The sequence below is a fragment of the Cebidichthys violaceus genome, unplaced genomic scaffold, assembly GCF_023349555.1.
Source record: "Cebidichthys violaceus isolate CVI_PGR_0920_01 unplaced genomic scaffold, fCebVio1.0.p SCAF_24, whole genome shotgun sequence".
Classification (NCBI taxonomy): Eukaryota; Metazoa; Chordata; class Actinopteri; order Perciformes; family Stichaeidae; genus Cebidichthys; species Cebidichthys violaceus.
This window is the reverse complement of record NW_027176417.1, coordinates 3,221,852-3,282,799: the sequence shown is the minus strand read 5'-3', so window position 1 is coordinate 3,282,799 and position 60,948 is coordinate 3,221,852. Positions and strand designations below refer to the sequence as shown.

At 46.5% G+C, this 60,948-nt stretch overlaps 4 protein-coding genes across 7 annotated transcripts in view; 3 read left to right on the top strand and 1 right to left on the bottom strand.

Moving 5' to 3' along the window:
- Positions 1 to 5,762: 5,762 nt before the first annotated feature.
- Positions 5,763 to 39,675, top strand: LOC137879137 (Krueppel-like factor 7). The gene is made up of 4 exons (XM_068719728.1): positions 5,763 to 6,083; positions 24,613 to 25,240; positions 31,540 to 31,663; positions 35,570 to 39,675. The coding sequence occupies exons 1-4, from the start codon at positions 5,904 to 5,906 to the stop codon at positions 35,619 to 35,621; spliced, it is 984 nt and encodes a 327-aa protein (XP_068575829.1). The 5' UTR covers positions 5,763 to 5,903; the 3' UTR covers positions 35,622 to 39,675.
- A 6,879-nt stretch (positions 39,676 to 46,554) lies between these two features.
- Positions 46,555 to 48,340, top strand: LOC137879221 (uncharacterized; the record flags this gene model as incomplete). Its single annotated transcript, XM_068719899.1, has 5 exons — positions 46,555 to 46,650; positions 46,858 to 47,115; positions 47,239 to 47,342; positions 47,617 to 47,754; positions 48,250 to 48,340. Coding segments are annotated over 5 exons (687 nt in total), but the record flags the coding sequence as incomplete, so codon positions are not given.
- A 2,520-nt stretch (positions 48,341 to 50,860) lies between these two features.
- Positions 50,861 to 57,380, bottom strand: LOC137879208 (receptor activity-modifying protein 1-like). The gene is made up of 3 exons (XM_068719876.1): positions 57,193 to 57,380; positions 55,221 to 55,359; positions 50,861 to 51,866 (listed from the first exon to the last, which is right to left on the bottom strand). The coding sequence occupies exons 1-3, from the start codon at positions 57,245 to 57,247 to the stop codon at positions 51,611 to 51,613; spliced, it is 450 nt and encodes a 149-aa protein (XP_068575977.1). The 5' UTR covers positions 57,248 to 57,380; the 3' UTR covers positions 50,861 to 51,610.
- A 2,177-nt stretch (positions 57,381 to 59,557) lies between these two features.
- Positions 59,558 to 60,948, top strand: part of LOC137879205 (receptor tyrosine-protein kinase erbB-4-like) — a 194,179-nt gene continuing 192,788 nt past the window's right edge. For all 4 annotated transcript variants that reach the window (XR_011103711.1, XM_068719870.1, XM_068719871.1 and 1 more), the window contains exon 1: positions 59,558 to 59,942. Coding sequence is in view for 3 of the 4 variants with exons in the window: in XM_068719870.1 (XP_068575971.1) it covers positions 59,879 to 59,942 (64 nt within the window). In the remaining variant the exon portion in view is untranslated. The remainder of the gene's footprint in view (positions 59,943 to 60,948) is intronic.

The window sequence follows — 60,948 nt, the reverse complement described above, 5'->3', positions numbered from 1 at the left end:
GAGCGGGAGCTTGGTATTCCGTCCCATATTATCAAAAAGAAAGAAATATTCCAAATGTATTCCAACACTTGACCCGGCCTAGCCGTGGTTGACCCCTGTGAGCTGTCAGTGCTGGGCCGTATGGACTGCAGCTCATCTGAAGTGGGCTTTATTGTGCAGCGGGTTAAGACGCGATGAAGCGCTATGCTGCAGAAAATGTTATCAACCAATCAGAGCATCCGCCTTCAGAAACCCCCATTCCCTTAATTTGAATAATGCTTAGGGGTCATATTGTGTGACTTAACATTTGCTATGTGCACAGAGGATGTGAACACATCTGTAGCATGGGCGGTCTTAGTGGGAAGTGATCCCCTAACCCTGCACTATTTACGGCTTTTAACATCAAGTGTTGAATTCAGAAATCTGACTAGAGCATTCTGGGTGATTTGAAATGTATTTTTGTTGATAACCACCTCCAGTTATCAACACTTGTGTCAAAATACATTAAGAATGTTTGGCATGTGGCTTTTACTGCCATGCAAATATGCCTTCAAGGAAGTAAGGTACCATTAAAAGCAGTAGGGCACCACTTACTTCAACAGCACCTACCGTTAAATCATCAGAGCAACATTTTGCAGTTGCATAGATCCCCTGTGAGCATTGTTTTCTAACACACCAGCCTCCTCATCGGACTCAGCTTCAAACCTGCGAATCTAGTGCTCGCTAAGCCCTTACACTGATCGCTGATGCGGTGGGCGTGCTGTCAATATTGGCCCATTCGCTGTGAGTGAGCAAATCTCCCCTTGACATGGCCAGCCATGCGAGTAATAGCTAGGATTAAGATAGGAAGGTACACACATGAATATACAAAAGGCAGTGTGGCGCGGGCGGATCCGAGGCGGCAGCCGGGGGAAATTACAGAGGCCTCAGATGTGCGGCGTGCATAGAAACGAGACGAGTCCGGGAGCTCGGACATGAAAAGACTCATTGACTGTCGCCGACCCTAAAGACGAATGGCGCATTCAAATTTGAGGCCATTATAGATCTATCAAGGTAATTTGGAGTATTGTACAGTTCCATGTGAACAAAAGGACAGAAAACCATGCGGCTTGAGTGCCATGACTCAGACGGAGTCAGTCTGTGCACCTGTATGCGTAAATGTCATTTATGCTGCAAACGGGCACACACACACACACACACACACACACTGACAAAAAACTGAAAACAAGTTCTAGTTTTAGTGGTTCCATTTGGCTGATCCTACCTTATCATTTTCTGTGTGTCACGGACTAAATACGTGAGTGAATTCGCTCACTAATTGGACGTCTGACTCGGGGCATTGTCCTTTTGGCATAATGTGACAAGCTCTTACAAAACGCTCCTTTCAGTGGCCCTAAGAAGAGGCCGAGGCCAGACGGAGACAGAACTAAATGGAACAGCAACACATTTCCATCCGACACTGATGTGACGCTAACAGGCGGGAGGGGAGATAGTGGGGTGAGGAGGGGAGCGACTCTGGGAGAGCTGACAGGGATTAGGCCCTATTTGTTTCACTTTTTGACTACTCCTCCCCGCCCGCTCGCCGGGAGAGCGTGCGCAAACGGGTATTTCCGTCTCCCACTCATCGTCGCCTAATTGGCACTTAACAGCTGCCCCTCATGGCCTCCTCACTGGCGGTGTTTCCGCTCTTTCTTCCCGGCGTAGGAAGCAGCAGCGGCGCATCAAACATCAGCCAGCTGAGGGGGCACTTTCTCCCGCATCCTTTCCTCCCTCCCCCCCTTCTCCGTTCCCTTCCCTCACAGCTATCTCGCGCTGGAAGCAGTTTGCACCCCAGACAGCCCCGAGCGCTCATTATCACTTTTCTCAGTCGGCCTGTCGCTCTGAAATCCACCCCTCCTCGCCCCCTACCCGTCGCCCACCTCCACCTCCATCTTCTCCCCCTGCTCCCCCGGGCTCTTCCCCCCCCGATCGAGGAGCAGCATGAAGAAGACGTCAGGATATTGAAGATGTTCTGCATCCGGGCTCCGAGCCAAAAGAGACGCCGCACACGGCAGACATATGGCCACGTTTTCAAAATCTTATCTTTATTTAATCCAGGCCCATCAATCACCAGCAAATTCCCTTTTCTGTGTCGAAGGCCGGCCAAGAGGCCCGCTCCAGGACAGATGTCGGGGGAACATTTATACATCCTTATTTCCTCTAAACATAGAGGTCATCACAATATGCTGAAGCAATCTGAACTGGAGGAGAATGCGCCATATTGGTGTAAATGTTATGTTCAAACACATCAGAGCATGCGGATGTCATATTACGCCAAATGAGGCCAAATGAAGCAAAGCACAGCACCGACACTCCAAGGTGCCTCTGTTGCAGGAGACTAATGGGTGGAGGCGAGCCGGGGAGTGTGCTGCTGCGAACATCAGGTGCTGTTTTCAATGCAAATCGACTTGTTTTTGGTAGCTCAATTATAATATGCTCGAGTAGACTGGTCTTCTGTTCTTCTCAAAACAAGCGAAGCAGCATCGGAAACATGTAAGTATCCATTTTTATGAAGAGGCCAAGCTTCTACAATTCAGCGTTTAACAAAATTAGCAGTGCAATTGCAAAAAAAAATGCCCAGCAGAAGTAAATAAAAGGTTAGGAAAAATAGGCAAGTTACAGTAAAGTGAATATCACAATAAAACGCCGTCATGAAGTTTTAACCCTGCCAATGTCAGCTAACCATATTAGCATTCCCACATGGGGGAAGGCTGTGAGTTGGAATAGAAATGGGCTGGTTCAGTAAGCAGCAGGAGTAGAGGTCCCATTCGTCTTGTCCTGTTTAAATACACTGGTTAACTCCTGCCAACAGGGAAGCCATTCAGCAAAAGGCCAAGGGCATCTGTCATGTGTTCAGCACATTGGTATTGTCCCCTTCCATCTCCCTCTTTCCCCCTCTCTTCCCCTCTTCTTCCTCATCATCTCCCCTCTCTTTGTTTATCTCCGCTTTCTCACCGTCACTCTCCCGCTCTTCCTCCTTCCCCTCTGTCCTCCCCCCCCTTCCCCGCCCGCCTCTCTCCCTCTACCTCTCCTCCTCTTTCGATGAAAGGAGTGAATATGCAGGGAACTGACATGATTAGCAGCGTCATATCCTCATGATGGATGGCGCCTGCTCCATTATTAATATAGTAAAAGCACCAACTGCCAGGTAAGAGCAATGTCAGCATCCACAATATAACGCGGTGTGCCCGCGGATAATGGCGAGCACTTATTTTTTATCTATGATATGCATGGGCTTCGGGCCGAGGAAGAGGATGGGGAGGAGGAGGAGGTGGTGGTGGTGATGGTGGTGGGGGTCCACGGCTGAAAACGGGCACCACGACGAGGACTTCGGTTTTGCTAATTCCTGGTGATGATGGTACACTGCCAAACAAACTGTAACTTAAAACAAGTGTGAAACATCTGCATTTCTTTTCTCCGATGCCTCTTCATGACAGGCTGATAAAATCAATCGTAAGATTAATTTAAATAGGAAGATTATATGGCACAATGTGGCAAAATATTGTACCCATAGGAACATATAACGTGTCTTAAACTCTGCAATAAAGTTCATAGAGACCTTAATAATGTAAAGTGTTGTCTGGACATACTTTATAGTTGACATTTTATCTCTTACACTATTATTCAGTGAGATGGAGCATCATTTATAGTTTTGCTGTGACATTTGTAAGCTGCTTAAAACAGATATATTTTCAGGTCATTCGGTTATATTGTTCTATATTCAAGAAGAAGATACATAAACTTTAGATGGTGAGAATTTTTAGGACTGGAACTTGAAATGTGGCTTTTTTCTGTGGCCAAACATTTCACAGAGGACGGGGGGGTTGCAGCAGTGCGTCTCCATGAAGACAACATGTTTGCACACGACCCTAATGTGCACTCTATAGGTGGCAGTGTGCAAAACGTGGCCAACTTCGACCAGTCCACATTAGGATTCTTGGTATTTTGTTGTGACGTTAACGTTGTTCTTTGAAAGCTCAGCCACCGTAATAAATGCCTTTGTTAGGTATCCTACTATGTGCGTAAGTTGAATTAAGTCAACATTGATTTTTTTGGTTTCACACGGACACCAATAGCGGCCTCCAGGGTGAAAGTCCTGTGTTTGTTTGACCTGTCCATCCTCCCTTTTTGGACTTTGATTGGAAACCTATTTGCGAAACGTCAAAAACAAACATTTATCTGGAAGCGTAATTAATAATGCAGTTATGGAACTTAATCTAGAGGAGACCAGGCTGAGGAGCTAAACAATGCATAAAAATAACAGGATTTGTCTGCTAAATATTTTACGCTTCAGTCAGCCATGCGGAGATCGGCTAAACAGGACGCAGCCGTGCTAGACTGTTGACGTCAGCATGTATGTCATATCTTTCTGTAGCCCATCCGTTCCTGCTGAAACCGATAGTGAGCGCGGCACAGGTTTATGAGGACAAAGATGATGGAGACTGTCTGAAAGAGAGGAAAGGAATCAAACTGGGAGAAATAAAAGGGGCCAGCCTTTAAGAGCAAGGGGCAGGGAAAAAAACATAGAAAAGGAGAGAGAGACAGGGACAAGAAGGAGGAGAAGGAAAGACCAGAGACAGAGTGAGTTGTGTCAAATGGATAAATGTCAGCGGGAGCTTCATCGTCTGTCTGATGTGAGCTCTCCCTCCCAAAAATGCCATGTGTGAATCGTGTAGCCGGGGCCCTCGGCCAGCCTTTCCCCGCACTGTAATGAGATTACAGGCCTCTACAGCACACTGTGTGTGTGTGTGTGTGTGTGTGTGTGTGTGTGTGTGTGTGTGTGTGTGTGTGAGAGAGAGAGAGAGAGAGACAGAGAGAATACTATTAAGCCAGCATGGAAGTGTACAATTCAGATGGCTTACACGGGGCGAGCGAATAAGCGGCATTACTCACACCACCAAACAAGACGCATCGAGGAAGATTTGGTTACTTATCTATCATTCCACACACACACACACACACACACACACACACACACACACACACACACACACACACACACAGTGGACTTGTGTTCACCCCTCTTTTACTGACAGCACACGGTGCTGCGTAATAAAGATTTTGATCAATGTGGGTCAGTGTAAGAAGCCTCCAGCCTGATGAACAGACCATATGACTTATAACCTCAGTGACCGGCTTGTGAGGAAGTCTCTCTCTGTTGTGCTACGTTGACATTCAAAATATAGAATGAACAAACTAAATCTTGATTATTTATAGTTCAAACCAATAATACAGTCTGCAGGAACACTGCAAAACAGCATTATGGAGATGAATATCAGTGATACGTTTAAACTCATTATCAAATACACTCTATACATTTCCCTTCAGTCTAATGCCCCATCCTGCATCTCATTATGACTCCACATTTAATGGAACAATATAGCAGCCTGTTAATACTGTTTCCAGCTCCTGTTTGTGAGCACATGATGTTTACACCACGGCTTCTCCTCTCAGACTAGCCTTACAGACCTTCTTCCAAATCTAATATACCCATCCATAAATAGCTCACCTATCGAGCTCATATTCATCTTGAGTGACGTGGCTCCGGGGCCAATCCCGCCCGCTGAATCTGCCTAACCCCGCCCCTCCACGCTCCGCCGCTGCTCCGACGACTCCTCCACCGCCCCTTCGCCTTAAATGGACAGGCAGAGGAGTTGATTGACGAACCGAACAACTCCCCTTCGTTTACAAGCCCCTCCCCTCCTTTGGCTCCCTATCAGTGTCTAGTTTGGCAACACGGATACGCATGGAGCCTCCATCACCCCCTGTCTCTTTTACGCACCGAGTCCGATTATGCGCGCAGGTACAGGGGCCCTAATCGCCACATCTCGAGCCGCCACACTGAGCAATTAATCTCCTCTCATGGACTAATATGAAAGAAGTGGATGCAGAGGTCTGACACAGCCAAGGCAGGAGGCATATTTCTTGTGCATCGTTCTTGTTTTCCATCACCGAGCGTCAGCATGGATGTCTTAGCGAACCACAGTATCTTTCAGGAACTTCAGCTCGTCCACGACACCGGCTACTTCTCCGCCATGCCTTCGCTGGAGGAAAACTGGCAGCAGGTATGTCTCAACTTTCATCCTCATCGCGGAGCTCGAACCGCGCAGTGCGCTCGCCGGTGGGTTCGCATGCGCTCGGGACGCAGGCTTCAACTTTCTTCCCCCCCCTACCCCCCCATCGAAAAAAAAAAGCGTGGAATGTGTGTAGTTCAGAGGAAATGCTCTCCATCACTCACACAGCTGACAATTTTCCCAGAGATGGCAAAGTGGATAAGATGCGAACGCACGCGGGCGCGTAATAAAGCTGTCAAATGCGATTTGGGAAAATTGAAGATCCGAATCCCATAACAGGGAGCGAATTGGTCGTGAATAATACATCTGCATCCCTCAGATTACTGAGTTGTGACCCCCCCCCCCCCCGCATGGAGAGAAGTCCCCTCACGTATTCATAATAGATATCCTAACATGTCTGGCTTTGTTCCCTCTTTAAATGCAGTGGTGGAAAAATGTGCAGGAAAAAAAGAATAACTGTCATCTGCGCGTCGCACATTTTTGACCCCCTCACACACTTCCTCCATCCAAGTAGAGTGAATGGATGTGGAGAGATAAGCACGCGGCTGCACGCGGCCACATGGTGATGGAGGCGTGGGGAGACGCACCGGCACTTCACACCACCATTACTGGTCCTCACACATCATATCACACGGCTCTGTTCTGTTGATGTCAGCCCAGATGTGTTTTATTAGACCTGTGACTGATTTCCTGGTGTAAAATTGCTTAAAAATATCTACTTTTTAAACAGCCAATATGTCTTTCTCAGCCTATTTCCCATTTATTTGTTACACAAACTCAATTTAGCTGCACCTTTCATGCATATGTGCACCGTCGTTTACCAAACGACCCCTTCATTTTTCATAAGTCAAAATAAGGGCCATGCATCCGTCCGCCCACCTGCATTGCTGCTGCTGCTGCTGCTGCTGCTGGTGATGCTTTCCATGCTGCACTTGACTGACCGAGCAAAGAAAAAAAAAATCATTGCATGGAAATTTGATGCCGGTATTGTTCAGGCAATAGGAGCTTCAGCCCCACCACACACACACACACACACACACACACACACACTTCTCTGCTCCATGCGTGAGAGGGGAGGAGGGAGGGAGGAGGAGGGAGAGGGAGAAACCGGTGCGTGACCGCGGATCCATTCGTTGTGGCCAAGCAGTCTAATTGGCATCCTACTGTTACCCACCGACGCATCTTTTCATAACAAGTCTCCAACTCCCAGCTTCACTGTCAGAGGGTTTTTAAATTGCATGGGCCCGCGTGTACCATATGCAGCGCATGTCTCTCCCCGTTTCTCACCCACAGCCACGCATATCAAAATCGATACCTAATGCAAATGGGAGAGAGAGAGAGACAGCTGCGTGTGTAGGCAAAAGGCTGGGAGAGCTCTTCTCTGTGGAGGCTGGAGATGCCTCTCACTGGGATGTTAGCAGCCTTTTCTCCCCGAGACAACGTCCATTTTGGAATTAAAGCTCATCAAGTCACTTAAATGTAGAGAAGGTACTTCAGTTTTTTTTAACGAGCAAATATCTGCTCTCATTCAGCTTTTATCTGGTGTGGGAGGATGAGAGGGATGTGATTTTACTAGTGAACTCTTCTATTGAACCTGGCTTCGGTCTACTTTTTCGAAGAGTTTTAAAATATGAAATGTCACAGGTTGCTTTCCTGATCGCATCTGCAGATCTGCATCACCTGAGATGGAAGCCGACACGCTTCTTGCACCTTTAGCCACTTTTGCTGCTTAAAAAGTTCACATCCAGTTTCATTTTCAGAGCATAAATGTTTGTTTTTTTACCATTATATGTAGAAGCTTAATTAAAGAAAGAAAGCACCAAGAAGGGTGAAATGTATCACTTATACAGTTTCTCCAATTTGTAGACTTTTACTGAAAGCTCAAATCATTGGAGTGAATATCAAAGTTCTTGGAAAACAACCCTTATTTGGAATAAGAAGAGTGCATTGTGTCTTTGTGAGCAAGGATTATTATGACTTGCCCCACACTTTGAAACCCCCCCTCCTCACACAGCACAGAGATGTTCTGAAGACGCCACCGAGCCCTCCTGAATACACGAATTATGAGCTGTGGCTCGCCTTAAAAGCTCTGCCTCCGAACGAGACCCGCGCTCGGAGCAATCCCCCCTCTGTGTTCCAGGCACAATTTAGAATCTGATGCTTTTATGGGGCGTGATGGTGAGATAGGAGGCCGTTGTAGTCGGACCCTAAATGGCTCCCTGAGACGCCATGGCAAGAATGATGACTGTGTCCCCTGTTGGTGTCTGCCAGGCATGATTCAGGCGGTTATAGGGGGATGGGGAGCAGAAAAGGAGGAAAGTGTTTCGGAGGTCTGCAGATGGTACATCTGAGGCTGCTATTTGTTCCATTATTGAACTAAATAGTGCCAAACTGAACTGTGCTGTCTCGCTTCCAAATCCCAGTACAGTTGGTTGTTCAGAGTGGGAACAAACAGCCGGGCTGAGCTGGATTCGGAACAAGCATGGCTGGTCATAATTTACTCTCGGAACCCAGTTTAACTAAAAGCGAAGTGTACACGTGTAATTTTGCGTCTTTATGCCGACATGAATTGCTCTCTGTCTTGGCTGCTGTTTCCAGTGCTTTGTTGTAAACTGGCATTCGCTGCGATGAAGCCTCGCTTAGCTTCACTGGCAAACATTTATCAGCGTCTTCTGAGCATGCAGATGCCAAAATGTAAAGACAGAAGATCGGGATTAGATTTCAGGCTGATATGATGGATATTTCAACCGCCTTCGGCCTCCGCTGATGACGTGTTCTCATCCACAGCACTTGACCCTGATGGATAGGATGTAACGGGACACCACAAATGGCTGTCTGTCATTGACCTCAGCACACACGCCATACCCTCCAACACATATATTATCCCTCAGAGGCTCAACAGAAACACACACACACACACACACACACACACACACACACGTACGTACACACATGTAGACTGAGTGCCTGATGCCTACCCAAGCGAAATGTCTGTATGTAGCTGCGCGGTGCATTATGGGCTTCTATATGTGGATGCGTACAGATTGCACATGGCTTCGGCGCTTCTAAATGTGGAAGGAGCAGCGGGGCGCTCCGGCGCGACCTCCATATGCAAGGCAGCGTGCTCAGATGCATCCACTTACATCCACCTCATGATAACACGCACAGCAGCAGGAGCAGCAGCACCGTCTGGGTGTGTGTGTGTGTGTGTGTGTGTGGGGGGGGGGGGCGAACGTAGAGGTGGAGGAAGTTGCAGAGCACGCACATTCTCCCCGCTGCAGGGTTTTGCATTTCACAGTCCGGTGGGCTCGAAACCCCCCCCCCCAAGAGTGACAAAACACACGTGGAAAGACAGTCGGAGAAGACACAATGGTGTCCTATGGAACGGGACGGAGAAGTAGGGATGCACTGGAGTTATTTGGTGTTTTGGCCGAGGCCTCAGAGGGGAAAGTCGGGCAGTTAAAGCTGCTGTCCGGGTCAGAGAGACGGCACGGCGACCCCTCCTGTCGGCCTCCAGAGGAATGAGGATGGGAAGTAAGAAAGAGGAGTAAGAAGAAGCCACAAAAGAGAATTTCCATACGCATCCGTACGTGCACGCGGCATGCGTGCGCGTCTCTGTGTGTTATGTAATCCTCAGTAGGCCACATCTGCTTTCTCACACACAGCAGGCATGCTGGGGAGCGCAGCCAACCGGTCCCCCTCCTTCCTGTCTTCGTCCTCCACCGTGCCTTGTTTCTCCATTCTCTCTTTTTTTTTCCTCTTATAGAATTAGCACAGTATGGATTTTTGATCTCTGCAGGGCTGTTGTGTAAGCTCAGGACTTGTGTCTACCCCCCCCCCCCCCCCCCCCACGCCGTACGCCGCTCACGCTCTAACACAGCGTCTGCCAGGTAGCCCCCAAGTCACTCCTCTCTTGAGTGAACGAGAATCAACGAGTTCAGGCGTCTGAATCCTGTATCGAGCTAAAATAAACCAACCGGTTAAAGCACACGCCCCGTCTCTTCCCTGTGACCTTTCACTCGCTGCTGTTTGGTGTAATTTTATGCAAATTGAAATTAAATCAATCCTGTAACGGGCACAGCTCTGTATTGTGCGAGCAGGAGGAGGAAGGACAAACTGGAACTTAATCTTATTTGTCTCAAAAGAGCTCCTGGTGGTGTCGTCGTTCCGCACCCGTGGCTTTATTAAAATGTCACATCAACTGTAAGTATGAGATGTGGGGTTCCCGGAATCAAGTTTGGACCCTCTCCAAAGTAAAATTTAGTTAATTCCCTTTTAGTTTAACTGACGTACGTCCCCGTTTGCACAAAAGCCTACCGATGTGATGGAAGGTTGACAAGTGGCGTGGCGGTATCGCAGCAGAGTCGCTCCTAATAGCTATTCATGTTACACACAACAAGCTTTTATAGCTGCACTTAATTTCCAGACATCCTCAAAGTATTCAGACGAGTCCGCGCTGCCTCATGACGCTCACGTGTCGAATATGAAATTGATTCCTTGATGCGTTGTTTTGCTCGCCTCTAACCCGGTAGCAGTCAGAAGATCTTGAAGACGGATGCCACGCAGAATCTATTTGACATGGCCCCGGCCCGCGACGCACCGAGGCATGAAAGGAAAGCCTTTGTGCGCCGTGCAGCATCTCCGCTGGATGCTTTCTAAGTGTTTCGCAGCCACAAGGTTATTACTCAATGCATCGATTTGAGGAGAGGATGCACGTCTGTTTACGGGGAAAAGGGGGGGGGGGGAGAGACTGTAATAAAAGAGCTATGAGTTCATCTAATTAGTATAAACAGATAAATGAGCTGCAACAGCGAAAAACCCAATTTGGCTCCTGAGCTGCAGCAGTTATGTTAACAAGACAGTGCTCGCTGTTCTCTCCTTGCTACTGACACTATTTTGCTTTTGCATGAATTGGGTTTGCTGTTTTACCTTTGCTTTAGTCTCCAGAGATTGGAACATCCCGGTTTGCCGTTGCAGGCTCAGAATTTCATCCTCTTGAGATGTGGATGTGTTTCTCTGTGCACATCCACACAGCCCACGCGCAGGTGCACAGGTTTGTGTGTATTTGTGTGTGTTGTGTAACGAGATATGCCGGCGACCCCCTGACCCAGTAACATCCATTCATGCCATAAGAGCGCTTACTGAACTCCGCCACCTCTGTCTCATCACTCAGACGGCTGAGAGGCGATTGCCGGTGATGGGTGCCTTCCACTGCTTTATGGGCGTTGATGAAAAGGTTGGTGGCGCTGATGAAAGAGAGGACGCGGAGGAAGCATTCATTTGTCTGATGCTTTGGCGACTGGTCCGTCAGAGGGAGAGGGGTGACAGGCAGAGGAGGTGGTGTAGAAGGGAAAAAAAAGGCAGCAAAGGGGGAGGCGAGAGGAGAGGAGGGGAGGGGAGGGGAGGGTGGTGAACAAGCACATCTTTATGTATGGCTTCCGTCTGCAAAGCGCTCTGCCACCCCAGGTTTGATTAACAGTGAGGAGAGGAGCCAGTCATTTTTTTTCGCCTCACACCAGCACACATGGCTTGGCAATGACTTTCACATCATTTGAGGCGAAATCGGGAAGCCGTTACAGCACCTTACAGTGATCCGACATGCTTCGCCGCTGCCATCCGGCTTGGCAACCGCAGGCTGAAAACAGAAAGGGAGAGAAGAGTCTCAGGCATTCGTTTTAAGCTCTGGGATCACCACAGACTCTCTTCTCTCTCTCTCTCTCTTCATCTCACGACTCTTTCTTTCTCAAATTGTGAGAAGACAAAGTCTCAGCTGACTTGTTTGATTTGCCCTGCTCTGACCCCTATTTGGAGTCGGCCTCTCTGCAAAAAAAAAAAAAGAAAGAAGTTGAAGCTAGCTAGCCTGGCTAGCTCTGTCCAAAGGTAAAGGTGCAAAAAAAAAGAAGCTTACAGGGGGTCATGTGAGGGGACTATTTCTTCGCAGTGATTTCCTGTTCATGTGCGGCCTATAAAGAACTATTTAAACTTGATGTCATCAGCTATGCACCTTTTTTTGATGCGTAAGTATCCGATGATGAGAGCATGTGCTCTGATTCGACCGCTAGCCGGGTCTGAAGGGTCTGTTTTTCACGGGCTTCATCAGAGAGCCGTTAGAGGAAAACAATAAGATTACTCATTGTTGGCAACGTTGCAGCGAAGCTGTCGGCGTTTGCTCCTTGTAATGGCTGATCGTCATCAGAGTGACACTCCAGTGATACATTTTAAATGAAATAATTGCCATGAATCACAGCCTTAAGTAGGGCTTCGAGTGATAGTCGGTTGCTGTGGTTACCCCCTCCCTATCTTCCCACTTGGACCACAGTGTGTTTAATCTTCCGGCCTGCTCACATATTTGAACATCCATTTGCTTTGATAATAGCCACAAATTCACACCATGCCCAGGCATTTTATAGCCATTACTGGCTGTGACATACCAAGCGTTACATCCCATCTTACTGCCTACCTGTTGCTAGGCAGCCTTGGCAAGCAGGAAGACCAGCTTTGGCCTGTTTGTTTGTTTAGCTGTCATTCTGGGAGGCTAATCCCTCCCAGAGGGACTCGAAGCCATCCAGAAACCGGAGATCTAGCCATGTGGACCACCTCTCTCCAAAGACTGAGTGGGAGTAAGGGGGGGGGGGGGCAAAAGGGACGGAAGGTGGAGAGAGAGAGACAAGGGCAATTTGCCCTGAGTAAACACCGCTGCTTGTTGTTGTCATCCGAAGCCCAGTCATCAATCACGGCCCTAAGCTCTTGGTGGTGACAGCCGCAAGGACGCCGGCACGCTCTGGAACCGGTTGGATAGTTTATAATGCAAGACAGTCATTGGTGAAGATCACAGCCGAGTCGCCAACGCAGGCCTCGTTGACCTTTCTAGGAGCGTGAGCTTCGGTTCCATTCGCAGTCCAGCAAAAGACGCAACAATGCCTGTCGTCGGCTTTGACGAGAGATTTGACTTTTAGCTGTATTATGTAAGCAAAGCTTGTCTCTCTAAGTGTCAGTCCTGTGTGTGTGTGTGTGTGTGTGTGTGTGTGTGTGTGTGTGTGTGTGTGTGTGGGCGTGCTTTGCATGCCAGACCCAACTCTGGGTCGCTGCGGTCGTCCGACATGCAAAGCCAGTGGTGTTTTTCCACCTGCTGTGGCTCGCTGCTCCAAAAGCTGTGCGTCTGGTTTACCCGTGTGTCAGCATCTCCCTCCATCCGGCTGTCTGTTCTCCAAAGATCCCTCCTCATCATCACTCTTTCCTGCATTCAATCTCTGAGTTTCTGTCTCCTCCTTTTCTTTTTTTTCTTGTCTTATAAAAACAAGCTTTAATCTGGATCTCGCCCACAGGTCAGGACTCGGATAAAGGATGTTTTCTATTGTCAGCAGCTGATGCTCAATTCACTGGAAGATTAAACTGGGTCCCAAATTACCCTAAAGACGCTGGTATCTCCAGCCAACTGGGTACATCATGTAGTTTCAGTCATTCCAAACCCCTGCGGGGCTGAGTTGTCTGAATATGATACGACTTGTATCCTCAAAACCAGGCAGATTCAGCTTGAATTGGGATTAGCCTATATGTCAAAGCCTGAAAGCACAATTTTTCACGTGGAAAAAATATTAGTTTGACATGCAGCCTTGGAAAAAAAGAAAGAAAAAAAAGGCTGTATAAGTGTCAAAGTAGAGGGACTGAGAGGTTGAGACGATTTTGCACCCTGCTTAACTCCTCGAACGGCCCGGGAAGTGCCCTTCTGTGATTTAATGAGACCAGCGGGAAGAGCCATTCATCAGCCTGACAGCGTACCTCTGTTTCCCATTGTTCTGTTCTGGTATGTGAGGAGAGCAGTGTGTGTTTTAGCCCTAATGATGGGTTGGCAACCCTTTGATTAGATGAATCTCCCGGTGCTAATTAAGATTTGGGCTGCCAAAAGACATGTGTGTTTAAGCCTGCCTCCATCTATCTCTCTCCCTGCATGTACAGTACTTTGCACGTGGTTGTGTGTGGGAAGTTAACAGGATGTGTTTCAACAGTATTTTTTGGCGTAATCTTGTGGGCCGACATGAGCGCAGGTCCTTGGACAAAGACACCGGGTCATTGCAAAGAATTCTGGGTGCAAAAATTGTTGAAAAAAATAATAAATGCGCATAAAATATCTAAAAATAAAATGTGCAAGTAAAAAGCAGTTAAAATGCAGAATTACAAATATTTCAATTTATTTGCCAAATAAATTACAGAAATAAACTGTCATTGACAGACACAAATGACTTGACATGCAGATTTCTCTGCTTGTAGCTGCATCATCTCAAAGCGGAGCGATAGCTTCTATTATTCAACGCTAAATCAATAAAAAAACAAACTATGCACATGGGGATCTGTGATACAAACACCAGTTTATGACTTAAAAACATTTAAGAGGCCCTGCTGTAAATGTCCCCCCTCATCTTTTCAACTAAACTGATGGTGTCACATTAATGTTTCACCACGCACTCCTCCCTCATGCGTATTTTCAGGAAAGAGAATTTGATAACTTATGCTAACAAGAACGAACGCACCCCCCCCCCCCCCCCCTCTCGACCCTCCCCTCCTCAAATCACTCCCCACTCGTCTCTGCGAGCGTTTGTGTGGCTAGACAGCCCGTCCTCCTGCTCTTCGGTTTACTGCTATGTGTTATTCGTTCTTTTGCCCCAGATATTATTTCATTGTAAAATGATGCCAATTAGTAAAGCCAGTCGCCGGTGGCTGTGGTCTGGCTCCGTCTTCGCTCCGGCGGGGAAAGTTATTTGGGTCGGCAGCTATTTTCAGCCTGTGATGTTGCCAGGAATACTTCAGGGAGCAGCCACTGTTTTATAAGAGAGCACATCAATAATTTTCATTGGTGTATGTGTGTGTGTGTATAAGCGAGACAGGGAGAAAGAGAGCGCTTCACAGGCAGTGAGTTTATTGGGTTTATGTGTGTGTGTGTGTGCGTGCATCACAAAGTGAAGTGTTTCCTCTTGAATATTCAGCAGAGCAGCTGCTGTGTGTACTGTACGTGTGTGTTTGTCACGTGCGCACAAACACACGCACTTGTTTCTTGTGTCCCGCTCGTTTCACTGTAACTGTCACGACCTCCCATTAACTTGACACACATTAATTCGCCGGCCTTTAAACTTTGACCCCAAATCTTAACGCGGCTCTTATTCCGGGCTTCGGCCTTCGCCCTGTAATCACCAGCTGAGCGCTCTACTTGTGGGACACCCGTCAAAGCGCGCGCACACGCCAACACACACACACACACACAGCTAAAGGCCAAAGTCAATGAGTTCCTAACACCTTTCTCAGCGCATCTAACCGCTCTCCGCCCCTCTCCGCTGAGCCGGCGTGCATTGTCGGGATGAAATTGGGGTGAAAAGTCCTCGCACTCCGCTTACGCTTTCCCGCTGAAAAGCCAGCTGCTCGGTACAGAGGGGTGAACAGGTTCAACCTGCCGCGCTGCCTCCGCCCATCCTCGTCCAACCTAAACTCTCTCTCTCTCTCTCTCTCTCTCTCTCTCTCTCTGTCTCTCTCTATCTCCTGGAGGAGAGCCCACAGCAGTGGCGGTGGCGAGGCGACGTCTTTCAATATTTTAAGCGGCTTGGGCTAATCTTTGTCGCTCAGGTTTGTTTTGAAAGCACTGCCGCGGGAATAAAGACGGAGCGACAGCGCCCCACCCGCTGTTTGCACGGCCTCGGATACACATAAAGTCACCAGGATGTACACGCTCTTGCGTAACTGCACAGTTTCACCCCCCCACCCCCCCCATGCAAACACACACACCAGCATGTCTGCGACCCTGAGCTAATCCACCTTGGCCTTGCTAGACTGTGCCACTGACCTGCTTTCGCTGCTCTTTTTCTTTGCCGCTTGATCGCAACCCCCCCCCACCCCTCCGTTTGCTTCTTAGCTAACCCTGAGGTTTTGATGCTGTAATGAGGGACAAAGCCTGAAACGGTGGCTAAGTGTTACACAGCACTTGCATGGCAAAAGCGGGGTAAACACAGGCCAGACGACTTCCTATTTAGCCGTAGAGAAGCGCGTAAGAATGAACTATGTTGGCTCTTATCAGTGCGGGCACGGCGCCACTGTTGCACTTAGCGACTTGTGGACGTGATTGGCGTACCGAGCGGCCCTCTCCGACTGGCACAGTATGAGGAGGAAGAAGAGTTTTTCCGCTTCACTGTTCCCTTTATCTCCCCCCCTGCCTTCCCCCCTCTGTTATTCTCGGCCCTCCTCCCCTCTCTCTCTCTCTCTCTCTCTCTCTCTCTCTCTCTCTCTTTCGCTGCTCGCCGCTCTTTTGTTTCTCCGTGCCTTTTTTTCCAGCCAAGGCCCCATTCTCTCGCCCCGTCATTGTGTGGGGTAATGAAGATTAGCCAGCCTGCCGCACACAATGGGGTCCCCACATCCGGAGCGCAGACTCCCCAAATCCTGCCGCAAGCTGCTAACCCCGGTGTAAAACCACTGTTGTCGCCGACCCCCCTCCTATCCATACACCCACACGCATGCACACATACACACACATTGAGGTTGGTTCAGAAACATGTCCACTCTGCCGTGCTGAAAGCAAATGGCTAAAATGTCCCCTGATTAGATTAGGACGGTTTTGACAGCTGAGAGGGAGCGCTTGGCGACTCATGTGCCGATAAACAGCAGCTCACCCAAATCCAGTTAAAGTGAGACAGAGTTCCCCTCCCCAGCGAGTGCAACACGGCTCCACTCGTTGGGATTATACCCCCACCCTTTCCTCCTCCCCGTCCTCCGTGCCCCGCCATCCTCCTCTCCACTCCAATCTCGTCCTCCTCTCCGTCATTCATCGTCTTCGGTCTCGAGACGCTTCTATGCCAAAACTCCTCTGTTCTCTCCTCTTCCCTCCTCTATCCTATTTCACCCTCACCTCTCCGGTCCTCGACTTAATACCAGAACAAAGACGTTTTCCACACATTGTCACAAGCCATTTAGATGGAGCAGCAGAGGTCTTTATTCGCAGTGCACTTGTTGTATCCAGAGCCTAAGACCCCTTAATAATGTCGGTATCACGCTAAAGGTCGCCAGATCCTGACAAATGTGTTTACTTGTCGAGCCACGTTCAGCAGGATACCCGCGTTGCTTTGTCTGTGTGGAAAAGATAAATTATTCAGATGTGACAGCAGGAGAGGAAAAGCAGCATGTCCACTCATTTGAGAAGCCAACCAGTGGATCACTTTGCTCCCAACCAATTCTTTGAACATCATTTTACAGCGGGGCTCTTCATATTGCCGTCCATGTTGTGTTAAGGAGGTCCCTCGCGTCCGGGATGATGCGGATGTGTGGTTTCTGTTGTGTCTGCTCAGAGAAAGCGGTTGGGAAAACGTCTCTCTGCTCCATTAAGCAGAGGTCACAGGGTTTTTTTTTTTTGCACTCTGAGTGCTCCATCATTGTGGCTTTCCTGCTAGATGAAAGGTGCTTTGATGATTTTCCCATCATGCGCCAACACACGTACACGTGCGTGTCGCGAACCTCCAGCAGCTGAGGGCTTAGCAGGGAGGCGTCTCGCCTCGAAATGAACAAAACTGATCCTCATGCTTCTCTGCAAAAGAAACAATCGCAGGTTCAATTCCCATGTCCAGGAGCGACACGCTAAAGACTGAACCTAAGCGCGTTAAAATGTAAATCCAAAGCATTTAGCCCAACGTAACAAAATTGAAAACTGCTGCCTGAGAAGCGTTTCAAGTGTCTATTAGCGCATCCGTCCAAACAAAAATTGACTGTGTGCGAAGGAGGTGTCAGGTTTACAACCATATGTGCATTATTCCCTCAAACTCCGTCAGCAAATTGTGATTTAACAACTGGCAGTGTCTGTTATCAGCCCGGAGCCCGCGCTGTGTAAAACCGCCTCAAGGTGCTGCGTTGCCAGGCTTTGACGGAGAGGCTGACGGCGGCCCTGATTATTGCTGCGAGGCTAATGTCGCCTGATAAGGCCGTGTGTGTAATTAAGCTGTTTCCGAGGCGCGTTATCTGGAGCTAGGTGAGGCTCGGCTGCCTGGAGAGATGGAGCTGTTAGTCAGTGTGGAGGAGGACTCCTGCCTCCTGTCTGCACCGTTGCAGACTTCATATCTCTCTCTCCCTCTCTTTCTCCCCCCCCCCCCCCCCCCCCCCCTCTAATCTGCAAAGTAGCTTTTTTTGCTTCTGCACCTGTAGAAGATGCCGTGGCTTCACCCGTCAGCCCTCACGCTCCCTTCACTGTCCCCCATTCTTTTGCACAGCTTGCATAGAGGCCTCTTTAACCTGTCTGTCTCGTAGATAAATTAGCTCTGTCTCCCCCCCCTCTGGCTCTGTCTCTTTGTGTCTCTGCTCCCTCAGACTCTCCTTTTGCTCCCGTCGCTGCGGAGCATCAGGAAGATCCCTCCGGCCAAACACTGCACAGCCCCCTGCCGCGCTCTCCATTGAGAATAACAGGGTGAAAAGAGAGCTCCTCCGCTACTCTGTTACCCCCCCCCCCTGTTCACCTCCTCCTGGCCCCGTAGGCAGGTTCCCCGCTCGGCTGGGCTCCACCAATGATGCCATGCTGCTCTCCGAGGAGTCTGAAATCTGGGGGCTCTTAGTGAGTGCACGGGAAGGAGCAAAAACCCTGAAGGGCAGCTTAGCGGGGAGGGGGCTTCTTTTCTAAGATTTTGTGTGGGTGAGGGTGGTTCTGTGTAAGTATTGCTCAGTGAAGCTATAGATTACCGTCTCTGTCAGCTGCGACGGCCACCGCTGATGAGCTCCCGCGCGGTATCATTCCGTATCGATTAGGCACTGCGACGCAAACACACAAAGGCTGTTGGCGAGCTGGCCAGCGCCTCTGGCTACTGGTCATTTAGCTGTCACCTCAAAGTGATGGCTTGGCCCCGGCTCGCCAGATCAATGGGAGACACAGGCCCTATAACACACTGTGGCAGGATGAGACACACACGTGCACAGACGCACTTACACACCGCGCCTCCGGATTACGTGCCTGCGCAAACTTTTCTATCAATAAAAGTGCCAAGCATTGTTTCTGAATTACAAACTGCAATAACAAAGACGGCTGTAAACACAGTCAGTTAAACAGTGAGTCGTAAAAATGAAATCAAAACAATATCAAAAAAAAAAAGAAGACAATTTGGTTACTCGGTTCATTGCAGACCAGATTTTCCCATTGATGTGACTGTGGCGCAGCCTCACCTGAAGGGATTTTAATCAGAGCAGTGGTATTGCATTCACACCCTGTAAATCAAACCAAGGCCCTCTTCTCTTCTTTGACCAATGACATGTGCGATTTAGATTAAAAAAAAACACGCCACAGACAACAAAGGAAGAGAAGCGAAGCTGCTGAGAAGCCAGTGTTAATTCATCCATGACCGTGACTCACTTTTAAAACGACTAATCAAACCACGGCTGGATACAAACATGGCTGAACCAAATAATCAAAATGTCATGTTTGTGATGAGAGGGAATCGTTTTCCAATTTGTGTTAAATGATGATGACAATCAAAAGCACATTCTGTGAAAAACACTGTTTTGCAGTGCTGAAGGTCAACGACACAGACCCGGTCTCCCAAAGACCGATGCCTGGTCAGTGCCAAGTGCTTTTGTCGAGTTTATTTCTGCATGTATTGAGCGAAAGCATAGTTCGAAGATTTGGACAGTTGACCAAGCGTCGGTATTTGACGAGTTGGGAGTGGGAATGTGTTGCTCTCACGTATGGACAGGAAATATGAAGCTCAAGCCGGCAGCCGGCTAGCTTAGCTTAGCATAATGAGTGGAAACAGGGGGAAATACCTAGCGTTAATGCAAGTTTTCTAAGATCTATATTCTAAGCAGGAAAAAAAAAAGAAATCTTCATATTCCAGAATGATGAAGGCTGCAGGGAATCATGGGTCGTCTTTGAAAAGATGTGACAGCACCCCCCCCCCCCCAAAAAAAAAAACCTCAGTGCATTCAACAATAGTGCTGCATCTCCCCCTCCAGCTCAGGGCTCCCCTCATAGTCCTGCCCTTTTCAACCCTGCTATCATCAGCGCTGGATATTATTATTCATAGCACCTTGTCTCTATCACGGCATCTGTAAAAACTGAACATGATTATCCTAAAATTAATGAGCCGTATCCACCCCATTACATTTATCTGTTTAGTGGTGTTTTGGGGCTTCCTTTGGGGCATTATGCATGCTCTTCTGTTCATATTTATAACCCAGGCTTTTTATTAGCGACCTAGCGGGGTGCTAACAGTTGGGAGGCAGCCCGCGCTTTGATGGTGATGGCAGGCGGCGTGGCGCAGGCCAAATGTGAAGGGAGGAGAGAGGATCAGCTGCCAGGCCAAGGGCCCCGTGGACGAGGGGAGGACAGGGTGAGGCAGAGAGGAGGAGAAGTGAGGAGAGGAGGAGGAGGAGGAGGAGGAGAGAGACTTTTATTTTTATAACTCAAGAGCCAGAGAACGAGAAGCAGAAGTTGGTGAATCAGGGCTGGTTCACAGCTCTCAGCCCACTTGACTTTGTGAGAAGCGTGTCTTGTGATCAGCAAGTATTTGTCACACCTGCTGTATTTTAAGCCTCGCTAACGTCAGGTGTGTTCTGCATGTGTGACTCAGTGTGTGTGTTTGTGCATGTGCAAAAAACAAGGCCACTTTTTCCTCTGAGCATTTTTAGTTTAAATGTGCTTTTTACCCGAGTGAAGAGGAAAGTCGACGTAGAACTGTGCAGTGACCCGACCCTATCCAGTACTGTTACATTAAATATCAATCCCAAAACTATTCAAAAAGCTTGTATTCCTTTGACGTTCTTGAAAGCCGACAGCGACTGAAGCCACAGCTGAAAATCATCAAGGTAATTAGCGGAGCAATTACGCTGTGCTCAACTCATCACCCTTTCTTGGAAATGACATAAGTTATGGCAAGAAAACTAGAAGAAACGGCAATATAAGTCAACTATTTTAATAACTGTGTTATCACTTCACTTTGTAAAGAAAAATATGTATTTTTTTCAAATTCTGGTAAAAAAAAAAAAAAAAGCAGACCTGTGGTGACGATACATTTGGATGCAAGGTACAGCAGGGTCACTCTCATCTTAAATGTCATGGACGGAGCGACGGCGTCACCTTGCAGCTCAGATTTCATGACTCACCGCTCAAACTTCAGTCAGTGCCAACTTTTGACTGCAGTTAGCCTTTCGCTGCTCAACCGAATAGATGAGACGTTACCTGAGCAAAGATAGGTTTCATTCAACTGTTTGTGATGGATCTTGATTTGGCTTTGCATGAGTGGGAATAATAATAATATTATTAATGGCTGCGTTCCATTTAGCTGCTCTAGTTTCAGGGTCCTGGTATTGTGCACAGTTCAGGCCATTGGCCATCTATAGAGGGCCTTAGTCAGTGGTCATGCAAGACCCAAATAACCCAGTACAGAGTAGTATTGAAACTTGTCCGTTCAAAAGATGCGGCAATCTATCGATTTTGTACCCAGATCTAGAAAAATGTATGTTTTTTTGCTTGCAGCCAATCACCGCGAGCGTTTTTTTCGACTGAATGTCGAGCGTGTTATTACCACTACCGCCGCAGCTACAACCCATACAGCCGGGATTGCCTGCCTGCACACAGCTCTGACAGGTATCGAAGCACTCTGTATCACTTCGAGGATACTGGTTTCTCAGTTTTTTGAAACGATACAGTCCTTGTGGCCCCGCTCCCGAAGCTGGCGATGACTGTCTTGTTCTAAGGAGATGCTTGACGACGTGGAAATCTGGCTCCAAGTCACTCCACTGAAGCGGGTTTGGAGGTGGAGGTGGGGCTGCTGGAGCATCCATTGGATTGTCTGAGCTTATCCTGGCTCGCATGAAGGCATCGTCCCGAAAGCCTTTGAGGAAATGGACGCTGGCTTTATGCAGAGCCAATTCATGTTGGCTCTGCATATCGGCGTTTGTCCAAACAGAGCTGGGGCGAGCCATGAGCGCTCCTTTATCTTGTGCGATGCTTTTGGCTCTTGATTCCTTACCTACACACACACACACACACACACACACACACACACACACACACGCGCGCAAATTGCACATTCACTTTAGACCACGGGATCAGCCAAGAGAGTTTATGCCTGCGCGTAGGTGTTCGCACAAACACACATACAAGAGTCGCGTAATTACGCATAATTATGCTACTCACACATACAAAATTATGTACGCACACACGCACGCGCACACACACACACACACAAACTAGCATAATCACATGCAGCCACTTTAAGTGTGCGTACATCCACACTGCTCTGCACTGCACACACACAGGAACCGCTGATCAACTGTGTGACCTTCTCTCTTACGATGTTAATGTCACCACCTCGGGGAGGAGGGTGGTGGAAGGGAGGGGGGAGGGGGGAGGATGGAGTGATGGGAGAAAAGAAGGGTGGAGAGATGGATGGAAAGAAAGAGCCCCTCCCCCCTCACCCCTCACCCCTCACCTGCAGCCTCTTAAGCACTCGTACCTTGTCAAACACTCCCTTCTGCATGCACACTCGCACACTTATAAGTACAGCATGCATCCGAGCACGGCCTCGGGTCGCAACCTAACATTCGGTGTGCATGAACCCCTTTTCTGCGCGTGAGGCCTGTGGCTTGCCCGCCGACAGGATCCTGTTATGCCAAATGTCACACTTCCAAAAAAGGATTTACCCCCCACGGAGAAAACGGAGTTGACGCCTTCCTTCGCTCTTTCTACCGAGCCTCCTCTCTCCTCTCCTGCCTCCTTCACCTTGTCCCTCCATCACTCTCCTCCTCCTCCTCCCTCTTCTTCTTCACCTTTCACTCAGCCCCCCTCTCACTTATCCATTTCTATCCTCTTTTCCGCTCCCTTGAACTATCTCTACCTCACACTCACACACACACACACACACACACACACACACACACACACACACACACACACACACTCACCTTGGTTTGCAGTCCTCAGCATTTTGCTGAATAAAGTCCCCTTTAACTGGCTGGTTTTAGCGGATAATTAGTCCTCACCTTGGGAGAGGAGGCGACGACAATGAAAAGAAAAGGGAGAGAGAAAAGTGTGATTTGGGGGAATTGATAGGGGGGTGAGGCTGAAGTAGAAGGATGAGGGAGAAAGAGAGCAATGTGGGCAGGTGGAGGGGTTGAAAGATACAATTGTTGTGTTTTAAAAAAAAAATACATATACCTCTACACTCAACGAGCCGGCGCATGCTACTCCCTTCATCGTGTCTCAACGCCTTCGATATGTAATTGTTCTCTGAACGAAAGAATAAAGCAAAGAAATAAATTCAATTCACAATTCACTGGCCTCAGCCGTCAAGGACACAGTAGGGACCTCTCGCATAGCGCATGAAAGAAGTTATTTTGTTCACAGGCAAAAACGACAACAAAAAAAGCATGTAGGCGTGCAGTGCAGGACATTAGCATTACTTTCGCGCTGTAGATGTGGTCTGGAGCAGCTTTTTAATTTGATGTCGGTATGCAAAAAAAAAACAAAACTCCAAATCCCTTTTTGTTCCTGGAAGACGACGACATCGAGGAGAAATTACAGTCCCTTAGCAACAGTCACCCCCCTCCAAAAAAGAAAGAAAAAAAATGTGGCGGGTTTATTTTTAGAAGGTGCAAACAAGCAATGTGTGTGTGTGTGTGTGTGTGTGTGTGTGTGTGTGTGTGTGTGTGTGTGTGTGTGTGTGTTTGTAGATTGTAAATGTCTCTGATGTGTTCAGTCTGTACGACCCTATTCCTGATAATGGAACGAGCTGCTCTGTCTGTCAGCGCCTATTTACACACAAATGAAGTGGCGAGTAGCGCGCGCCCAGTGGAGCTCCTAGCCTCCATCTCCAGCTGTCAAAATGTGTTAGTGGCTACAAGCGAAACACAACGATCCCTGGGATCAAACTGGCGCCGTCCATTCAAACATAATAGCTTCATCCTTGGACACGGAGCGTCTTCTTTCCCTCGCCGGCCCTCCTCTTCGAACCTTGCCAGCTTGCTGTAAAGTAATAGACTTCTCGGGATGCCAGTTCACACAAATCGGGGATGTAGCCTTTTATTTGCCCTCCGAGGGGAGAGGTGTAATAGGGATGAAGCAGACCATAACTACAGCTGAATAAATCTTCCTATCTTGGCTCAGTGGAAGCCGGTGCACACATGGCTTGTCAAAGCTCTATAAAATGTTGTTTGATAGGAGTTCTGTTCAGTTTAGGACTTCTCCTCCTGCTATCCGGGCGGCTCGCTTTCGTTCCGCGCTGCAGCGGGTTGCAATCAATCAGTGTGTAATCAGCCGTCTAGCTGGAGCTGCCAGGTAATCCTGGCTGTCTTGGTGGCTATCTGTGCATGCGCGCATGTGACAGCTGGCAGAGCTGCTAAGTTGCCTGTCTGGGTGAGTGGATGGCACCATGCAGATTCTTTCTCCGCACATCGGAGGATCTGGTGGATGTTGAGATTGTCAAGTGGGATTTATGAGAGTGAGGAAGGTGTCCAAATGTGTGAACTCTGAAGTCTAAAATGAGTCTTTCCTTCCCCCTTTTCTCCCCCGTAGACCTGCCTAGAATTGGAGCGTTATCTGCAGACGGAGCCCAAGCGTCTGTCAGAGCTCTTCGACCAAGACCTGGATGGCCTCCTGACTCCGGCCTACCTGAAAGAGGACGGCGATGAGGAGCTGACAGACGCCCTGCTCCCCAGCATGCCCATCCTCCCGGAGCCCCTGAGCCCACCTCCACTCATCCTCTGCCCGACGCGGAAGAACTTCCCCTCCACCGGTGCAATGAAAAGAGACCTCAAACTCAAGGGCCAGGGGCTGGAAAACGTAGAAGGGATGGAAGGGGTCCACCAGGCCCAGCTGAGCGCCGTCACCTCCCTGACGCCCCCGTCGTCGCCGGAGCTGGGCCGGCACCTCGTCAAATCCAACCAGACACTGACGGCCTCGGCGGACGGAACGCTCACCCTGAAGCTGGTGGCCAGGAAGGTGGGGCTCAGCGCAGCGCGGCTGGTGGCGACGCACGCACTCCCCGTCCGGATGAAGGACGAAGACGAGGGGGCGCCGTGCGTCATCGGGGCGGGGGAGCTGCCGGAGAACAAGAAGAGGATCCACCGCTGCCAGTTCAACGGCTGCAGGAAGGTGTACACCAAGAGCTCCCACCTAAAGGCCCATCAGAGGACACACACAGGTGAGAATTATTCATGAAGTTTAGATTATTTTTTAGACGCAGTAGACGAAAGAAAAAGCAGCACTAGATGGAATATTGTGCAGCTATTTTGGGTTTGCAAGCACAATAAGAGTTCATCAAATCAATCAATAATTAAATTTTTTTAGTTTGCACAAGGGAGTGAAACGCACATTCCAATGTGTAATACTCATTAACTTCAAGATTGGTTCAATAAAACTATTTGGAATTGGCCACACAGCTCCCACTCCCATTAAGTGTAAATGTGTGTGTTTGTATATGGGTAGGAGTTGTGCAGAGACACAAGGTTACACACCCTGCGTATAGTGTAGTGAATATGAGCATTTTAATTGGTGCACTTTTCCGTGTAATGTCCGTATAAGTGCCCCTATGAGACCTTTAGCCAGGCAGCTCAGAGGACGCCTCTCTTACCAGAGGTAGCCACTTGATACACCTGCGGGTAATAAAACTGATTGACACTCATTGTTGGCGACAAGCTGAAAAGACTCAATCCTGCAGCTAAATGGCTGTTGCACACTGACGGAGACGCAGCCGGAGTGTGTTGCTGTGGTGTTTCCTTGAAGTCTCAGCCTCTCCGTCTATACTATGTGGGACAATTTGCTTCTGCTTAATTAGTTTGGTCTTTGAGGGGAAATAAACTGTTGGCACTTTTCTAAAAGCTGCTTTCAACGCAGATGTTTACATCTATCTGTTTATGCGAGCACTGCATTAATTCACTCATTCATTTATTCATCCTTTCAGCCTGCCAGCCAAATCCCTGAATTCCTAGATAACCTCACTTGAGATAATTGAGGAAAATCTCCCTGCTTCACATTTTTGGAACAAGTACAAAATGCACATGAAGTGATAAGAAATGTAAAGAGAGAAACCGCCAAGTAATCATAGAACAGGCTTAAACCCTGGCCGCCGTGTTGCCATATAAAAATATCACCATGTAAGATAAAAATGCGACGATTTCAGAGAAACCTCTCTAAGTACTTCTGTGCCAAACCAGGACCTGGTCCTCCTAGTCAAGGTTCTTCTCAAGAAGGAAGGGGGGGGGAGGGTTCAGGAGCTATAACTCTCCCGCTCTTCCATCTCAATCCCAAACCACTCAGACCCCTGTCGGGAGCTGTCCACCGTCTGAGTAACTGCACAGTGATGGATGGATTGACCTGGATAGGCTGCCGTTTCCCCGGTTTATTTCAGGCCCTCCCCGTCCTCTGTGCGTTCTGTACTGTAAGTCTAGGTCAGTGGTCCTCGGTCTGGGGTTGTCCGATTTCACAGGGGCAGTAATAGGATCCAGGAAAATATGTGTCAAATGTAATGATGTAGTATTATCTAAGTGGGCAGGGGATGAGGGATTCCGTCTGTGCGCTTATTCCGATAACGAAAGAAAAAGGAACGCGATAATAGTCGTTTGCTGTCTGTGCTTGCCGTTATTAACCAGCAGGGTAAGGGTTCAGCGCCCTTCTGCCTTCGGGTCTCGATCGCACCGAACAGATCAGCGGTGTTTGTTTGAGTGTTGTCATTGGGAAGGTGAAGACAATGACGTCTGGTGGAAATAATTGGGCTGCAATGGCTACAAAACGTAGGTCTGTACCCGTCCTCCTAAGAGAGGCGTTCATGGGTATAATGAGATGAATATGACATCCTCACAAAATGCTTAGAATGACACATTAAATGTGTCGTCTGGATGCTAATATATAACTGTTTTCAACGTGTTTTAACCCGTGGAGGTACAGCAGAGAGCGTCCATCATGCTAAATGAGGTTACAGGGACTGTTATTAAATTGTCTTCCTCCCCACCATCTAACTCCCTAAACTTAAAGGTTGACGGATGCCCAAAGAAGTCCAATTTAGAGGCCACACACGGCTTGTTTACAAGCTCTGGCTCGCTTGTATTTTTCGGAGGGTGGGTGGGGGGGGGGGGGTGTGAATATAAATAAATCCAACTTGTCAACGACTATATGTCGCGAATGAAGAAAACACTCTCGTATGTGTGATCACACCCTCGGTGGCGCATCACCGCAGGTTTCGCCATCAGCCTGACTGGCACAAAGGGCGCAGACACGCGATCATTGATTTCTCCAGTGTGGCATGTCTGTGCTTGGACTCTATGCCACCTGGGCCAGCTCTGGGAGACCAGGGCCACTGATGCTGTCCAGTCACAATACAAGCCAAGGGACAAGAAGGCTAAAACAAGGGAATCACAAATTTGGCGATATTGCACGAACTCAGTTGGTGACATGGTTTCCATATTTATGTTATTTATGTACGTATTTTATTCAGTACTTATTTAATCCAAAACTTAGGTCACCGTTTTACACCATTAACCGTAGTTTTGTTCTTAAATAAAGCTTGAAATGCGTATTATGTGGAATTTTGGAAGTCTGATCTGTGAGATCATGTTGGTGCATCTTTCTCTCTCTTTCCACCATATTGTTTAGATATTGATATAATCTAATGACACAATATTACATATAGAACCATAAGGGGCTCAGTCTCTCGAGGAACCCCCCCCCCCCCACACCCGTAGGTGCTTTTTGTTAAAGACCATCTGTCTTGTTATTCCAACTAGGAAAGCAGAATGATGACGAGGGGGGGGAAATGTCGACATAAGATGACACAAAGAAAACACAGAAGCTAAAGAAAAGGCAGGAGAAGGGGAGATAGCGACGTGGGGTGAAACAAAGAGTAGATGAAGACAGAAGACAGGAACGGGGGAGGCACAGTAGAGCGACCCTCTTCAGAAAGAGACAGCAGTGCCACAGGCTCCCCCATTCACTGAGCCATTATCCTGACAAGTTTAAAGATGTCATTACTCAAATCCTCTTTTTCTTAGTTGTTATTTCCATAAATTACCGACGGAGAAAAGGCTACGATTTAATCTGGAATTAGACGGGCTGAGTTGAAATGACAGTGCCCTGTAGAGCTTTTTGTGAATAGGCTTATGGCAGATAAGGAATGGTACAATTAGATTTTGGGAAGGGTGAGGGAACGGGTAAAACACTGTTTGGTTCTTCTGCTCTTCTCTCTCTCTCTCTCTCTCTCTCTCTCTCTCTCTCTCTCTCTCTCTCTCTCTCTCTCTCTCTTACATCAGTCTTCTCGTAACATCCCTCTGTATGTGCTTCTCTCCCACGCTCTCATTATATTGCTTTGCTCTTTGGCCTCTCTCTCGCTCTCTCTATTTTTGGACCGAGGCCAATGAGGAAAATATCAAACTGCAATATAATGCTCAGGTATCCATATCCTTAAGGCCCTGTCTTTTATGTTTTTTTCTGCACATATAAAGTCAGATAAAATAAAACTTTTAAGTACACTTGGTCTTCTTTACAAATGAACCAACTTCTCCCCCCGTTTATAAAGATGCTGTGTTCTCCTAATGGGATACTTGTCTTCACTCAGTCTTATTCAATTTGAATCATGACATTCATGAGTGCAATTATGTTTATTGATACATAGTTGATGGCAACAATGATGAAGCGTTCGTCTTTCAGCTCCAGTTCTCCATCATCTTCACGTCTCTCCCCCAACATTCTTTATTCCTCCATCAGTTCGTCCATCTATCACTTCGCTCCTCCTCCCCCTTTCTCTGGTCTCCGATGCAGCGGTTCTATAGTTGTGGGCAGGAGCCTTGTAAAGCGCTCTCCGAGAGCCTCTCTAATGACCTCCGAGACCCGGATGCCCTGCCTCAGCTCCAGCTAATGGAGGGAATGCAATTAACTTCAACACTGGCACCTGAGAGGCTGGAGTGAGTGAGTGTGTGCATGTGTGTGTGTGTGTGTGTGTGTGAGAGGGAGAGAGCATTCGGAAGTAACAGATTACACTTAATGGGATTACAGTGACTCAGGAAACACCCAGTTATCAGATTACGAGTGAGAAATATGTGAATGCTTATTTGATTACTAACAATAAATAAATAAAAAAAACATTTTCAAAGGGAAAAAAGCATTTTGATTGTGCAACATTTTTGCCTGAAATGAGTGAATGGTGTCAGCTGATGGGGATTTGATCAAATAACGCAGAATAAATAATGGGTTTCAACAACAGCACTGTCCACAATCCTGATTCTTTAAAAATCAGAAGAAATAATCCACTTATAGCTTCATAATCTACATTATGTGTGTTACAGGCAAAGTAATCCCAAAGTAACAGCGCATAATCAGATTATGTTGCTGCGTTGGGGCTAATCCGATGGATTAGGTTACTGATTGCCATTTGAATCTGCCAATCAGTCGGACTCTGCATGAAACATTTAAAAAGTAGCCCGTTTTGTGTGTGTGTGTGTGTGTGTGTGTGTGTGTGTGTGTGTGTGTGTGTGTGTGTGTGTGCACCTGCTCTACTTGCCTGTTTGTAGGAGGGCATCTTGAGGAGAGATGAGAGAGGAGGAGGGGGGGGGCTCTGTTGCTATGCAACGGGGGGCAGCGTATCGTTGGAGGAGTCGGTAGCTGAGTGGTTATGTACCGCTGCAGGCTCTGGTCTCTTAGTGCCCACACCCCCCCCTGATTCCCTCTCCTTCTCCTACACCAACACCACCACTACTACTACCACCACCGCCACCCGCCGCCCGCCACCACCCCGCTCCTCCCTCCCCCATCTTGCCCCCGTACAGCGCTACGGTTATCGTCGCTAGGCAACTGCCTCCGTGCTCTGCCAGCGTGCTCAGTAATTTGCCGGTGGCAAGGCGGCGGTGCCGTTGCCAGATCCAGCCAGCTGCACTGACTACTGCCTCCTCATGTTTTCAGTGTACAACCCCTCCCCACCTCCTCACACACACACACACACACACATACACCCCGCCCCCTCGCTCCCGTTGCTAGGAAACACATTCAGGCATCCCTGCCTCTCGGGAATTTCATTGGCCAGAGCAGGATGGCCCAGACCTGCTGCTCCGGGTGTTTTTGGGGAAGTGAGGCAGTATGAAGGGTATGTGTTCACAATGTGGAAATGCATAGATGGATCAAAGGGGATATGTCTAATTTCTGGGTCTCCATACCAAATGCACTTAAATTCTACACCAGAAAATGAGTTTACTGGGTAGTGTATGCCTGCCATCAAAATATTTTACCTGAAACAAATTATTTTCATTCATTTAATTGATCCAAATGATACTAAAATGATGTAGTTAACGGCGTAGAAAAGTCAAAAATGAATCACAAGTGTGTATCACAATCAATTGTATTCATCACTGGTGTTTTTTGCCAATTCAAGATTGCCTCCTGGAGGACATTCTTTTCTCACTCGCCTCATCTCGGCTGCCACCTAATGCACCTCTGTTTCTCACCATCAAACATTACAGGGCTCCTGTTAACAGGCCGCTCTGCATCATGGCTGCTCGCTCACTACATCTGCTAGAAAGGGCTTGAGCAGGTCACGCGTTCTTCTTTGCATTTTAGGACAAATTTGCCATGAAATTGAAGTCCATTCATACAGTATACATTATTGATTTTTCACCTTCTGCCCCAACGAACGAATCTGTGCGCGACGAGTGAATGTCAGTCTCGCTCGTCTCAATCTTGACCGTCTCCACAAAGCAGTTGCTCCGTTGATTGTGTCCCTTTTTTGATAATCACATTCAACAAATTAAGCCTGTTTTTTGTGCCGAAGCCAGTCAAGCAGAGCCGGTCAGTGTGCCGGCGTGTCTGCGTTCAGCCACGAGCCACCGGTCCAGATGGGATGTGACTGATGCAGGTGACATCTTCGGAGCTGGACGCAGCTGGCAGATCGCGGGTTCCTTTGCCGTATGACTGGCCTAATTATCACCACCCCCGCTCCCCTGCCGGCATATCTGCAGCCTCTTCTGCCTTAATCCACTTTTGCACCACTTCTCTCCTACTCCACTTTTCCCTCCTGGTCTCATCTCACCTCCTCTTCTCACTCTCTCATCCACCTTGCCTCTATCCCTCATCCTCTCCCTCTCCACTTCTTCTCCCGCTCCACTTCTCTCTACCCTCTACTCCTCTTCCGCGTGTTCAGCAAGACTGAAGACCAGTGGGAGCATCTCCAGCTCACTGTTAAACATCGCCTTGCTCATTTTTCAGCCCCCATAACAAGGAGATATGGGATCTTTATCGGTTAAATAGAACGCAAACTCAAAAATATACAGGAAATGATCTTTTAAATAAGAATCTCTGCACGCATAATGTATCAAACATCACTTTGAAGACAACTTCTATTTGGATTCTCGAGTCCACAACAGAACCACAGAGGGGGTTCTGCAATGACAAGTAAGCATGTGATTGGTGGATGACAATGAAACAGGTGCTTATGCATGTTTTGGTTTTTTTTCACTCCCCCAGGTGAGAAGCCGTACAAGTGCTCGTGGGAGGGCTGCGAGTGGCGATTCGCCCGGAGCGACGAGCTGACGAGGCACTACCGCAAACACACCGGCGCTAAGCCTTTTAAGTGCAACCACTGTGACAGGTCTGTCAAAACACAACTCTCCCTTCTTTCCTTTTCCCTTGTATGTTTTTTTCTTCTCCCATTCTCCCAAGTGTCATTTGAAGTACTTCCACCAGCACAGCGTTGTGTTTTGGTTTAGTAAAGCAGCGCTACGAGACGCCGGTAACACACCCAAATGTGTTTGGTACTGACCCAGTTTCAAAGTGTGCTGGCAGGATTACTAATGTGTGCTCCTCTGGAACACGCGCCAGGCTCAACCTGCTCAGTCGTTCAATGGGAATCCGAAGGTTGCTTATTCTGCTCTATAGCCACATTAGGCCCTGTGCAGCATATTAATAGTGCTTCTCCACACATCGTGCTACATGGCCTTGATTCGGAGGCTGCTTTCACTCTGGGACAGACGTGTAAAATGTCTGTAGAACCCATTATCACACATCACTGGTATAGAATATTAATTTGAAGGGGGCGTATCATTTAAAAACTCACCCTTTCAGTGCTTTGCACATACATTGAGTGTCTACCAACCGACAAACTGTGAAATAAGACAACCTAGTCAGTTATTTGAGGGCTAGATTCAGATTAATTCAGATTTGGAGGGGGGCTTTACAGACAGAAGGTAAATAAAGGTAAACTCAAACAGACATTATGAAAGAAAAACAAAACGTATTTTATGTAAATCTTAAATACAGGTATAAAGCCGAAAATGAGCATGATATGTGCCTTTAAAGAAAAGTTAACTTTTTAATAGAACATTCTAACATTAGTTCATGCTTTTTGATCCATCCATTGTTAGCGAAAAATTCATTTGCTGTGATTTGTTGAACATTGGTGATCAATGGTGATTCATAAACAACGAATAAAGTCAATATTTACAATTTATAAATTATTAAACGCACCAGTTTTGGTGTGTTCGGAGGAGAAATTTATTTTTGGGGAATTTCCAAAGCCACCATGAGCCAAAATACAGATGTGTGTGTGTGTGTGTGTGTGTGTGTGTGTGTGTGTGTGTGTGTGTGTGTGTGTGTGTGTGTGTGTGTGTGTTACTGTAAATAAAGCCTCAGCTGGCCCGGTGATTGGAGAGACTTTCCTGTAAACCGGATGATTCCTGGTCTGATCCCTGTGACCCTAAGCACCAAGTGTCCTTGAGCAAACACACACAACACCCGTTTCTCAGAAATGTCATCGTTCAGTGGATGGGGTTGATGGTTGATGCAGGAATGCATCTCTAACTCGTTAACTATGCCACTTCCTGTTTATACCCTTACAAAGAAGAACCCCCCCCCTAATCTTTAACGGAGGTGTAAAAGTGCACGGCTTTGTCACTTTAAAGAGCTGATCCGAGGCAATGTGCCCGCGACTCTGCGTCCTAATTAGTCACCCTGGCTCCATGTTTAATTATGAACCACAGCAAAATGTTAATTTGCAGGGCTCCGGTGGCAAAATCATCAAACATTCAACGGCCATTATGAAAAGATCAGCTTGACTCAGACACAAAAATCTTTACTCCTATTTTAATTACGCCCCTCTGTCTGTGATCCGGCCCTCGCTGACACCTCTGGGACACCTCAGTGTTTGAGGCAAGCAACCCCGGGTGAATGAGTCATTTCAAGCTCATACACCACAACATCTTTAGGTTTATAAACTACTAGCATATGCTACATCGGTGTTCACGTTGCACTAAGTGCTTTTACTAAAGAAAACCCATTTGTGTGAAACACACTTTCTTAAAACTCGCTGTATAGACATCTAATTTGGCCTCCTAACCTGAACACCTCATAATTGAGGCTTTTATGGTAATAAAATAATGCTTGCATTTTCGTTTATTTCATTTAATTTTTTGATTTTCATTATGCCACATGCATGCAGTTTTGTCAATATTTTAAAAAGTCTGTAACAACAGTACATTACATACAACAGTATTTAGGTATTAATGAAGCTTAAAATGAACAAAGATTCAGCAAAGTACTATATGTGTGTGCAGCCTCTTTGGCAGCACGTTATTGAATATGTGACCTCTTGAATCATGTATAGGTTCATTATGAGAGGACAAAAAGAAAGGAGTCGTCACCTGGGGTACTTTACCCTAATGTGTACGTGAGTGTGTGACTCATCCGTGCATCTGTGTGTGTGTGTGTGTGTGTGTGTGTGTGTGTGTGTGTGTGGTAGCAGAGAGCCAGGCAGTGTCAACTTAATCGGGTCTCAGCTGGACGGACTGTAAATACAGTATCTCTCCCTCCTCACCCCTGACTTCCCACCTCCCCTTCCACCACCATCACCACCACCCCCCTGCAGGCACATCCTTAATTCGGGCCCACCTCTGTCATGTGTCACAAGGCGCCCAACCCCTCCAGCCCAACACACACACACACACACACACACACACACTCACACACCCTGCTGAGATGAAGAAAGAGGGGAAACAGGGGAGACGGAGAAGACGGGGTGGAAGATTGAGGATGAGGGGGGAGGAGGGGAGGGGAGGAGGGGACAGACCCACGGTGTGCCAGCTGGTGTCGTGCCCCCGAGTCGTGACTCATACTTTACCATCTGTCTCTCCGAGCACACACACACACACACACACACACACACACACACACACACACACACACATACACAAACAGCCCTGCATGTCTCCTGAGCCATCCATTGATCTCACATGTGTTTGTTAGCGTGCACGCGTCTCGTGGACGCAGAAAACAGGGACACATATGCAGGTGTGACAGTAAGACAGATGACTGGTGGCTCATCCCAGTGTAACTCCCCCTCTTGGCCAAACACTGATTCATCTCGACATCTCAGACAGTTGCCTCTGTCTCAGTGGAAAGAGGCAATCTGAAACCGGTGTCAAAAAGAACATGAAAATCAACAGTTGCAGAGCTGTGAACGGGAGAAACTGGGGTTTCATAAGTAAATGCTTTGGATTAATGCTCCTTTTAAATGTTATTTTATTTGAGGAATGGTTACCAAATGATGTGTTTGGAGTCTTCACAAAGGACCATTTAAATAAATGGCAATCTAACTCACTAATTCTGCAATTTGTAGTGGTTTTTCATTTTGGCATAAACAGACAGTCTTTATGGACACAATATATTCTGCACTTACCTTCATCTCAAACACATATCCTGCAGCAATTTGGGGGCAATTCTGATGAGTCTTGTTTTCTTTCTTTGTCTCCCAAACATTATTAAACCGAACCACTTTAGCAAACCCTAAAAAACAAGTCTCCATCTCGAACACTTCTTAACGCGCTAATCACCACAACTTGCAGCTCCCAATTACCTAAAAGAAAGCAACACTTGCCTTTTGAAAAAGCACTCGTCTGGGGAACGGAGCTGTAGTATTTGTTCAGCAGGCGTGCAACAGAAACACTGTTGATCTAAGTCTCCTATGATGGCTGCATCTTTGTGTGAGCACGCGTCGAATAAACAGAACGGCAGCTGAAGGCATACATTTTGCCAATTTGTGGCAATCAGGTTGAAATAATCAAGCGGGTTTTTTTTAAAAGCCCTTCATGGAAGAGAAATAGGCCAGAGCAATTCAATGTCTCACTGTGCAGCTCGGCGCGGCAATCCTGCCTGATTTCAGAAGAGAGGCTTCGATTCATCTAATACAGCTAACGTTTTGCAGCACATGTTTTGCATGCTGCTTCTTTTTTTCCTCCCCCCCCCTTCCTCACTGTTTCACCATATCCATCTGCAGGCTCTCTAGTTATTCATGGCGCAGCTGAAGCCATTAGGAGTGCTGCTGAAAAAATGCTGATTATGAATTAGTTACACATATACTAATTGCGTGTGCATTGGTGGCTCAGCGCTCACTAGCTAACAGCAACATTTAGCTCAATCGACAAAACAAACTGCTCCCCCCCCCCCCCCTCGCATTGGTAACAACCTAACAGGCTGTTCTCTGTTTGCCTCTCTTTGGTTGCAGGTGTTTCTCGCGGTCGGATCACTTGGCGCTACACATGAAGAGGCACATCTGAGAGAGGTCAGCGGGAGAAGGGGGATGGAGGCGGAGTGGAGGAATGAGAGGGAGCATCATCTGCAGAAAAAAACAACACCATGGATGTAAGAGAGAGAGAGAGAGACGACGGGATGGACTCAAAAGAACACCAGATTTGGTCATTCTGGACTTGAGGGAGAGGCGGCACACAGGGACGCTGACTACAGACAAACAGAGACGGGCAGACGGACGCACGCCAAGCGGCCCTGTCAATCTGTGCTCAGCCAGTTGGTCCATGATTCCACAGGGTCACGGCGTCACCTCGTAAATGTCTCGCATGAGCGATACAGACGCTCCATCCCACCCTCCGTGTGCGTCTCAGCGGGGATGTCGCGCGACCAATGGTGGACCACGTGCCTGTAGTTGGCAGCTCTTTGTCGCAGTCGTCCTCGCGGCCTTTACGGCCGTTGCTTGGTCGAAAACGCTTCCAAAATGTCGGCCCTGTTCATGCGGGCAGCGCACCACGCGCCAGCGAGCTCGCCACTGGACCAGTTGTACAGTCATTTTCCCCGTGCGCTGACAGCAGAACTGCTGTTTTGTATATTTCCTCTTCTTAGAATGAACCTTGAGCTGAGGAGAGCAGTTACTTTCCTAACAGCAGCTAAACGGCATCATCTCACAGGGTAAGCGAGCAAGAAAGCAGACTTTCTCTCCCTCAAAACCTGCCACAGCCTTTACAAATCGCCAAAGGGTTTATCATTTTATCTATAGGACGGATAATAATTTGTCAATTTTTCATCCGACCTTTGTCACATCTGCCAACTGGATCCATTTATAAATCCTTCTGGTCCGATGGCATCGGAGCACTTGTTTGAACGGAGCGTTAGATTGGATTTCTCAAAGACTGGAGACGGGACTGTGTTGCACTGATGTGCTGTGAAGACAGATTGAGGTCATCCTGAGGACCGGCTTGCTTTATGAACATCATTCATTGAGGGTTTCCACAGGATGAGGCTAACTAATCTACTCTGGGTAAGGCTGTTCATCTCCGAGAATGTCATCTGACACCGAGCGTCTCGAGAGATGCTGGATGGCTCCTAAGAGTGTTTTTTTCCTCTCCAACATCTCAGCTCCTACGAGTTGTTGTCAGGAACTGTTGCACAAATGACTCTTTGCAAACTTTTTGTAAAAAAGCCCCCACGGTCTTGTCTGGGTGACAATTCGGTACTCGCCAAACGCTGGCTTCCACATGCCGTCGGAAGTGCGGACAGCCACATGCACAAGTCGAAAAGCAGCTAGCTGACTGCGATAGCACACCGAACGCAAACAAGATCACTATGTATGATAAAGGCTGTATTGTTTCTAAGAAAAGATTCTCCTTTTTGCTCAAAACTGACAATTTAAAAGACCATTTTGAAGAACACATTGGAAACGGATGCAGCCAAAAAAAAAGAAGTGTCTACTGTTGATGCCTGAAATGATCTCTTTGGCCTTTGAGAGTGATTGGCACCCAACTAGCCACCGGGCTGAGGAGGGGTTTTTTGTCCTGTTCGCAGCACCCATGCAGAACTCTTCCAATTTTCAGAAAAAAAAAAAAAGCAGCACTCAGCTCTCCTAATCGGACCCTATGCATATCCAAGAGCATCCTGCTGACTCCCTGACCACACATGTATGTCTGAATGCAGATGGATGGGCGCGGAAGGACTTGTAGGAAGACACAACTTCAATCAATTGGGTGGCTCTTCTCCGAGCAAATCAATGTGAATGTATCTGTTGTAAGTGTGTGTTGCTAGGCCCATGAAAAGACCATTTGTGTTGATACGGTAGATTCTCTTTTTCACATTAGGAAATAAATGGCTTGACTTGGAATAACTAGCGAGTCACGGCTGGGAGCTTCTGGCATTTTACTGGTCGCACTGGACCAGCGGGGAGGTCATCGAGTGCAGGTTTCCAGTGGGCAGCTGTAATGGGTAAGCGGAGGAACAGTCTGCTCCGTCAGCAAACGATATCTGCCCCATCAGCTCATGAAACTGCAGCGGAGTGAAACCCACACACGAGACACATACATACACTCCCAGAAAACTGGGAATTAACATTTGTCCTTGGCGGTCTGACTCTTGCCCGACAGAACAGAGACGCATCACATCTAGCTTTGGCTCTGTGTCTCGTCTTTAATCCACAAATGGATTCTGGATGATCCTCCACTCAACTCAAGCGCACATGAAACAAACAGGCAGCTTGGATTCCTGCGAACGTGATTGGGAAAAACTATGTCAAGGTGTTTATTCTGTATTTTACAAGACTTGTAATACTCGCAAGTGAGGCACACAGCAGTCTGCCTTTTGGCAAGGGAGGCAGTAAATTGATTTCACTCTGTATACCAGAGGCGCATTTCAATTTTGGGTATGAATGCATTCCAGCTCAATCATATCTAGACATGATCTGTCTGTGGCTCTGGAAGTAGAAGCTCCCGCTCCGCATAAATATTGAACTCTCTCTGTCCAAACGTGCAAATATGCCAGGCTCGCTTTTATATTGAACACCGAGGTGACAGGCCTCCACTTGCAAAGACAGGAGGGAGGGGCCACAATAGAAAGCCACGGGCACAAGTTTCAACCGCTGGTTTATTTTCAAGGAGACCAAAAAAATTCTCACTGGCCATCCGGGCTGCAGCTACAACACACATCAGTGCTACCATTCTTTGTGTTTAATAAAAGTCGTAGAAAGTGACACAAACATTTGGTTTGCAGAAGGGTTCCGGTGGGGATTGTCTGTGCAGGTTTGTGGTTCTCTTGCTCAGCCTGACTCTCCACGTGGAAGAGAAAATGAAGAATAAGCAGTTTAATAACCCATGGGGTAAAATTTGCATCATCAATGGCAGCTCTACTTGTGTGTTTCAATATTTGAACGGGGCGCTCTCCTGTTGGACTGAATGGTTGCGAATGTGTGGGAATGTGCAGAACTGGAGCGTTTTGTTTTTGTTCATGTTCTGTATCAATCATAAAAAGGATTTTTGGACTGAAGCGCTGAATGTGTTCCTCGTGTTCGTTGAGACTTTTAAGGAGCCAAGACATGGAAAATATTCAAGTGATGGGACAATTTCCAAATTTGGACTTTCTCAAGCTCAAAGACTGGGATTTCAAATGTGAACGTGTTTTTTCTGGAAAAAAAGGTTGTTTCATGTCGTCCCAGAGGATGCGGTTCAGTTCGGTGTCATCTTAATGAATGATTGTCAATTCTGCTGTGCCTGTGTGTTCTTCGTCTGTTTGTATTTGCACTCTGCAATTTTTTGGAAAGATCACTTGCATATCTGATGTTTTCTGTCCGCTTGTACGCAACACTTCACACGAACGACCCCGGGTGATGAAACACTGATCACAAAGTCTGTATAGTAGCTGTTTTTTTAGCACAAATGTACACACTCATGCTACACGGATCCACACACCAAACTACATGCATGCAGACACACAGATTCATACAAACACACACACACACACCTACACGCACAAGCACATCCTGAACGTACTCACACACACACACACACACACTCTGTTCGTCCTTCTTATGTGTATTTCACCGTTTTTCATGCCACCTTGTGGGAGTCAGAGATCCAGACTGCAGCTCTTGCTCTCAGCGGGGGGGGGGGGGGAGAGACACGCATTACTATGTGCGACACCACCTCTGTTTCCACCGGGTCTGAATTCCAAATCAAACGAACCCCCTTTTCTACCAGCATTCCCTCATCGCCCCCCCCCCCCCCCCCCCCTTCCATTTTCTCAGATATGAACCCTTTCAACTCCTGTCCTCTGTCCGACTCCACCTCCCCTCCTCCTCGCCCTCCACCTTTTTTCCTCCGTTGTCTTTCTCCTTTTTATTTCTCTGTACAAAGTGTTTCAAATTTATCATTTGTATATTATGATGTATGGGTACGATAATGTTCTTTATTATGGAAAAATGAGAAAGATTTATTTTTGTTACCGGTTTGTTTCATAATTCCTTTTTTAAATTGGTATTGTAATATCTCTATGCAAGGAACTGTTCGGTGAATCGTTTTTATTTAAGAATGTAATTATGTGTAATAAATGGTAGAAGCAGTTTGGCATGGAGTATTCACGGTTCTTGGCTCGTCTGTTAATGGCGGTTTCATCCGGCAACAATATGCACCTAATCGTCGGTCCTCTCACAGAATATTTCTTATCCAGTCTCAATCACAGAGCCATTCAGCTTGCAAACAATGAGCGGCCCAGAGTACGTCCACGTACCCTTTTTCTGTTATCCCCACTGACCAGACAACCTTAAAGGACGGCCTGGTTTAGGTCTACTGCATTTTTTACAGTTAAATGTACAAACCTTCTTGATTAAAGTGGGCAGGATAATTAATTAACATCCTCCTGTTTCTGCTATTTGCAGCAACCCACCCTTGGATGAATTAAAAAAAAAAGCCTCTGATTTATCGCTCCTTCTGATCAAACGGAGGAAATAGGCCAGAATGCCTTCACTTTGCTTGAATGCACTCCCTCGTTGGCTCCCTCTCAGGGAGCTACGGCGTGTTAATTACATCTGTTACCAACCAAGGTGATGACTTATCCGCTATTCCTGCCTTTTGACCATGACTAGCTGATAAAAGGGTAATCGAATAACTAATGGCTAATTAGGGAGTAATTACTCCCTGGTAAATGGCCCTATGCAGTGTATTAATTCTCCTTGGGTCTGGCAGTGAGAAACTCCCATAAGGTTTTTTGTTTCATTTAATGCTCCCTAATTGAAATGGGCACCCTCATCAAGAAGCTTACATGTATCTGTCGAACTTAATGTTCTTTTATCTGTAATTACAGACAGCCACACATTATCTACCTAACTACACCTACTGCGTCAATCACAGAGACACATTATGAAATTAGAAACGATGGAGTCATTTTTCAGTAAAGGTCGCGCGTCCCGTGAGCGCTTTTCCGATCGGCGATTTCGTTCCGTGTGATGGAGATGAGGTTGCGTGTGAGTTCACAGCAGAACGAGGCGCCATTAATGTGTTTCAGCGGAGAAGGGGAGCGCGTTCACATCAACACACAAAGGTTTTACTTAGCTCCACCCACTCGTGTCACCTCTGGGTTGCAAAAAAACAAGATGGCGAGCGGCCAAAATGCCGGGTTTAGTGGTTCAGAACCGCAGACATCAACCCGATGGGTGACATCGCAGTGACTACGTTCACTTCTTACGTCGTAGAACGTAATATGTCCCTGAATCAAGTCTGACCGCACAGTTAGGATAGAAACACAAACTGAAAACACACATTCTTCTTTTCAAACAGCACTTGGCAGCTGGTGAATGTGATCGAATCAAAGCACAGACACACTGTGGAAGGCGGTGGAGTTGTGATCCGGCTAATTACACCGGGGATCCCAAGCAGAATAATCTGAATAATAGAAAAGCTGAGTTGATAAACACGGCTGTTGAATGCTTGGTTACATGTGCTCAGTCACCCTGCACTCCTCTGTTGTTTCCATTAATCTGCATCAAATGATAGCATCTATGTAAATCTGCTAGGACAATAGGATTAAAACATCCCGTGATATTATCTTGTTATGGTATTCTACACATGCATGTATATCATTCAGAAGTACTTGACCTCATTGTGTGTACATGATGTTAACACCTTGTAGTGTGGCAGCACTAGTTAAACACTGGGATGTATCCGTAGGAATTAGGAAAGTGACAAAAATGAAACTTTAAAAAACGAAATTGAACGTTTAATGGTCATAAAAATTGAGACCACAGGACAGTCCCCCACCCCGACTTTTCAAATATACTGTCTCATTGTTCGGTATCCTGCAGGCTTATCAGCTTGCCCTTGAATCGTCTACTGTCTCCACTCAGCTATTCACCGGCGCAACACCTGAGCACATTTCAGAAATGTTGTCTTTGTTTTTCGTACAATGATTCAGCCGTGGCTAACGCCATGCCATTGAAGGAGGCTACAAATGGTGTGACGGCGCTGAATCGAGGCGACTGTAAATGAAAGAAAGGAACGATTCTTCAGGCGAAGCAGCGATTCACTTAACCGGCAGAACATAATGTGGTTGTGCAACAGAAGATTTCACCGGGGGAGCTGCCAAAGCCGGTGGGTGTCTAGTAGGCGTTTGGCAGCCATATATGGATGTTATTGTCACATCTGGCAACGAGGCGATGCCAGCATTCTGGGAAGCAAAGCTACAAGTTGAAAGCCTCCATCGCAATATCTTATTCCATGGCTAGACTGTCAGCGAACTCTGTCACCAACTCCTTACTGAGATTAGAACAATTTAGCAAGTAGTCTGCATGAAGACCAGCTTCAACCTGACACGCCCCCCCGTTGAGAATGAGAGTGAGGATCGTCCAGCGAAGGGTTGCGAACCACGGATTTCTTTGGTTTCATGCCATGAGCGGACCAAGTGCTTCCACAGGTATTTCCAATTATAGGGAATATGTCGAGGTGGCCCTCTGTAATTAAAGCCTAATCATGCTGGTGGATTCAGAGAAGCATCCTCATCAAGCTTTCATTAGTCTCCCTCCTTGTGATGCCCAGCAGCAACGCGACCCCCACAGGGAATGCTCAGAGAGCCGGTTCCCAAACCAAATCCAATCATTTAGTGGCGTAAGAGTGTTCCATTCAAAGTTATTTTCCAAATTCAACAGCAGGAAAAATGAAATAAAAGACAAAATTGCACACAAACAGTACATTTAGGACTCGACAATGAACAGATAAAGTGACTTTTAAAATGTTATTTCACAAGAGAAGAATAGAACAGCACACTGTGGATGCTGCTTTGTGTTTATCTCCTAAAAGAAACATCCTCTGAGCTAAATTTGGATCCAAACTCAATTCATGAGTTGCCACTCGTCGTTGCCACAGATCCTAAAGAACAAAAAGCGGTTTCCCACTCCAACTGGGGCGATGTATCTGTGCTCCCCCCCCCCCCACCAGCTCTTGAGTGCTTCTACGCTTCAGAGATGGATTTGACTACAGGCGAGATCTTGTGTTCGGGGAGAGAGCGAGCAGCTGGATAGGCTGGTGGTCTTGTGCTATGAGAAAGATCAACCGGAGCGCCGTGTGAGAGCACCTGGCTCTCCTATATGCTGCCTGCTTGACAGACAGCACAGACACCTGGAAGCCCAGTGAGAGAGCGCAGTGTAAAAGCCACTGCTGCTCTACAGGGCCATGCATTATGCAGGCGTCTCTCTCTCTCTCTCTCTCTCTCTCTCTCTCTCTCTCTCCCCCTCTGCCCCCTGCTCTGCGGTAAAAATAGATCAACAGACCCGAGCGTTCAGCTCTTTTTTTTTCTTCTTTTTTTTTATGCTTCTCACTTTCACTTGGATCTCACCAGCTGCAGCGGCTGTTGGCTCCCGCTTTGCACACACACACACACACACACACACACACACTTCCGAGAGCGGGTGCATATGCTTGTGTGCTTGTCAACCAGGGTTGGACTGTTTTATCAGTTTCAAAAGTGGGATATCAGAGTTTCCATGTTGTTTGTAAAACCTGGAATACAATCTACACTAAAAGGCCCAAAGCATGTGGACAGGCCTTACGTGGATGGGCCCGTTCGGGGCTCTCAGTCCCCCGCAGCCATGTTCCAAAATCCAGATTTCCACATACGGGTGTAATTTTTGAGCCTGCGTATTCTGATTGAACCCCATGTTGCACTATAGCAATATCTCCATCTTTATCGACCCATTGTCTAAATATCCACAAAGGAAATCCACCAAATCCAAAATGTTTAGACCAACTTTGAAGAAGTAAATTGTGTATAATTGCATGTGTATGTATGCATGAGCACACTGCATGCACACATGTGCAAAGGCCCCTTGTTGCTGAGTGCAGAGGCTCCCTGAAGACCATTGATCCGTGTCCATGAGCACAGAGGTCTCCGGCTCCTCCCTGATTGTCATTCCGCTGCTAATTAAACAGTCCGGCTTAACGAGTTCCCGTTGATAACAAGGTTGGAAGAAAAGGTCACCCCATCACGCTCACTTCAACTGGACACCGTCAATAACGACTCTGCCTGGGAGGACAGGTACACACACACACACACACACACACACACACACACACACACACACACACACACACAGAAGTAATCATCCAAAAGACAGACCCAAAGCTTTCGTATTGAGAAAGAGAGATGAATGTGTTGGGGAAGATTTGACTTGTTTTGTGCTGTCGGTTTTACAGCTTTCAGGATGAGATTTGTTTGAAGCGTCACTTTCGGGAGAGCAGTAGCAAAACTATTCAGTTAACTTATTTTACGTTTCTCCTTGATTTAGATGCCTTTGAATTTCAATCCTTTAAGACCACATTCATTGAAAACACTGATATTCTTCACTTAAACTGAATTCAGTTTGTGTATTAGCAGTACCTCAAGGGTGCTGCTGGTTTTACATGTTTCAGGCCATTAACTATACATTAACTTACCCGTAACCAAGCATACATTTAGTTTTTAAAATCCACTTCAATCATCAACACCAACCGGCAAAGACTTGATTTAGACTGGCATCAGTGTGGTTATAACCTCGCCTTTACTGACACCAGAATCAAATAAGGAGTGTGCGTTATTATTGTTTTTGGCAATGACAGCAGAGAAGGACCTGAAAACACACTGATATATAGGTATATAGCTACCAGCACACCAGGTCCTGGTTTGTCCTAGAAGAGTCTTGAGTGCCGTTGTGCTTATAGACCGGGCCGAGTAATATTACCATCACTAGGGTCCGTTTTAAGTTACCCTGAAGCACCTGAATGCAGCACAAAGGCAGCTCTTTAATAACAGCGACAATACGGGCCAAACGCAGACATAGTTAAATGTTATTAAGGATGTGGGATAGTCCAGACATTCACAGCAGAATCTTATTGTTTTCTCAGCTCACTCATTCTTTGATATGGACCTTTTGTCTATAACGCCAGCCTGTAAATGTCTACAGAGCCGAACACTCGACCTATATATACTATCTGGCCCTCTCATCATTTATCTTACAGCGGCAGAATCAGGATAGATTGGTTCAATTAGACTGGCCTTTAATGTAATCTGTTTAATCCATTTCTATCATCAAAGCCAATACCTACCTCTCTCCTCAGAGAGTGGGATTAGCCCTCCGAGTGTATCTCGAAACGAGCATCTCGGCTATAAAAACGCAGCAGAGTCACTAAGATCTCCTCCATATTTGTACTTTACAACTGGCTGTGGAGAAAACAGAGTGTCTCAAGTGAAGTTTTAATGGGTAAAGATTTAAGATCTTCATATCCTACCAGAGATTGCAAACGCTGTTTGGCACAATGCACAGTGGCACGATAAAAAGACAGGGAGGATTTGCCTCTCCCTTTCCCTTTCTCCTCAAAGGTTGCCGAGTTGATTTCATAACGGAAAGAACAAACAGGATCGGGTTGCACCAGCTATTCCTAATTCCTTCATTAATTTTGAGTGCATGTTTTTTTTTCATGTAAAGGTTTTCGTGCTACCTAAAGGGGGAAGCCATGATGAATTTCTCCCTCTCGCTCCCCCCCACCAAAAAAAATTGCATGACTCTCAACGTGGTAACAGGACTATTTTCTAAAATCACGGATTTCATCCAACAGCTGCAATCTGCTTTTACCTGCTGAGATTTCCGCAGGGAAGTGGGACTTTATTCTCAAAACCCATCTATCCATCCCCCTTCTCTGCATGTGTCTGCACTCACACTGACAGAGGAGCGAAGAGAATGATGCACAGGTATTTACTAGCGTGTGCCTACTTTAGGCTGAAAATGCATCTTTAAGATATTTAAACTGTATACAGCCGGTGCATGAAATAGCCCCGTTCTGACATGTTTTATCCCCTTTTCCACAATTCCAGACTCGGTTTCACGCAAAATCTTCTTCAACCAGTTTGGAAAACCTCAAATCAAGAATTTCACATGCACCCAACCAGGTTTAAAATGCAATATTTCTCATATTTTTCCTCTCTTAGCGTGGATTACCTGTGTGATTGCCTTTCAGGAGAATTCCCCACGCGGCATTAGCGACACTGCTCGTCACAGTCGATGGAAGCACTCCCATAGCTCTTTTTACCGTGTCGGGAATGCCTGGAGATATTAAAGCAATACACGAGGCCGCTTGTCTGAGTCCATTGACTTTGTGTTTTTAATGGCGTCTGTGGAAACGTGTGAGGACACTGTAATAAGACTTGGCGGTAAAGACTGGGCGATAAAACGGCTACGTCTGGGTAGTCACATCATGTGCGTGGATGACAACGTGTTTATCACGCTCTCAGCTGCACACACTGCAGCAGAGGTCGGCGGTGTGAACCGAGCGCCGCTGACAGGTTTGATCAAAGCTGATTGATTGGAGGACACAAGGCAGGGCCGCGCACGGCGCAACATGCTGGGGTTAAAGGGTGGGGCTCCTGGGCACCCTGCACCCCCACACCCACCTTTGTTAACACAAGCCCCATTGCAAATCATATCTGACAATGGATATTGATCGGGTGAACGGGAAGGATCAATGTTGTTGATTGGGAAGAAAATACAAGAACGAGACCAGCCGCCCGGAGCAGATTCAGGCCTGTTTGGGTGATACCATCTTAACTATACTTAGAACAAAAAGTGTGAGGTCAAAGTGCTTCCAGAAAAAGACAAGTTTCACAATCATAAGACTTGGCTTTTCTAGATAGATAGTATAGTTGGTGAGATTTTGAGCCACATGTTTCTTTTCTCTAGATTCTAACATGATCATTTAGGCCATGTCCGATTCATCGGTATGCCAAAGAAACAATGACATTGCAGATTAAATAATGGCGATGATCAGGATGATGAGGAATTACAGCTTAGGTGTCACTCCCAAGCATCCCCACATGTTCCTTCTCAGCACAGAGCATCATACGTGTGCATTTACTGCCATCTGCTGCTGCTTCAAACCAAGTGCATTAGGAGAATCGCAGTAATTATTTTGGTGATATACACACTTTGAGGGCCGAGATCATGCAGCCGCTTTCCTGCAGTACAGAGTGACTCCTGATGAATTGATCGACAGGATTATGAGCTACATGGAGAAAAAGGTGAGGTGTGTTTGATAAAGTTTTCAGGCTGCAACATGCTGTTTTATGCACCACATAATGCCTCTAAATATGGTTCATTCATGCTCAGAAAAAAGGGTCATGTTGCATGTTGAAATACCTGAGATGTTGTTGTAATAGAAGAGCTGCAGAACCAGATTCAGAAGCAAACAAACCAGTTTCTAACAGATTTGACTCCATTGCTTTTAGACACCGAACCAGGTCAATCTTGCTGTGGATGTGGGCTGCGGCTCGGGCCAAAGGACGATCCTTTTGGCTCCATACTTCACCAAGGTTGTTGGAACGGACGTCAGCCCGGCTCACTGGTTCAACCGTGAGAAGTTCCTCCTGGAAGCTGACAGGGTGCTGAGGCCTGGAGGCTGCCTGGCTCTGCTGAGCTACTCCATGAAGATGGAGCTGGAGTATGGGGACGTCTCCAACGGGACACTCAATGACATCTGTAACGAGGTTCATCGCAAATCCATCAAACCATTCAATCCATTCTCTCCCGCTCATGTGGGGTCGGTCACTATTTTTTAAATTCCTTTGGCCGATGCAAGGTTAGTTGGTAATGAGTCTTTTCCTGATCAGTTTTACCCTGTCCTGCATCTCTTCCGAAATCCCTACCTAGAAAAGAGCTCTTCGAAGATCTACTCAGACATGTTTGACTCTTGCTCATACCCAAACAAAGAGTGGTGAGTGTTCCAGTTTACTTATCTTGCATCTCGTTCTTAAAGTAATCCCTGCAAAACGAGGAGCGTGAATGCTATGAACACGGTCATATTAAGTCAGACATAGACACACGCTGACGTCTGGGAGTTAACTGGCACGGAGCAGCTTAAACCTGAGCAGTTGGGGGTCAAATGTCTTGCTCGGGGTTATCTCAGTATACAGACAAGGGAGAGGAGAATGTTTCTGAATACCTATTCAGCCCAGATTTCCCCCAATCTTTCCCTCTGTTGTGTCCAGGAATGAGTGTCTGAGGGTAAAGAGGACCTTGCCACTGAGCGGATACTTCGGCATGATAGAGACCTATTCCAGCTACCAGAAAATGCTACAAATGGATCCTGCTGAGGCTGAACGTCTTTCTAATGACGTAAGGAACAAGTGAGATATTAACCTCTACCTCATCCATAAGTCTCATCTTTAACTTCTGGCTCTGAGCTCTCACCTCTACCTGCCTGCCACTGAACCTCGATCTCTTAATCTCCACCTGAATTCATTGTTCACGCTCCAAAACGGCTTTAATTCTTCTTTGAATACTGTCACAGTCTTGAGCATTAATCAGGGAAGCCAAACATCGCTCGACTAAGCTTAACTGTTGAAGGCTTTAACTGCTTTGATAGTATAGCCGCCATTAATTCCCCACCGACAGGACAGAATAGCCCAGCAAGCAGAATATATGGAGGGGAAGTGCTGAGCCATAACTTCTACATGGATAAGAAAGTATGACATTGTATTTAATTATCATGGCATAGTATTTAATTACCACACACAGTGTGCTGCTCTCTGAGTTGACTTGTTTTGTCTTGTAGGGAGTCATTTAAGGTTTCACTTAAATGATCCTGTTAAAGCGCTCTGTCTCTTCTTGTCCTCCAACAGGTTGATGTCTGTCATGAAGGTGTCCTCTCCTGACACAGAAGTCACGGTGGTTGTGAAGTATTTCTATTGGCTGGCCCGCAAACCACTCTGACCGGCTGAATCCTGGACACCAGATTCCAGACCCCCAGGTGGGAAACCACAGCTGTAGGTTTCCCAAGTGTGTTCAAAAGTGACTCGATGTTGCTCGAAAAAAAAAATTGGATTGTTCATAAGACATAATAATATAATAAACCTGCTGTTCAATCAACGCCAGGCTTATGAATATTGACATATATAAAGACAGTACCTTCCAGAGTGAACACTAGATGGAGCCCTGTTACACAATGATGGATAAGTGTCTAATTGAAGTTTGCAGCAACGATCCCAGATATGAATGACAGCAGGTGTCATAGCTCTGTACAACAAATCTGAAGTGTACGGTTCATCCAGATTGTTCATGATTAGGATCGTGATATCGATGATGATTCGTGAAGCTCCAACTGCGACAAGAAGAAAGGACTTCCTGTGTGTGAGCAGCACGTCGTGGAGAGGGTGAGAGTCACTTTCCATGATGCTCCGCAGCGCCCTCCTCCTCTCTGACACCACCACCAAAGAACATAGCTCCACCATCAGGACGGAGCCAACCTTCCTGATGAGCTTGTTGATTCTACTGACGTTTGACTGCTTCGTCCTGTTTTATAGAGCACAGCTGCAGCTGGTTTTCCATCAGTACAAAGTGATTTGTCTCTGTTACACAATAAAAGTACATTTACTGCACTCCTTTCCTCTCTTTCTTCGCCGCTCTTCCGAATGATCTATTCAAGCCGTTGGTGTCTCCCTGAGTGTCCTCCTCTCTACTTATACTTCTGTGCTCACAGATTGTTTAAGGCCGTGAGAACAGATGCTAAGTAACAAACACGGCCTCCAAGTCCCGTGAATCTCAAACACTTCGTTACCTTCCCCTGACAAACATTTGACACCCTCATATTGGTGACATTATCCACTAAAATGATTGTAAGGATAAATTCCATATTTATACCAATTAGAGCATGTATCACATTTTATTGCACTGAGGTTAACGAATTACAACTAACATGTGACATCCAAGCATTGAGACGTTCAGCAGCTCTCTCCTGCTCAGCACAGAGCATCATATGTGCATTCACTGCCATCTGCTGCTGTTTGAAACCCAGTGCATGTTCAAAAATCTAAATTTGGAAAATCACGGCATTTCTTTCAGTGGTATTTGGAAGAAACATTTCATTTTTCGTTGGCTACTTATAGTCGCAGTACTTTGTGTGCTTTTTTTTAGATAATAATATCATTTATAAATATCCTTACGTGACTCTTTATGTTGAAGTCACAGTTGTATGACCTGTATAGGATCTGTAATGAGGTTCATCCACAATCTAAAAACTTGAATTTCTAAAATATAGATGACTTTCTATTTTGTTATTGTTTTCAGGAGACAATAAAATGCCTCTGAGAAATAAGACATTCAGATGTTCCTATTCTAATGTGAGACGGTAAACAAGACAATGGCACATGTATAACCGAAGTAATTAAATTCTGAGAAAGTCTGAGTGAAGCCGGTTAATCAAATGCCTAGTTGGTAATAATTGTTATCCTTTTCCTGATCAGTTTTACGCTGCCCTGCTTCTCTTCTAGGAAGGAGCTCTGTGAAGATACTCAGACATGTTTGACTCTTGCTCATACCCAGACAAAGAGTGGTGAGTGTTCCAGTTTACTTATCTTACATCTGGTTCATATACACACTCTGACATCTGGGAGTTAACTGGCACAGAGCAGCTTAAACTTGAGCAGTTGGCGGTCAAATGTCTTGCTCGGGGGCATCTCAGTTTATAGTCAAGGGAGAGGAGAGTGATTCTGAATCACTATTCAGCCCAGATTTCCCCCAATCTTTCCCTCTTTTGTGTCCAGGAATGAGTGTCTGAGGTTAAAGAGGACCTGAACATAAGGAACAAGTGAGATATTAACCTCTACCTCATCCATAAGTCTCATCTTTAACTTCTGGCTCTGAGCTCTCACCTCTACCTGCCTGCCACTGAACCTCGATCTCTTAATCTCCACCTGAATTCATTGTTCACGCTCCAAAACGGCTTTAATTCTTCTTTGAATACTGTCACAGTCTTGAGCATTAATCAGGGAAGCCAAACATCGCTCGACTAAGCTTAACTGTTGAAGGCTTTAACTGCTTTGATAGTATAGCCGCCATTAATTCCCCACCGACAGGACAGAATAGCCCAGCAAGCAGAATATATGGAGGGGAAGTGCTGAGCCATAACTTCTACATGGATAAGAAAGTATGACATTGTATTTAATTATCATGGCATAGTATTTAATTACCACACACAGTGTGCTGCTCTCTGAGTTGACTTGTTTTGTCTTGTAGGGAGTCATTTAAGGTTTCACTTAAATGATCCTGTTAAAGCGCTCTGTCTCTTCTTGTCCTCCAACAGGTTGATGTCTGTCATGAAGGTGTCCTCTCCTGACCTCCTAGGAAACCACAGCTGTAGGTTTCCCAAGTGTCATCAAATTGTGACACAATTAAGGTGTTTGTACTTCTCCTCTTAAGTTGTAAATCACTTGCAATAAAAAAAATGGATTCCTATCCTTTTTAATATGTTTATTTATTTTTATATAAAGATATTTTGACACATCTACGTTACGAATACATTTAAATCAACTTCCAGAGAACACTAGATGGAGCTCTGTCACACAATGTTGGATGAAAGTCCACTTTGAGCCTCATGTACGGTCCTAAAATTGCACTTTTCTTAAAGGAACTCACTATTTCATCCCCGGGGTGAGAGAAATCCACTTGCATCAAAAGGAGACAGCGAATGCTTACACTGTAGATGCGTTGAATATGAATAAGTCATCACCATGTTTGATCTCTTTGTACAAATCTTTAGTCGAATTTCCTCAGTTTTCGGCTCCTTTCTTCTCTAATCAAATGTATAACAATCATTCAAGTGGTTGTTGTCTCCCCGAGTGTCATCCTCTCTTCAGTTATTAATGTGCTCACAGATTGTTTGGGGCGAAGACAACAGATGGTAATGAACATGTGTGGCCTCCAACTCCCCTGAATCCCAAACACCTTTATTACTTTTCCCACTCCGACACTCTCTATTTGTAACCAAACAGCAATTATAACATACTATGGTTAAAGTCTGTTGTTTTTCATTAGATATTCATACTAACGTGGGAATTATACAATTGCAAGACAATGAGTAAAAGTGCATCAAATAACAAATGATGCAAAAAAATCACCTGACATCTTTTACCACACGCTCCATCATTGCCCCTCAGGAGTCCACGTGTATTCACAGGCCTTGAGGGCCTTGAGGGCCTCGAGTCCCTATAAAACCCCCTCCGTGCGTTTACTCCTCCACACCACGAGGGCAGTCATGAGCAGGGTGACCAGCACCGGCACGGCAATGAACGGGGCGAGGACGCTGGTCGGCGGGTCGTGGAGGAGCCGGCCGGTCAGGGCGCAGTCGTGGAAGTAGACCCGGTGAATCTGCATGAAGAAGCGATCCACTATCTGATTCGGCCAGAAGCAGTCCATCCTCAAGGCCACCTGGTAGGTGCAGTTTGTCAGCCCCTCGTACATCCTGCAGAGGGCGACAACAAATTGAATACTTTTAGTAGTATGCATCTTATTTCATCATATTGCACCTTGAACTTTGACCCTCTTGCTCACATATCCGCTACGCAGAGTATTGTGCGTCAGCAGGAAAGCACGCAGGCTTGCATACTGCAAAAATGCGACCGGATGCAGCAGGACATCCTGGTATTTTTGGCACGCTGCATGTGACATATTAAATCTTTTCCTGGCACACTACATAGTATGGTAGTACGAGTATTGGAATGTGCAGCTTGCGTCAGGAAGGTTAGTTGCCGTATTTCCACGCTGATCTTAAAGCGGTCCCTCCTATCACTCCCACTACTTTAGAAAAACACTCTACAGGTAGTCTCTGGGTTTGTCCATGAAACGTCCTTTCAGAGTGGAACCAGAGGAGGGACTCCTGTTGGTAGGAAAAAGGAGGCGAAAGGAGTGTCTAGAATTACCAGTCGGCCTCAACACCGCTAAATATAACTGCTAGGTGGTCGAGGGCAGGGGAAATGGAGATGCATACCAACGGGGTAGCACCCCCAGTAGAGCCTTGCACCATTCCGGATGGCCGCTGGCTTTAACTGCACAGCCGGAGGCCGGGTGGGCAAGTGGGCAGAAAAAGTCCCTTAAAAGGAAAAGTCCACACAACTTTAACGTTCATTGTGAATTGAATTTTTTTTCTTTCTGATGGGTGCAATTTATTGTTCAGCGTGTCGCTTTATTATTATTTTTTTAATAACAGGACAAACAACATGAGGCCACTTTAAAATACGCCCACCACCCAAAATGACAGTTGCATCTATCATCCAGAACGCAGCGGAGCCACAGCTCAGCTTTTTCCAAACCCTGTGGAGCCCTATGTCTTAGAACTGGACTAAGAAAAAGTGTGCTGAGCTGCCACTCAGTGAAATTGTTTTGGTCTAAAAATAAGACACAAGTCAGGAGAGACTGGAGTGTTTTTTATAGCTCTGGGATGTGCGGTGTGTGAATGACGCCATCTGGCTCTTACTAAAAACAGAATTATTTTTGTAAAAAGTTTTTGACCCTGATGAAGGCCACAAGCCAAAAGTTTTAAAACTAACAAGCAAGGGAGTTTTGGTGACTACTAACTTCTTTGATATAAGATTTTATTAATCTGATTGCAAAAAATACCTTTTGGAGATAAAATACAAAGTGTTAATTAGAGCAACCTCCTGTAACAATGCAATGGATTTTCAGAATTACACCCACAAACCGTATTTGTACATTCCTAATTTCCTTTTGTCGTATGTTTTATTAATCTCCATCTCCAAAGGACATCGGCGACGGTGTCAAACGTGGCTGCCAGGAGTTTTGTGACGCCACTGCAAACCCTCTATGTGCCTGTACACATCTTTTATGATGTGTTACAACTGCTCACACACACACACACACACACACACACACACACACACACACACACACACACACACACACACACACACACACACACACACACACAAACAGCACCGCCACTAATAATGTGCTGGACCAGGAGAGGACAGTGAGCCTGGAGGGAAATCACAGTTTTGACAGCAGCTTCTCCTGTGGGCCTCCCAGCTCTTTCACCCTCCTGTCTGACTCATCCCCTGACTGAAAAACACTGAAAACACACTCTCTCTCTCTCTCTCTCTCTCTCTCTCTCTCTCTCTCTCTCTATATATATATATATATATATATATATATAAAGTGCAGCAGATACAGTAAAAAGGGCACGACCAAGCGATGTGATGGTGAGTGGAGGCACAGCCTAGAGTTGCTGGCCGTAAAGGTCGAGGGTGTCGTTCATCCGGATCAGAGGATGAGCTAAAGTCACAGCAACATATCGAGGGCGGCTTAAGTCAAGGCAAACAAGTCCTCTCGGGAGAAAAGCTTACATTTGATGTGATGATATGTGCTGCATTTACACCATTAAGCTTAGAAGATGGCCATGTCACCATAGGAGGACCGTCAGGGCCAGCAAAGCCTTCTCTGCTGGCCTAAACAGAATCACAAAATTATAGCTATTTTATAATTTAATATTTTTCAATAAATAATTTTTTTCCCCATTAGCTTAATTTCTAATTGCACAGCTACTGTCTTCCTCTGTTGCTCTGCTTCCAGCACAGCTTGTTTTAAGTAGAGCTCTTATCCAATCAGATCAAATGAGGAAGATATTGTTGATTGTCATCGTCTTCAACCAATCAGATCTTTAGTTTGACATGTTGGGCGTATTCTTCGACGTGCCAGAGCCCGCGAGCTGTTCTATGAGTACGTCAGCAAAAGCAGCTAGCAGAAGTTAGCATTAGTAGTAACAGTTCAAGTTGAAAGATATGTAAGAAGTTATGACATTTTTAGCATTTTTTTTGGTGTAGAATCTTTTTTTTTTTACCTAGCTTTGTTTTTTTAACACTCAATGGCTGAAGGAGAAGAAACGGATTTCTCAAGAAGGACATTTAAGCTAAGAATGCTTTTATTTGCGTTTTGGTGTTTGGAGCTGTTTGGCGCTATGCTAAGCTAACCAAGGTAGCTACACCACACCATAACACAACAGGACACTCACAAGCTACGGTGCTTTTGAAAACTCTGCTAAAGTCAACGAATACGTTCACAGGAGGACCTCTGGCCGGAACTGAACCGAACCAGAACCTCGGTATTGAATTCTTTGTTCACAAAGAAAGGAGGATGGACTATAAGTGAACAGCAGCTTTGGTAAGTGAACTGCTTTTGTGTTTTGTTTGGGGTTTTGTTTTCTTTAACAAAGCAATAATTATGGTCTGGAGGAATGGGGATTTGCTTTAGCCCTGTTTGAATCAGTAGGGAACAGCTAAACGCTGCAGGGAGAGTTTGTTAGCTTGTTTGGTGCTGTTTTCCCGCTTAGCTAGTTTAGCGTCGCGTGCAGAACGTTTTTCTTCAGGGGTCGGAGAGTCAGACAGCTGTCCGTTATCTCATGTGGGTTGCCAGTTTGAGCGAAGTCCACCGAAAACATAATATTTCCCACAATTTAAGCTTCTACATTTTCCAAACGCACTAGTATTATTCAAACGTATTGTTCATGTTCGTAAACCTTGTAGCGAACGGTTTAATATGAATACGTGTATCGTTACACCCCTAGACACAAATAATAACCGTAGCTGTGGCGTCATAATGAGGTTATTAGGAGGCGGTTCAACTGTAGTAGGACAGCACTGAAGGCCCGGGTATAAAATGATTAATAGTATAATATATTACATTTACAAGTGTTTACTGAAAGAAGATTCTCATTCTTTGAGACTCAACCGCACACGAGACGAGTGAAACAAGCGCTTTCTTTTCTTTGCCCTCTCTTTCTGCACGACCCAGCGGGCGCACTCACTCCATGGTGTCCGGCCAGCTGCACCACAGGCCTCGGTCCAGCCGCCCCATTTCAAACTTGAACTTGGCGGAGCAGAGATCGCTGATCATCCTCTCGTAGAAACCCCCGTTGCAGCCGGACACTGACAGAAGGACCTGAGCTGGAGCACAGGAGGAAGAAAAAAGAATCAAACTGAAGGTATGAATCGAGGCGTAAGTATGACAATGAGAATGGATCTAGGTGGTTTTAAAGCACTGTAGAGGTTATCTGGTTGGGTTCACTTCTTGATAATTAGGAATATGTTCGTGCAACAAACAATGTTGTGTTCTGGCATCGGTTATCCCTGTTGGACCATTTGTTCCCCGCATTAGGCCGTTACTTTCACTCAGAAAAGGTTTTCATTTGCAGTCGGAGTCCCAATCCCGTTTGTTTATTTCGGAGATGTGTGCTAACGTGGAGGCAGACCGCTGCTCGTCCCGCAGGACTCGGAGCTGAGTGTGACGCCGCCGAGCAGTACAGTGGGAGTGGGAGCTTAAGCTGACGGGAAAGAAAAAAAAAGACCCGCGTGGAACGGACAGATTTGTCACGATCGGAAAAAAAACATGGCGGATCTCGGTCTGCGCGCGGCCTGATAACGGCCGACAGAGAGCACATTGTGTTCGCTCTGGCCCTGAACACACTCAAAGGAAGACCGAATGTGTTGACACTGGGGTTTCTGAAAGAGACGCTATACCGAAAAGGAGAATGTGAAAAATGGTGGACACCCCTCCCGCCGGCGCAGCAGACTTTTTTACAGAGAAGATGCATCTAAACTAAACATTTTGCAAAAAAAATGAAATGCATATTCGCTACAAGGATGTTATGTTTCGCCTGTCTGTCTTTTTGTTGGAGAAATCGGACATCCAGGCGTTTGAAAGGTGCCTGCTAACTTGGCTGCTAACCAGCAAAAAAAGAAATCAAGGCCAGACCATGACAGATGCTGCACCGCTGCTAGCTGGAAGATTTCACTCCATCGACTTCCTGCCCTCAAGTATTTTCTTCCATATTTTGGGTATAGCCCAGAGGAAACACCCATCAGTCTAACAGGAACCATGCATTCTGCCCGCCGTCCCAGGACTCAATATTTATGGATTTAAAAACAGAAAACAAATGATGCTCATGAATGAGGATCCATCCATCTTGCATGTTTAGCCAGTTGCTGAGTCTTCATGTTTTTCCTCGATCAGACGTGTCGTCTAGAGTAACACGACTCAGGAAAGATATTGATGCCTTCCTCCACATGTTATCAATGGAAACCGTCCCTGTTGAACTGCCACATTGCTGCTGTAAAACCTGTGGAGAGCCGAGGGAAGCGTCTGATGACTTTAAGCCAAGATGGCTTACTGTGTGTACGCCACTCAAACAGAATCAATGTACATCTACTCAGGAAGTGTACTTAAGTACAATGATGTACTTGTACTTCACTGTACTATTTCTATTCCACGACGGTAACTTTACAAATGAAGATTTTACAACTGCACACTAGACTGCTCATGAAATAGCTTCCACTAATAATCTGATAATATCATAAATAGTATGACAGTCAAATAGACCATTTGTCTACGTTTTGCTTTCAACCCTCCGGTATTCCCCACAAAGTTGATGCAGAACTTTTCCTTATATATTCTATATATTCAGTGTGATATTGCGACTTTCTGAGTAAACCTGAATACTTTCTTTTTCACCCCTGATCTTGCCTCAGACTGAAACACATACAGTGTAAAGGTGTGGATTAAACTAAATATATAAATGAATGAATGAATAGACAACACACCACATCTGAAATAGGATCTCTGAAATAGATGCTTTTATGTTTAATACTTAATACCGCATGCCCACAAAAATATGATTTATTCATGTATTCTTTCAACAATCAACAACTAAAATACACCAAAGTCAAATGGATCAATTTTGTGTTGAAGCCACTTAGAAAGTTCTTCCAACAAACACTCACCGGCCACCAACAACACAAGCCCCGCTCTCAGGAGCGACGCGCTCTCCAGAGCCATGCCGGACGTTTTTACGCACTCCGCTCACTCCGCGGGGGGTGGGTCCAACGGTAGCTTTTACCTTCTTCCTCCATGTACCAAAGCCACTGACCCTCGCGCAACAACGTTACAGATAAATGAACCGCGGCGCAACGAGAAGACGCCAACTGCGCGTAAAAAAGAAAAAAAGAGGTCCCCTTGACCCGGCGCAGTGGGCAGGCCGCCTCCCCCCCCCCCCCCGGCCCGGCCCGCAGCCCTAATCCTAGAAGCTCTGCGTGTCATCTGATCCGCTCACAGGGGACGCAACAAAGTCAGACACCCAAATTAGTGCCAGTCATGATGAACCCAGGACCCTCATGTTACACAAATACCAAAGCTAAAATGAAAGGAAATAAACTAATAATATTTCTTATTTATTTAGAGCTGAAGATGTTCTTTAAACACACACTCGTCACAACTCATAATCTATGAAGTGAATTTTCCACTTTGCTCTAATTTGCACCATCGTCAGTGCAGAGGCCTGCTGTGAGATAACACATCGTTAGACTCATCATGGCTTTTTAATTATGAGTAAAGTTCCCCCCATCGCTTATTGATCACTTGTGATGGATCGCAGCCCTCCAATCAAACGTCTCTTTGGACTCACACAGGGAGCCATTACGGAGCGCCGAAGACAGCGCTCCCATTTCCGTGTCACACTCTGTGTATATCTGCTCACATCTCCTGCAGCTCAGAAATGTCATTAATTGAATGTTTTATCTCTTTTCTTGTACAGGAACAGAGTGACGTTCATTAGTATTCTCCAGGCTGCTCTTGCGTTGTGCTGCCACCCAGTGTGGCTGTCTGTGCTGCTGCGAGACCGATCAGAGCTCTAATAAATGCTTTGGACTGTGAACGCATCAGTGTGATTTAAGGGTGAGACACTTTTCAGTTTAACTACAAACAGATTTGCGAAGACAAACCCTGCTCCGGTCACTCTGCGTTGATACTACAGAGGATGGTACACACTGTAGCAGTGATTTACATGCTTGCAGTGTGACATTCTGTTCGAATAAGACTGGGAGGGGCTGAAACTTGTGTTTCTCTTGATGAAAGAGTCAATGCATGTTTCCTTGAGCCCTCTCAAGTAGTGAGAGAACTAATAAAAAGTGACTCAGCAAACGATTGCCAAAGGAATCCCAGGATTGTTGTTGATTATTGGACACAGAATGATGATAACTTTGAGGTGATCATTTGACCTTTAGGTTGAATCCCCAGTGCTATGAGCACAATGTTTGCGAAAAATACAAGCCCAAATGTAATTTTATGTCCCAAAAACAACAGCTCTAAGATTTATGCAAGCCACAGAGAGGCTTGAAATCGAGTAATTCTCTCTAAGTTCCCCTAGAGAGCAGCAGAGGACGCTGAATGGAGCCTCGGTGTGGCGCGGTGGGGATTTATGAGGGATCCTTTCGGTCCTTGCTGCCTGAAGTTGTGGAGTCACTTGGTAATAGAGCCAGTTCATGCCCCGATTTTCTGCTTTACATGCATCACAAATCAATATCTGTTCGGCCTTGCCCCCCCCCCCCCCCTTCCGGTTGGTTTTACACTTTGACATCAGTCCACACACGAAGCCATGGGGGCGGAATGGGCCACGCTGGCTTGTAAAACGAGCGGCCCTGAAAATGGTTTACTGCTGGAGCCATCCCGCTCACTGCAGCCCCCTTAGCCCGGCGTCATCCACGATTTATAGGCCTGCTGGTGGTGGATATTTGCAGAGGCTGGCCCTGCTGGCACCGCAGGGAACTTTATGCAAGTCTACATTCAATACACCACCACGAATGATGTAGTTCAATAGTTGTAAAATAGTCTGGAACAAAACCAAGAAAGTCACTGTAATGTGTGATAGTTTCCTTTTTTTTTAAAGACTTTTAAAGACAGGATGTATCCATGGTAACCAATAGGCTCTAAAGCAACTAATGAACTATGACTTTAAATAATAATCATTGTGTGACAATAAAAGAATAATTCCTGGGTTGTTTTGGAAACCAAAGGAGAGTCTGCTCCTGACAGGTGTGTTGACAGCAGCGATGACGCCGAGTAGCCAATCGGAAGAGGCGATCAGTGAGGTGGGTGGACTTCCAAAATAAAAGGAAAGAAGACAAAAACGCTCCTAATCATTTCGGATAGCCGATTTAATAGGCTGGAGGAGGTGTCAATCACAGCAAGGAGGCGTGTTCAGATCCCCCCCCACCCACCCCCATGCCCTGCACACTTACTCCACTCCCCCTCCACCCCCCACCAAATCCCCCCCCACACCCCCCCACCCCCAGCCACCGGCGCTATGGCAGCGTGAGGAGTGAATGGCTCTGAGGATCCGCGGCGGAAACCGACCTAAACACTGGCCTGGGATCTGATAAACAAACGCAACAAATAACGCGGTGCGTAAAAAGCTCTCCACGGCGCTGGTTGCGGGTGCGCACGGACACCGTGTCAGCGGTCCAGTGAAGCCAAAGAAGACTCCGACGTGTTTGCTTTTTTTTCTTCTTTTTTTCCCCCCCTTCCTTTTCGTTGTGGTTGTTTTATTTCTGTGCGCAAGAAAACAGAATGGGGATATCTTGACTGGACATGTGAGTTACGGGACTTAACAAGACAAGCAGACCCTTTTCCAAGATGAAGTTCCTCGCTTGCCTCCTCGTCACTTTGCTGGTGATCCGATCGAGTGCGGCACAGTCAGGTGAGTTGCTTGGATGCGCGTCTCTCTGCACCTGGGTTCTCCCTGTCAGGTCAGACTTGAAAAGCGGGGCTGGGGGGGTCCAGTGAGGGTCCGAACACCCTCACGCGCAACCGGCGGATCCGCTGTACTTGTGTGCCGAATGATAAAGAATGGACGTGTTTTTGAAACACCCGGTGTTTGTTCGCTCTACATCACGCTGTCACAAACTTAACACAACTTCACATCGGAGCGCTGCTGATGCTGCTTTTGAGTCGTCGCACCTGCAGTCTATAGCCTAAGCTGTGGGAATCAGCAGTGCGTGTCGGGCTCTGCGTAAAAATCTCTCCAAACTCCTCTCCGTGTGGTTAACCTCCGATTATTAAGCTCATCAGATAAAAAAAAAAAACATGACACATTATCGTGCGAACGCCACTTTGCGCGTGTGCCTGATTGGATCTATCTTTAGGTGAAGAAAAATGTTTCTAAATCCACTGAAGAGAGCGAGTCTGTGACGATAGCGCAGCTCAGACGAAGCCTGCCGCTTGATATTGTCCCATTAATATGAATGAATGCGCCATCGTTTTCATTTAATTCCCCTAATCGGAACATTGATAGACTGATTTATACGAATTGAGCTTGGTCGGTGCAGTTTCTATTCCTCCTAACTGTCTTTGAATAATTTAGATGTAGCATCTCGCGCTCCTCATTGGGACCCCTGTGGGGTCGAACATCACTTCAATGATCCTGCAATATTCCTATAGAGACTTGGAATGCGATAGTGGATGCATGGTGGAGTTCCATGTGCTGTGCTTTCCTTCTGGCACCCCTGTAGGTGTATTCGCTGCTGCAACATGCCACGTTTGCTGTGTGACGTTTTGTTCATGATTTGTGCAACACATAGCAAAGGATTGGCTGTGATGCTGAGAGATTGTGCTTTTGAACTTTGTTCACAGACTCACTGATCAATAAGGACTTGTAATGTGCTCCCGGTGGTCTGTTTGGTTTGGAATAACGTCACACTGTGAGA

Coding starts and splice junctions, on each gene's coding strand:
- LOC137879137 (XM_068719728.1), top strand. CDS start 5,904: ATGCAGAGGTCTGACACAGCCAAGGCAGGAGGCATATTTCTTGTGCAT. Junction 25,241..31,539: donor CCATCAGAGGACACACACAG/GTGAGAATTATT, acceptor TCACTCCCCCAG/GTGAGAAGCCGTACAAGTGC. Junction 31,664..35,569: donor AAGTGCAACCACTGTGACAG/GTCTGTCAAAAC, acceptor CTTTGGTTGCAG/GTGTTTCTCGCGGTCGGATC.
- LOC137879208 (XM_068719876.1), bottom strand. CDS start 57,247: ATGGCTCTGGAGAGCGCGTCGCTCCTGAGAGCGGGGCTTGTGTTGTTG. Junction 55,360..57,192: donor GCTTGTGTTGTTGGTGGCCG/GTGAGTGTTTGT, acceptor CCTGTGCTCCAG/CTCAGGTCCTTCTGTCAGTG. Junction 51,867..55,220: donor AGCTGGCCGGACACCATGGA/GTGAGTGCGCCC, acceptor CGCCCTCTGCAG/GATGTACGAGGGGCTGACAA.